Source organism: Ylistrum balloti, unplaced genomic scaffold (assembly GCF_031769215.1).
Source record: "Ylistrum balloti isolate Yb309-2 unplaced genomic scaffold, AGI_CSIRO_Ybal_v1 Utg371622, whole genome shotgun sequence".
NCBI lineage: Eukaryota > Metazoa > Mollusca > Bivalvia > Pectinida > Pectinidae > Ylistrum > Ylistrum balloti.
This window is the reverse complement of record NW_026782827.1, coordinates 22561-94649: the sequence shown is the minus strand read 5'-3', so window position 1 is coordinate 94649 and position 72089 is coordinate 22561. Positions and strand designations below refer to the sequence as shown.

The following is a 72089-nucleotide window of genomic DNA, read 5'->3' as shown; positions in this document are numbered from 1 at the left end:
ATTGGGTAGAGTACAGTGAATAATGAATTGAATTGGGTACAGTACAGTAAATAATTAATTGAATTGGGTACAGTACAGTAAATAATGTATTGAATTGGGTACAGTACAGTAAATAATGTATTGAATTGGGTACAGTACAGTAAATAATGAATTGAATTGGGTACAGTACAGTAAATGATGAATTGAACTGGGCACAGTACAGTAAATAATGAATTGAATTGGGTACAGTACAGTGAATAATGAATTGAATTGGGTACAGTACAGTGAATAATGAATTGAATTGGGTACAGTACAGTAAATAATGAATTGAATTGGGTACAGTACAGTAAATAATGAATTGAATTGGGTACAGTACAGTAAATAATGAATTGAACTGGGCACAGTACAGTAAATAATGAATTAAATTGGGTACAGTACAGTAAATAATGAATTGAACTGGGCACAGTACAGTAAATAATGAATGGAATTGGGTACAGTACAGTAAATAATGAATTGAATTGGGTACAGTACAGTGAATAATGAATGGAATTGGGTACAGTACAGTAAATAATTAATTGAATTTGATACAGTACAGTAAATAATGAATTGAATTGGGTACAGTACAGTAAATAATGAATTGAATTGGGTACAGTACAGTAAATAATGAATTGAATTGGGTACAGTACAGTAAATAATGAATTGAATTGGGTACAGCACAGTAAATAATGAATTCAATTACAGGATAAAGGGATATCGTCATCTTATGACTAGTCACTTAAGTCCTTAACTGTGAAACATATACAACGACAAATAGGTCATAAAGAGAGGGATTGGTTCTAATGTTAATGTTTATATTACGTAACATTTTAAACCACAACCAGAATTTGTTTTATCTTCATTAGAAAATAAACTTCCGCGCAAAGCATCGTAGCGGATACTGCCGGTACCGTATTCAGGGCACTGTGCCCCTTAGCGGAATAATCGAGGTCACTTAATTGTCTAACATCTTTAAATAACTTCATGCCTTATAGCCATGGATAAAGACACGTGCACATGCGAATCCGATGATGATGTTCTTATTAAAAATACTAAGTTTTGCCAAAAGTTAGATAATAAGGAATTAAGAATGACAGAATCTCCGAGCCGTTCTCACAGACAAATCTCTTGATCAAAGCTGTCTGACTACCGCCCAATTATATACTCGTATAGATATTACTTAAACATTCACATGTCCAATTATACATTGTGTACAGAAGCGACCTTTTGTGATTTTCCTACAATAATAAGAATGAATTAAGGGTGAAGTTAATGGAGAGAACAGAGCAAAACGCTGTCTTTATTTTACTTTAAATCCACAAAAAACAAGTGAAGAGAAAACTGTCTCCAGTTAGAGTGGCAATTGTAAATGCTAACCACAGAATTGATATCGTTTTCATCCTCGTGGCCCATAACATCACTAACAGACAAACAATGCATTAGGCAATATTCAATTAGAAGAAAAAGGATATCCGATAACCTCAAAGACTGCAACAAAAACGTAGATCTCAGTAACCGTCGATAAGGCCGAGGAATAAAGCTAACGATCGAAGCGGAAATATCTGTTTGCTAGCAATAATGAAGAAACACTCAGTGAATCTTTTAAGGGCAAGTAATACGTTAATAACGTTTAGCAATAAAATGGTTAACTGTGATGTATCTTTATGGTGTTACTAACACAAAGACGGGTTGGCGTGTAGTTTTATAATTCTCCATGTTGTCGCTAAACAGAGGACGAAAGAAAAAAATATAACATAACACAAATACAATATTTTCAATATTTCGAAGAGTTTTTACATAAGTCCCCTCTGTTTATGCGTTCTTTTCTCATTTGCATTCCGAATAAACCTGTACAGATGTGTTGAAGAACAAAGTTCTCCTCATCGAGCTAGCTTCATTACGTCTAAAGGAATACGACATAAAATCCTCACGTAGCATTCGCAGTCATCTAACTAGCATATTACAGGAGAGTTTAATGTGATACACACATGTACTGTTTTCTGATTTTCATGATTAGCATATTTCTCTACAACAGCTCTCTTCAACAGCACTGCTATTTATTTTTTGTTTTTTGTTTTGCTTTTGTCTGACATTTGTCACTTCTCTGGTTAGTAATAAAAATATCTTCCTATACCTGAAGGATATTGTTTCTTCTGTCAGATTTTTTTAACTGCCTGAAGTGACGTTTATATTTGATGAGAGAACATCTCTCTACCTTAGAGAGAGTAAGCCGGATCAGGTTGTATAATGATTTTTAGACATGGGATACACATAATTACACCATGTGTGCTTTAACTGTGGAAAAATCCATTTACCTACCAGGTTTATGTGTTAAGTAGGTAACACATGGTATTATGACGTCATTATCAGTCAGTTGTTATTAAGATTTGATTAGTTTTGACCTACGAGAACTACACATGGCTTCACCTTACCTCTATAGGGCGATAACACACAGGCAGAGTGACATGCGTGTCTTTTTCATAATAAACATAAAAAGCAGATCGATTGAAGTAAATGTAGAAACATAGTTCTACGAAAACTTTATGCCCTTCATCGGACTCCTTTTGCACCAGTTCCACCTAAGTGTACAAGATACACCTCTCCTTTGATAAAGTAATATGTAAATAGGGGGAATTTGATGCACGTGAAAAAAACCCATTTAAGAAATACCTCCTGTGTAACAAAAGGTTTGTGATCACAAAGAGAGTGCCGTGTAAAGATCAAAATGTCGTAAACTGTTGATTTAAGTCCATTAAACCAATTCAATGAGATACAAACTTAGTGTATTCATTTTATACAGTGGCTACATGTATCTGTTTTAGGTTAAATCTCATTAACAGCAGCTGTCTGCTCCTACTTCCTACTTTGGCGGAGTCAGTCTTGGCATATGTCACAGTAAAACCCCATCAGTCACACAAATGGCAAACGATTTTACTATGTATTAAATGAGTTGGTGTGTCTGTATACTTACTAGGGTACTTAGCCCACGAACTAGGATCATTTTGAGATAAAAGCTTGATTAAATTTGGACTTTTTTAAATTTGACACTACATGTAAAATTCCATTTTTTTTTGCAGTTGTGTTTGTCTCAGTTTGTAATCGGAAGAGTTTAACTTATACAGTGTATATACTAATAAAAAAAGAAACTGAATTTCGAATTTTTAATTTATAATTGATAAGTTATACCTTGTACTAAATTTTCCTTTCCAATACATCATCTTCTCAACGATACAATAAATCAGACAAACGGTCAACCGAAATAAAAAGGAATAGGCACAGAATGGAAACGCCACAGAAAGGAATAGTCACAGAAAGGAATAGTCACAGAAAGGCATACCCACAGAAAGGAAACGCCAGAGAAAGGAATAGTCACAGAAAGGAATAGTCACAGAAAGGAATAGCCACAGGAAGGAATAGTCACAGAAAGGAAACGCCACAGAAAGGCATACCCACAGAAAGGAAACGCCAGAGAAAGGAATAGTCACAGAAAGGAAACGCCACAGAAAGGAATAGTCACAGAAAGGAATAGCCACAGGAAGGAATAGCCACAGGAAGGAATAGTCACAGAAAGGAAACGCCAGAGAAAGGAATAGTCACAGAAAGGAATAGCCACAGGAAGGAATAGCCACAGGAAGGAATAGTCACAGAAAGGCATACCCACAGAAAGGAGACGCCAGAGAAAGGAATAGTCACAGAAAGGAATAGTCACAGAAAGGAATAGCCACAGGAAGGAATAGCCACAGAAAGGAATAGCCACAGTAAGGAAGCCAGAGATAGGAATAGTCACAGAAAGGAAACGCCACAGAAAGGAATAGTCACAGAAAGGAATAGCCACAGGAAGGAATAGCCACAGGAAGGAATAGCCACAGGAAGGAATAGTCACAGAAAGGAAACGCCAGAGAAAGGAATAGTCACAGAAAGGAATAGCCACAGGAAGGAATAGTCACAGGAAGGAATAGCCACAGGAAGGAATAGTCACAGGAAGGAATAGCCACAGGAAGGAATAGTCACAGGAAGGAATAGCCACAGGAAGGAATAGTCACAGGAAGGAATAGCCACAGGAAGGAATAGTCACAGAAAGGAAACGCCAGAGAAAGGAATAGTCAAAGAAAGGAATAGTCACAGAAAGGAAACGCCAGAGAAAGGAATAGTCACAGAAAGGAATAGCCACAGGAAGGAATAGTCACAGAAAGGAAACGCCACAGAAAGGAATAGTCACAGAAAGGCATACCCACAGAAAGGAAACGCCAGAGAAAGGAATAGTCACGGAAAGGAATAGCCACAGGAAGGAATAGTCACAGAAAGGAAACGCCACAGAAAGGAAACGCCACAGAAAGGAATAACCGCAGAAAGGAAACGCCACAGAAAGGGATAACCGCAGAAAGGAGAGGGCTAAACAACACGTGCAGTATTAGGTCGTGCACTGTTCTTCTGCAAATGATGTTGAGCTGGTTAATACGTATGAATCGAAGAACGTAATGACATGTAATTTCGTCGGTAGCACACATTGGTCGAGCTCTCTTCCGATAAAGCCAAAGAGGTTGTCCTATATGTTGCAATCCCACCCCACACCACAATGTTTCATCCGCCGAACTGACGACGCTCAATTACAGAAACTTCACACGTTTTTCGGGCCGACGGTACATCCGAACACGACCGTCACTGCTATTAAGGTGAAATATGGACTCATATGATAATAGCACTTCTGCCAGTCCCTGACAGTGAAAAGCAGATGTTTCTATAACGTTGAAGCAAAACTGGACGGATAGAAGGAAGTCGGGATGTTGGCCTCACAGTCTCTTTCGTACGGTTCTGGATCTGATCTATCAGTCCTGGAATACATCTAGCAGTCAATGATGTCAACAGTCCGTATATACGTATCTTGCTGTTGTGACGTCACACGCGGACGTCTTGTTCCTAGCCGGTTCTGTAACGCGATCGTTTTCTGCTGAAAACGCCACCACAAAGTATTTATCGTGTTCATTTGCACCCGAAACACGCTCCACCCTTTCGAAGATATTCCAGCATCTAGTATGCCAATAACACGGAAACGTTTATCACCCATACGCGGCATATTCTTAGAAGAAATAAATCGAAAGCAGTTTACCTTTTATATTGTTCGTTTTAATATGTTTAGCGTATACTTGAAACTCTACACAAAACGTGTACAGATCATTGAAGCGTAACGAAAGTAATTTTATTTTTTCATCAATCGAAAGGGCTTTTAATACCTTAAAATATGATTTTTGAAATAATTGATACACAAATCTAATTAGTTTTGTTTTTCAAAAATGTTGAAGTTTCTTTTTTTCCGTTGGTACGAGGGCTGACTTATAAGTTGTAAGCCAATGTATTGTAGAAGTTCAGCAGGTATGTCCTTTATTCAAGGCTGTGTATCCGAAGACTGGTGACATTTGCTCATTTTACGTCGAAGAGGTAAACGAGGCAAGTGACTTTTGCGAAATGGACAAAATCGCTGATAGAGCAGAGATTCAATATGTCAATACTTACCACTAGGGAATGAACCCCCTTCATAGGCTACAGTGGAAATGTGGATGGCGGAAATTAAGCGTGGCAGACAGAGCCTTGGGGATGACGCCTGTCCTGGAAGGCCTGTCATTGTTACAACTCCAGAAATGGTCAGTAAAGTCCGTTATATTTTTATGGCTGACAGACGATTTACTGAGAGATATATAAGCAGTGCAATTGGAGTTTCACAAGAAAGAGTGCACTCCATTCTTACGGAAGATCTTACAGTGAAAATATCTCAGCCCGATAGGTACCAATACGTTTGACAGTTGTCCAGAGGCACACCAGACGGATTTTGTCGCGTGCTATTCTGAACCTTTTAGAGACAAATTCTACTAACTTTCTGCAGAAGTTTGTGACTATAGATGAAACGTGGGTCCATCATTTCACCCAAGAGGCCAAACTACAGACTTCTTTAAAAGTGGCATTGAGGTCCTTAAACATCGCTGGCAAAAGTTGTAGATACTGAAGGGGATTATGTTGAAAGATAACGCAATATATCCGCCAAAAGCCAAACCCTTAAATGCGAGACTCGGAACTTGCAATTCAGCATTGATATGTGATTGCTGGAAAAGAAGTTATCATACATTCAAATCTGGACATTCATTTTAAACTGATTAATGGAATTTTGTCTGCATGCCATCAAAGACGTATGTTGTCTGATATTAAGTGCGCATGATCGGTATCATATTCCTAAAGACAGGAGACCTTAAGAGTGACTTCCGGTGAGACGAGAGGTGGTTGTGTGTTCTTAATTGGAAAAGGTAGTATTTAAGGACTCGCAATTACTTAAGTCTAATAGCACTAATTGTAAATTGTTTTTCTGAGTTCGCAATTTAGAAAAAATCAGTTAATAATTTGTACTTCATTGCCTGTGCACTTAACATTGATTAAACTTTTTTTCGACATCGTTCCAAGTTCCATGTACACGCGAAGGTCTGCATGATATATAAACTGAAAGGTTTACTAAACAAAGATTAATTAAGACGAGGAAAGCTTAACATGTTGATTTCCGTCTCCTTTGCTCTGTCTGCCTGAGAAGGCACTTTGGTTCAAGGTCTACAACGGAAATGACGTCACGCAGTACTTCAGGGATATTACTTTGAATCCATTTTCTGCTGATAGACTCCGGATGAACTTACACGGTACATAGTAATATAGGAAAGTTAGCCCTTTTTGTAAGATTAATTAAGATTTCGTTCGGAAATAACAATCTCAGGATAAAAAATTGTTCAGAAATTAATAAAGGAAACTTCTGAAAAAAAGAAAGAACTGTCCAAATTTTCGGTCAGTAATTCCGTTATTTTACGCGTAGACAGGATGCAACGGGACCAGTTAGCCAGAGGGGATACCATGCTTCCATGTCCAGATTACATTGTATGTCAGTCCTATGTGGTTGCGCTATAAAGTGTCTGTCAGTGGTACCGTTCATGGGACACTTGTTGTTGCAACGACGTAAACCACGGACGCACAAACTACCAGAACATAGAATAAATAAAACAAATGTAACCATGCACCACGTCATTATGGTCACCATATCATATGATCAATTGTGGATTAGTGACATCATATATGTCTATTCATTTCAATTCAATTCAACAGACCCAATGGTCCAGTTACAGAATTGATAACAATGGTAACAAAAGTATATTAAAATACCACAGATACATACATATACATAGTTTGTAAGACGGGTGGAGCATTAGTAAGATAAAGAAAAAGGCATGTAACGTAATTAACATCTAAACCATATTGTCTTAAGTCAAGATTTAAAAGAATGCAAAGGACAATTAAACATATACCATCCAGTTTACACGCGTTTCTGTTAAAAGAATTCACTGTAAGGATAATAGTACTAAACTTTCTAAGATTGATCCTACTAGGCGAACAAACAAATTGTAAAACACCAGAGGAACGTAAACATCATCTAGGGACTAAAATACCTTTTCTACTAAAAACAATCAATCAAAAAAGTCCATGAATACATTTAAAAATGGAATAAATATTCATATATTGCCGTCTGCTTTCCAACGTAGGCAGGTTCAAATGTTTACTGAAATCAGTATAAGATTGACTGTGGTAATCAAAGTTCGCCTTAAAACACATGAATTTCAAAAACTTTCTTTAAACCGATTCAAATTGGTGAATTAAAATAGAATGGTGCGGTGACCAGATCTCACTGCAGTATTCCAACTGACTTCTAACTAAACTGATATATAATGACCTTATCACAGAAACATTTTTAAAATATTTACAAGAACGCTTTAAAAATCCAAGCATTTGCATACCTTTCGACACAACTTTTTTGACATGGTATGAAAAGTTAAAATTACCAGAGTTCCAGACTCTTAAGCCTTTAACATGAGTGACTTTGGATAAATTGTGCCCGCCCATCATGTAAGAGCAGAGAAGAGGAGAACGTTTTAAAGAGAATCTTATGGTACAACATTTGTCAATATTGACATAAATACGTTATTTTTTACACCAAACACTATCGATGACGTCCTGTAATTGCTTACATGCATATATAGATGTTATTTTTTGGCAAAATTTACTGTCATCAGCAAACATGAAACAAGTAGAATGTTTCAAAAATAGCAGGTAAGCCATTGATAAATATCAGAAATAATTTGGACCCTAACAAAAACCTTAGGGGACACCGGAAAAAAACATTACACCACTAAGATGTCGCTCCATCTACTTTTAGTCTTTGTCGCCTATCGTTAAGAAAACAGTTGAACCAATTAAGAGTGCTACCTCTACCACCGTAAGCATGTATACTAACGGAAAAAAGAAACGCAAGTTTTTGTCTGGTGGTAAATATTGCAAATGTTTTATGGATGATCATATCATTGTTAAGATGTTTATATTAATTCCTCATTACTGATTAAAGTTTGACAAGTTCTGTTGTCTTAACACAGACGGCGTTGGCATGGATAGCGTTTAAACGTGGATACCCTACGCCATTTCCTGATCAAAATCAATAGCGGGTGTGCCCACCTCGAGCTGCAGTCGCTGTTCTAACTCTCCTTACCATTGACCCCATCAAATTGTTTATGGTCCTTTGTGGCATGTTATTCTACTCCTGAAGAAGGGCCTGCGTGAGCTGAGCGACGTTGTTTGGGACGTTGACGCGCTTCCTGAGCCTCCTGTCCGGCTCGTCCCACAAATGCTCGATCGGGGACAGGTCTGGACTGTATGGTGGCTAGTCGAGTACTGGGACATTGTTTTGATTGAGGAAGTTACGACACACCCTAGCAACGTGCGGCCTCGCATTATCCTGCTGTAACATAAGGTTTCGCGCTTGGATTAATGGAAGGACATGAGGAATGAGGACCTGATCCCGATATCGGACGGTTGTAAGATTGTCTTGGATGATCACGAGAGGTGTTTCACGCCATGAGAAATCACCGCCCAAACCATAACAGACCCTCCCCCGAACCTGTCGTTTTCTTTAACGCATGCGTCAAAATATCGCTCACCGCGACGTCGATAGCAACGTTTTCGTCCATCTGACCTGTACAACGTGAACCGAGACTCATCCGTGAATAACACACGTCTCCAGCGGGCCAAGCGAAATCGATTTGGTGCATGTGCACGCAGCCATTGCATTCGACGTTGACGTCGCCTGGGTGTAAGTTGCGGACCAACGTAGGGACGTCGTGGCATTAAATTGAACTCCTGCAACCGATTCCTAACTGTTCTTGGACACACACGGCGACCATGAGTGCCTACAATATGACTTGCCGTCTCCGTCGCTGTCGGTTACGTAGATGTGAGAGACGTATGCCCTGATCTTGACGTGGCGTCGTAACGCGTGGACGTCCGCTCCTGAGACGGTCAGTTTATCTTTCCGTGGCCCTGAGACGCAAAACTACTCGAGCTATCGTTGATTCATGGACTCCAAATTGCTGGGCGACGAGACGTTGCGATTGGCCCTGTAGAATTCGGGCAATAGCCCTACCCCTATCAACTTCGGACATTCGCGGCATGCTGCTTTTTAATCGCCTTGGAATGAAATGTTGTGCACTTGATGTGTGTTGTTCAAAACTTGGATTTGGTATGGTTTTCAAGTTGATAGCACGTGGTAGTGCTACTGACGCACGCTTTGTTGGAAAATCTGTTCAAATCGTGCAGCGTCGCCCGTGGTCACGGTTGACCAAATTTAAACCGACGATTATTAAGACAGTACGCTAAGGTATTTATGTGTCACATTTCACAACATTTGGTCTACGAATAAAAAAGTTATATTACCAAAACTGAACTTGCGTTTCTTTTTTCCGCTAGTATAGTTTGTACAATAATAATGTGTTACTGACTTTGTCGAACGCTTTAGAAAAATCAGTATACACAGCATGAACAGCAATTTTTGTCAAACGCATCAGACACAAAAACAGAAAAAGATGTAAGACTTGTAACTGTGGATCTATTAGGCATAAACCCATGTTGCTCATTGCAAATGAGAGGATTAATGAAGGATGAAAAATTATCATCAACAACATTTTCAACAACATAGTTTCTCAGACCAGACTTAGATATGGGAATTACATTTGCTTTTTTTTAAGATAATCAGGAGAAATCGCGAAGTGATTTGTTAAACAGGCTGCAAACAGAAATTCGCAGTTCATGTGCACATTCTTTAAAAACTGTATCAGAGGTATAATCATACCCACAAGCCTTCTTTACATCAATATTTTTTAAAAGCTTTAGTACTTTGGTACATTCAAGTTCAGTGGAAGGAAGGGGATTTTCAAAAGAGTTGTGGTTTAGGACATCAGGTAAATGGTCTAATGTGAAATCTTTAAGAAGTAAAGACATTCTGGAAAAAAAGTTGTCAAACATTTCTGCAGAGTCAACATTACAATCAGACTTATGATCAGAATAAGATTCTGAGTCTGGAATTCGACTTGATTTCCTTTTAATGTTTACATAACCCCAAAACCGCTTCGGGTTTTTGTTTATAGAATACTCAACATTAGTTAAAATCATTATATTTCACAGTTTGGAGATTTTTTAAATCTTTACGTAGAGTATTAAACTCAGCATATGCTACGGAACACTTACGTCTCCCGCACGTGTCGTATTCTGTATACGCGTTTTCCTTTAACGATGCAATCAAGTCATTAACGTACCATGTGGGAAAACGACGTTTTCTTAGACAAATTTGGGGAACATGTGTTTTTATAACAGAAATTACATAATATTGGAACTTTTGGAAAACTGTATTTACATTATCACAATGAATAGAAGACCAATCAACAGTACATAATAGTCTACACATGGAGTCAAGATCAAAACAATGCATTCGGGTATGTGAAGTCAAGCAACGTCCCGGACACCAAAACAGCCTCTAAGAGCATCGTGATCCGAGTCAAGGAATGCGTCACCAACCGTGACCTATACCGTGTCCACAGACCTGAGTATCCAGTGAAGCATGCGATCACCTCTTGTTGGCTCGGGCACATAATGGTGTTATCCTGCTCACAAATTGTCAATAATAGATGTGTAACGCATGTTGTTGTTGGTACACTGGGGTACCAGAAAGGGTGAACTACTATCGTTAATCCAGGTACAGTCGGGAAGGTTGAAATCACATTATGTAAGAACTTCATCGTTCTCGTCTATATTATTAATCACATTTTCCACGGATTTCTCAAATTCTGAGATGTAGTCAATAGGGCAATCGGGAGGTAAATATGTACAGACACAAAGTCTACGTTTCGAAATGGTCAGTTCTATCCATACACCCTCGAAATTATCCTCTAAATCAGATTTATGTTCACATTGAAAATTCGAGTGTAAACCACCTCCACCCTTGCTTTTGTAGCATTAGATAAGGAACTGTCATTTCCAAAAACATTGAAAAACGAGCTGTCGAACAACTCATCGCTTAAAAGTTCATCGTTCATCAGGTTTCACTGAGAGCTATCTTGTCGAAGTCCGTGGGTGAAAAATAGGAATTCAATCTATTCGTTTAGTTAACATTGTTCCTAGCATTCTGATGGTATTATTTAAGCTGTATAGGCCCAGGATGAGAATGCACATCTCCGCATCCCAACAGAGAGGAACGAAAAGCAAGAATACAATAGTGACTGGGTTTGTTTACCTTGGTACCTCGGAATAGTGAACTCTCATCGCACAGCAGGCCTCGCCTCAAAATTTCAAAGTCTCACCGGCAGGAATCACTGATGTTAGGGGAGTTTACAACAAGCGTAGAAGCATCACTGGGATTACATGCACAAATGAAGGCAAAAAGGTGATCGTCGGAGAAGTAAAAATGTGATGAAATCCGTGACCACTAACCGATACATTCCTTTATAAATTGCCTCCAGCAGGACACCCTATGTGGTAAAATTCTATTGACTACGATCTAAATTGACGTTACACTACCACAATACTGTGGATTTATACATTCTGGTATGTCTCAACCAGGGACAGAATCCAAAGCCTTCTTCACAGTAAGGCAATGCCACGGGAAAATTGTTTAGAAAGAAAAGAAAAATCATATTCTTGACTTTAGTCGCCCAATACCGATCATCATGTGGGAACAGCAGGTACAAATCTTACGCCCTACCTCTATAGCAAGAGATATGGTCATCGAAAGTGATGAGTTCTTTATATATACCTCTCTTTGCTATATTTATTTTTAAAAAAACTAATATCGCATTCAAACACATTAACAAAACCTCGCAAAAACAACGCTCATCCCCATGCTCATTCCGCTTTTTCCGTTTCCATGCATATTACATACAAATCACTGTTCTCATGCCTTTCACAGTTCTCCCACTCTTACTCCGCCCTCGTACGTCTTTCACCGTTCTTTCACGCTTACTCCGCCCTCACATGCCTTTCACAGTTCTCACACTCTTACTCCACCCTCGTAAGTCTTTCACCGTTCTCCCACGTTTACTCCGCCCTCGCACGTCTTTCACCGTTCTCCTACGTTTACTCCGCCCTCGTACGTCTGTCACCGTTCTTTCACACTTACTCCGCCCTCACATGCCTTTCACAGTTCTCACACTCTTACTCCGCCCTCACATGCCTTTCACAGTTCTCACACTCTTACTCCGCCCTCACATGCCTTTCACAGTTCTCACACTCTTACTCCGCCCTCACATGCCTTTCACAGTTCTCACACTCTTACTCCGCCCTCACATACCTTTCACAGTTCTCACACTCTTACTCCGCCCTCACATGCCTTTCACAGTTCTCACACTCTTACTCCGCCCTCACATGCCTTTCACAGTTCTCACACTCTTACTCCGCCCTCGCACGTCTTTCACCGTTCTCTCACGTTTACTCTGCCCTCGCACGTCTTTCACCGTTCTTTCGCGCTTACTCATGCTCACACGTCTTTCACTGATCTTCCACGCTTACTCCGTCCTCGCACGTCTTTCAGCGTTCTTTCACGCTTACTCCGCCCTCACATGCCTTTCACAGTTCTCACACTCTTACTCCACCCTCGTAAGTCTTTCACCGTTCTCCCACGTTTACTCCGCCCTCGCACGTCTTTCACCGTTCTCCTACGTTTACTCCGCCCTCGTACGTCTGTCACCGTTCTTTCACACTTACTCCGCCCTCACATGCCTTTCACAGTTCTCACACTCTTACTCCGCCCTCACATGCCTTTCACAGTTCTCACACTCTTACTCCGCCCTCACATGCCTTTCACAGTTCTCACACTCTTACTCCGCCCTCACATACCTTTCACAGTTCTCACACTCTTACTCCGCCCTCACATGCCTTTCACAGTTCTCACACTCTTACTCCGCCCTCACATGCCTTTCACAGTTCTCACACTCTTACTCCGCCCTCGCACGTCTTTCACCGTTCTCTCACGTTTACTCTGCCCTCGCACGTCTTTCACCGTTCTTTCGCGCTTACTCATGCTCACACGTCTTTCACTGATCTTCCACGCTTACTCCGTCCTCGCACGTCTTTCACCGTTCTCCCTCGTTTATTCCGCCCTTGCACGTCTTTCACCGTTCTCCCACGTTTACTCCGCCCTCGCACGTCTTTCACCGTTCTCCCACGTTTACTCCGCCCTCGCACGTCTTTCACCGTTCTTTTGCGCTTACCCCGCCCTCACATACTTTTCACTGCTCTTCCACGCTTACTCTGCCCTCGCATGTCTTTCATCGTTCTTTCGCACTTACTGCGCCCTCGCATGCTTTTCACCGTTCTTCCACGCTTACTCTGCCCTCGCGTGTCTTTCACCGTTTTTCCGCGCTTACTCCACCCTCATACGTCTTTCACCGTTCTTTCGCGCTTACTCCGCCCTCGCATGCTTTTCACAGTTCTTCCACGCTTACTCTGCCCTCGCGTGTCTTTCACCGTTTTTCCGCGCTTACTCCACCCTCATACGTCTTTCACCGTTCTTTCGCGCTTACTCCGCCCTCACATGCCTTTCACAGTTCTCACACTCTTACTCCGCCCTCACATGCCTTTCACAGTTCTCACACTCTTACTCCGCCCTCACATGCCTTTCACAGTTCTCACACTCTTACTCCGCCCTCACATGCCTTTCACAGTTCTCACACTCTTACTCCGCCCTCACATGTCTTTCACAGTTCTCACACTCTTACTCCGCCCTCACATGCCTTTCACAGTTCTCACACTCTTACTCCGCCCTCACATGCCTTTCACAGTTCTCACACTCTTACTCCGCCCTCGCACGTCTTTCACCGTTCTCTCACGTTTACTCTGCCCTCGCACGTCTTTCACCGTTCTTTCGCGCTTACTCATGCTCACACGTCTTTCACTGATCTTCCACGCTTACTCCGTCCTCGCACGTCTTTCACCGTTCTCCCTCGTTTATTCCGCCCTTGCACGTCTTTCACCGTTCTCCCACGTTTACTCCGCCCTCGCACGTCTTTCACCGTTCTCCCACGTTTACTCCGCCCTCGCACGTCTTTCACCGTTCTTTTGCGCTTACCCCGCCCTCACATACTTTTCACTGCTCTTCCACGCTTACTCTGCCCTCGCATGTCTTTCATCGTTCTTTCGCACTTACTGCGCCCTCGCATGCTTTTCACCGTTCTTCCACGCTTACTCTGCCCTCGCGTGTCTTTCACCGTTTTTCCGCGCTTACTCCACCCTCATACGTCTTTCACCGTTCTTTCGCGCTTACTCCGCCCTCGCATGCTTTTCACCGTTCTTCCACGCTTACTCTGCCCTCGCGTGTCTTTCACCGTTTTTCCGCGCTTACTCCACCCTCATACGTCTTTCACCGTTCTTTCGCGCTTACTCCGCCCTCGCATGCTTTTCACTGCTCTTCCACGCTTACTCTGGCCTCGCGTGTCTTTCACCGTTTTTCCGCGCTTACTCCACCCTCATAGGTCTTTCACCGTTCTTCCTCGCTCTTTCCGTCTTTGCACGCCTTGCTCTGTCTCAAGGCGCCTTACTTTGTCTCCGCATATCTTATTTACCCTGTGCCCTTTGCACGCCTTACCTTACAATCCCACCCTTCGCAAAAACGCATGTGAACAGTCATGCGCACAGGTGATATCACGATCTCATTCCACACCCCAACCCGCATGTTGTCTCTCTGGCTATCGTCTACCGCCCCAAATGTAACGTACACAGTCTTCACACGTGGTGTAATTACACCTCAAGCTGAGATATTTTGTTATCAGCAAACCGATTACAATAACGAAAATAGATGTACTTTTTTTCTTGTTGCCACGTGCCGATTCTAACGTCGAAAAAAATATATATTGAACATTTGTTTTATACCAATGCCTTCTGTTAGCAGTAGTCAGGTAATGAATGATTCTCCTTTAAAATCTTTCTTTTATTCATATTTTGATCTGGGTTTCTGAATTAGAGATTTAATTAATATTCCGTTACATTATTGTAAACTTGTTTTTCATTTCAGAACGTGCAAATACTTGCATTGTAATTGGACTTTCCAAGATTTACAAGGCTAGAGCGTCGATGAAGCAGAAGACGCTTGGACTTCCGGACTACATGGCCCTATTCCCTTTTTACTTTTACAGGGGTTCCATAAAAATTCACATTCTATGTATGTCGCTTTCTGACATCTCGTTATACACTGTGTACATTGTATGTTGTGTTTCTGACATCTCGTTATACACTGTACATGGTATGTTGTGTTTCTGACATCTCGTTATACACTGTGTACATTGTATGTTGTGTTTCTGACATCTCGTTATACACTGTACATGGTATGTTGTGTTTCTGACATCTCGTTATACACTGTGTACATTGTATGTTGTGTTTCTGACATCTCGTTATAGACTGTGTACATTGTATGTTGTGTTTCTAATATCTAAAAGACAGCATAATGTAGGTCTCCTGAACACATCTCGACTGTTGTATGTATAACACAAAAAATGTAATGTATTGCGTACTGTAACTGATCGCATTTGACTTAAAAACTTAGTGAATACCTACATTCTCGTGTTCATGACGCTATTTGGCTTAGGTAGTTATCCCCAAAATCCATGCTTCAACTTAAATCTAGTTTTGAAACCATATTGGTTTTGTTTTAATATAACATGATTTATATATCATTAAATATATGTATTTTGCAGTTGAATTTAAAAAAAAAAAAAACGGAGTAGGATAGCTGAGTGGTGCAATGGTAACGCAAGTTGATCTTGAAATTCACTCCGCCTCCAGCAAATTGGAAAATGACTGTGACCTTAATCTTAGAGTCCAGTAACACGAACTTCTCAAATATACATTGAATATATGTAATTGTAACCAGAACATTATGATTATACTTCGTTCTTGCTTAAATTGTTGTTCTTCGTATCCAACTTTTCAAGTGATATGATACAAAATAAATTCGAACTTCATTCATTTGTCTTTACATTTATTGAGCCATTGTGAACATGTATGAAAAGAAAGACATTAGATTGACTATATGTAATTACACGCCCACCCCTCCCGCCACATATTTATCTCTAAATACAAATATAAGAACGATTTGTATCAGTAATGCATGCATACGTCCTGAGGAACAGATGAAAATTATCTCGTTAAAATCATTGGTAAACAGACTTTCTGAATAAAAACACCTTAGCTTTGTTGATTACAAACTTGATGATAATAATTGTACGGTGTCATGGACGAAAACAAAACTACCTAAAGATATTGTTTGTACGGTGTTGTGGATGTAGACAAAATAACGGTATGACACTGTTTGTACGGTGTCGTGGATGTAGACAAAATATCGGTATGACACTGTTTGTACGGTGTCGTGGATGTAGACAAAATATCGGTATGACACTGTTTGTACGGTGTTGTGGTTGTAGACAAAATATCGGTATGATACTGTTTGTACAGTGTTGTGGATGTAGACAAAATATCGGTATGACACTGTTTGTACGGTGTCGTGGATGTAGACAAAATAACGGTATGACACTGTTTGTACGGTGTTGTGGATGTAGACAAAATATCGGTATGACATTGTTTGTACGGTGTTGTGGACGTAGACAAAATATCGGTATGACACTGTTTGTACGGTGTTGTGGATGTAGACAAAATATCGGTATGACACTGTTTGTACGGTGTTGTGGATGTAGACAAAATATCGGTATGACACTGTTTGTACAGTGTTGTGGATGTAGACAAAATATCGGTATGACACTGTTTGTACTGTGTCGTGGATGTAGACAAAATAACGGTATGACACTGTTTGTACGGTACTGTGGATGTAGACAAAATATCGGTATGACACTGTTTGTACGGTACTGTGGATGTAGACAAAATATCGGTATGACACTGTTTGTACGGTACTGTGGATGTAGACAAAATATCGGTATGACACTGTTTGTACGGTGTCGTGGATGTAGACAAAATATCGGTATGACACTGTTTGTACGGTGTTGTGGTTGTAGACAAAATATCGGTATGATACTGTTTGTACGGTGTTGTGGATGTAGACAAAATATCGGTATGACACTGTTTGTACGGTGTTGTGGTTGTAGACAAAATATCGGTATGATACTGTTTGTACGGTGTTGTGGACGTAGACAAAATATCGGTATGACACTGTTTGTACGGTACTGTGGATGTAGACAAAATAACGGTATGACACTGTTTGTACGGTGTTGTGGACGTAGACAAAATATCGGTATGATACTGTTTGTACGGTGTTGTGGACGTAGACAAAATATCGGTATGACACTGTTTGTACGGTGTTGTGGACGTAGACAAAATATCGGTATGACACTGTTTGTACGGTGTTGTGGACGTAGACAAAATATCGGTATGATACTGTTTGTACGGTGTTGTGGACGTAGACAAAATATCGGTATGATACTGTTTGTACGGTGTTGTGGACGTAGACAAAATATCGGTATGATACTGTTTGTACGGTGTTGTGGATGTAGACAAAATATCGGTATGACACTGTTTGTACGGTGTTGTGGACGTAGACAAAATATCGGTATGACACTGTTTGTACGGTGTTGTGGACGTAGACAAAATATCGGTATGACACTGTTTGTACGGTGTTGTGGATGTAGACAAAATATCGGTATGACACTGTTTGTACGGTGTTGTGGATGTAGACAAAATATCGGTATGACACTGTTTGTACGGTGTTGTGGATGTAGACAAAATAACGGTATGACACTGTTTGTACGGTGTCGTGGATGTACACAAAATATCGGTATGACACTGTTTGTACGGTGTCGTGGATGTAGACAAAATATCGGTATGACACTGTTTGTACGGTGTTGTGGATGTAGACAAAATAACGGTATGACACTGTTTGTACGGTGTCGTGGATGTACACAAAATATCGGTATGACACTGTTTGTACGGTGTTGTGGATGTAGACAAAATATCGGTATGACACTGTTTGTACGGTGTTGTGGATGTAGACAAAATATCGGTATGACACTGTTTGTACGGTGTTGTGGATGTAGACAAAATATCGGTATGACACTGTTTGTACGGTGTTGTGGATGTAGACAAAATATCGGTATGACACTGTTTGTACGGTGTTGTGGATGTAGACAAAATAACGGTATGACACTGTTTGTACGGTGTCGTGGATGTACACAAAATATCGGTATGACACTGTTTGTACGGTGTTGTGGACGTAGACAAAATAACGGTATGACACTGTTTGTACGGTGTCGTGGATGTAGACAAAATAACGGTATGACACTGTTTGTACGGTGTTGTGGATGTAGACAAAATAACGGTATGACACTGTTTGTACGGTGTTGTGGATGTAGACAAAACAACCTCATGACACTGTTTGTACGGTACTGTGGATGTAGACAAAATATCGGTATGACACTGTTTGTACTGTGTCGTGGATGTAGACAAAATATCGGTATGACACTGTTTGTACGGTGTTGTGGACGTAGACAAAATAACGGTATGACACTGTTTGTACGGTGTCGTGGATGTAGACAAAACAACCTCATGATACTGTTTGTACGGTACTGTGGATGTAGACAAAATATCGGTATGATACTGTTTGTACGGTGTTGTGGACGTAGACAAAATATCGGTATGATACTGTTTGTACGGTGTTGTGGACGTAGACAAAATATCGGTATGACACTGTTTGTACGGTGTTGTGGACGTAGACAAAATATCGGTATGACACTGTTTGTACGGTGTTGTGGACGTAGACAAAATAACGGTATGACACTGTTTGTACGGTACTATGGATGTAGACAAAATATCGGTATGATACTGTTTGTACGGTGTTGTGGATGTAGACAAAATATCGGTATGACACTGTTTGTACGGTACTGTGGATGTAGACAAAATATCGGTATGACACTGTTTGTACGGTGTTGTGGATGTAGACAAAATATCGGTATGACATTGTTTGTTCAGTGTTGTGGATGTAGACAAAATATCGGTATGACACTGTTTGTACGGTACTGTGGATGTAGACAAAATATCGGTATGATACTGTTTGTACAGTGTTGTGGATGTAGACAAAATAACGGTATGATACTGTTTGTACGGTGTTGTGGACGTAGACAAAATATCGGTATGACACTGTTTGTACGGTGTTGTGGACGTAGACAAAATATCGGTATGACACTGTTTGTACGGTGTTGTGGACGTAGACAAAATATCGGTATGATACTGTTTGTACAGTGTTGTGGATGTAGACAAAATATCAGTATGATACTGTTTGTACGGTGTTGTGGATGTAGACAAAATATCGGTATGATACTGTTTGTACGGTGTTGTGGATGTAGACAAAATATCGGTATGACACTGTTTGTACGGTGTTGTGGACGTAGACAAAATATCGGTATGACACTGTTTGTACGGTGTTGTGGACGTAGACAAAATATCGGTATGACACTGTTTGTACGGTGTTGTGGATGTAGACAAAATATCGGTATGACACTGTTTGTACGGTGTTGTGGATGTAGACAAAATATCGGTATGACACTGTTTGTACGGTGTTGTGGATGTAGACAAAATAACGGTATGACACTGTTTGTACGGTGTCGTGGATGTACACAAAATATCGGTATGACACTGTTTGTACGGTGTTGTGGATGTAGACAAAATATCGGTATGACACTGTTTGTACGGTGTTGTGGATGTAGACAAAATAACGGTATGACACTGTTTGTACGGTGTCGTGGATGTACACAAAATATCGGTATGACACTGTTTGTACGGTGTTGTGGATGTAGACAAAATATCGGTATGACACTGTTTGTACGGTGTTGTGGACGTAGACAAAATAACGGTATGACACTGTTTGTACGGTGTCGTGGATGTAGACAAAATAACGGTATGACACTGTTTGTACGGTGTTGTGGATGTAGACAAAATAACGGTATGACACTGTTTGTACGGTGTTGTGGATGTAGACAAAACAACCTCATGACACTGTTTGTACGGTACTGTGGATGTAGACAAAATATCGGTATGACACTGTTTGTACTGTGTCGTGGATGTAGACAAAATATCGGTATGACACTGTTTGTACGGTGTTGTGGACGTAGACAAAATAACGGTATGACACTGTTTGTACGGTGTCGTGGATGTAGACAAAAAAACGGTATGACACTGTTTGTACGGTGTTGTGGACGTAGACAAAATATCGGTATGACACTGTTTGTACGGTACTGTGGATGTAGACAAAATATCGGTATGATACTGTTTGTACGGTGTTGTGGACGTAGACAAAATAACGGTATGACACTGTTTGTACGGTGTCGTGGATGTAGACAAAACAACCTCATGATACTGTTTGTACGGTACTGTGGATGTAGACAAAATATCGGTATGATACTGTTTGTACGGTGTTGTGGACGTAGACAAAATATCGGTATGATACTGTTTGTACGGTGTTGTGGACGTAGACAAAATATCGGTATGACACTGTTTGTACGGTGTTGTGGACGTAGACAAAATATCGGTATGACACTGTTTGTACGGTGTTGTGGACGTAGACAAAATAACGGTATGACACTGTTTGTACGGTACTGTGGATGTAGACAAAATATCGGTATGATACTGTTTGTACGGTGTTGTGGATGTAGACAAAATATCGGTATGACACTGTTTGTACGGTACTGTGGATGTAGACAAAATATCGGTATGACACTGTTTGTACGGTGTTGTGGATGTAGACAAAATATCGGTATGACATTGTTTGTTCAGTGTTGTGGATGTAGACAAAATATCGGTATGACACTGTTTGTACGGTACTGTGGATGTAGACAAAATATCGGTATGATACTGTTTGTACAGTGTTGTGGATGTAGACAAAATAACGGTATGACACTGTTTGTACGGTACTGTGGATGTAGACAAAATATCGGTATGACACTGTTTGTACGGTACTGTGGATGTAGACAAAATAACGGTATGACACTGTTTGTACGGTGTTGTGGATGTAGACAAAATATCGGTATGACACTGTTTGTACGGTGTTGTGGATGTAGACAAAATAACGGTATGACACTGTTTGTACGGTGTCGTGGATGTACACAAAATATCGGTATGACACTGTTTGTACGGTGTTGTGGACGTAGACAAAATAACGGTATGACACTGTTTGTACGGTGTCGTGGATGTAGACAAAATAACGGTATGACACTGTTTGTACGGTGTTGTGGATGTAGACAAAATAACGGTATGACACTGTTTGTACGGTGTTGTGGATGTAGACAAAACAACCTCATGACACTGTTTGTACGGTACTGTGGATGTAGACAAAATATCGGTATGACACTGTTTGTACTGTGTCGTGGATGTAGACAAAATATCGGTATGACACTGTTTGTACGGTGTTGTGGACGTAGACAAAATAACGGTATGACACTGTTTGTACGGTGTCGTGGATGTAGACAAAATAACGGTATGACACTGTTTGTACGGTGTTGTGGACGTAGACAAAATATCGGTATGACACTGTTTGTACGGTACTGTGGATGTAGACAAAATATCGGTATGATACTGTTTGTACGGTGTTGTGGACGTAGACAAAATAACGGTATGACACTGTTTGTACGGTGTCGTGGATGTAGACAAAACAACCTCATGATACTGTTTGTACGGTACTATGGATGTAGACAAAATATCGGTATGATACTGTTTGTACGGTGTTGTGGACGTAGACAAAATATCGGTATGATACTGTTTGTACGGTGTTGTGGACGTAGACAAAATATCGGTATGACACTGTTTGTACGGTGTTGTGGACGTAGACAAAATATCGGTATGACACTGTTTGTACGGTGTTGTGGACGTAGACAAAATAACGGTATGACACTGTTTGTACGGTACTGTGGATGTAGACAAAATATCGGTATGATACTGTTTGTACGGTGTTGTGGATGTAGACAAAATATCGGTATGACACTGTTTGTACGGTACTGTGGATGTAGACAAAATATCGGTATGACACTGTTTGTACGGTGTTGTGGATGTAGACAAAATATCGGTATGACATTGTTTGTTCAGTGTTGTGGATGTAGACAAAATATCGGTATGACACTGTTTGTACGGTACTGTGGATGTAGACAAAATATCGGTATGATACTGTTTGTACAGTGTTGTGGATGTAGACAAAATAACGGTATGACACTGTTTGTACGGTACTGTGGATGTAGACAAAATATCGGTATGACACTGTTTGTACGGTACTGTGGATGTAGACAAAATAACGGTATGACACTGTTTGTACGGTGTTGTGGATGTAGACAAAATAACGGTATGACACTGTTTGTACAGTGTTGTGGATGTAGACAAAATATCGGTATGACACTGTTTGTACGGTGTTGTGGACGTAGACAAAATATCGGTATGATACTGTTTGTAAAGTGTTGTGGATGTAGACAAAATAACGGTATGACACTGTTTGTACGGTACTGTGGATGTAGACAAAATATCGGTATGACACTGTTTGTACGGTACTGTGGATGTAGACAAAATAACGGTATGACACTGTTTGTACGGTGTTGTGGATGTAGACAAAACAACCTCGTGATACTGTTTGTACGGTGTTGTGGATGTAGACAAAATAACGGTATGACACTGTTTGTACGGTACTGTGGATGTTAACAAAATATCCTTTTGACACAGTGTCATGGACAAACATAAAACAACCTTATGACATAGGATGTACTGATAAAATGACCTTTGTCCGCCGATCGACTTATATTGCTCAAGGTTTGCCTGTAACCATTCACAAGTGTTTCAGTTTTAAGGTATGCTATAAAAATATTGAAATATTTACTGATGTGATACACTCAGTAATTTGCAAATATCGTTCCGATCTTTAATTTAGATAAGGCTGTTTTTTGTATTGCAGAACTGAAAGCCAGCTGTGCGTTCAACTTAATGTAAAAATGATTCTGTTCTAAACAAAATTCGGATAATATCGCGATCGTGCTTCACGTCGTGTAAAGTAATATCGGGAGTGTTGGCTCTAGATTTTATTCGACAATGCTTTTCACGCCAGGAAGAAGATACTGCAGACATTCCTAAATGAAAGTATTAATTTCTGGAATTCTGCCTTCATCTTTCTGAATAATTTGGTCCGCTTTTGATTTCCAGTTCAGTAAGATAAAATTGAAAACACATGTAAAACGAAATAGTTGACAAGAGAAATATTCCTTTTAAATCTCGCAACACATATGTTACCGTTGTGTAGTGTTTTAGGTTCCATATAAAAGTAATGTTGATTTGAATTATTACAGAAATAATCAGTTTTCGTGATAATTTATAAACAATGTAGCAGAAATGAAATGTAGAAATAGAACTGTTAACGCCATGCACGTGCAGATTCGATGGTAACGTTTTAACAACGCAGTTTCACGCAGAGCAGGTGGTGGTCACGTGTAGGAACGGTAATTCTATATATCAGAACTGGACAGCTTCATGTACCAAGGAAGGATAACAAAACTGAAGTTAATTAAAAATATTACGACAATCATGAACAAATAGACACTATAACTTCTAGATAGGGATTGTGTACTTATCTCCCTTTGGTTTTCATTCATGTGTAAGAGTTAACTCCCCTACGATCGGCCCACGTGTCAATGGTGTGTATGTTAAATAAAACATTACCACTCGTGGAAAAGAAAATGATGTCACCGATACCTGTATTACAACATTTTGTTCTAAATGCGTGACCTACAGAGAAATTGTACATGAATATCATTACTTCTGTATATCAGTTGATCATTAACACAGCGAGGTATCAAAACGACTTTTATCCTGTAATGGAAGACCTTTCTACAAAGATTGTTATGAACAAATATCTGCTGCAATAAGAAGGGTCAAATTTCAGAAACTGTCCACAACCGAGTATGTCTGTAAGGAATATTATATATCGAGTGAGTAGAAATCCTTTGCATTATCACGTAACACCTTGACCTTGTCCTCCACTGATAACGAGCTGATAAGTCTGTTAAACAGATCGTACACGTCGTTAAATGAAGCCTTAGTCAGGGTACACACTGGCCAGTCGGACCCGAACATCACTCTGTCCACTCCAAAACACGATAAGATGTGCTGGAAAATACAATTCATGTGTATCTTTGTTTGTTTGTTTGTTTGTTTTTTTTTTTTTTTTTGAAAAAACGAAACGCGAAATTCTAATTTCGATATTCTGATAAGATAGTATTTTCCTTCGCGAAAAAGACGGGAAACTGGTATTAAAATGTTTTATTCAATAAACAACGTGATACATAGTTTTGCTATTATACTGGATTTTTTCATTGCGCGTCAATAAGTCTTGTACAATATAGAATATTTACCTGAACGTAAGGAACAAAGTCTTCGGTTTGCCATGAATTCCAGTCAGCTTCTGTCACGAGGCCAGATCTAAGTGTGAATATCACAGACACAAAGCGTGTAATAACGAATCAAACATGAGATGACGGAGTGTCCAAGAAAGGGTAAATTTATACCCCAAACAAGGTAACTATATATCCTAGGAAGGGTAACTAAATATCTTAGACAGAGTAACTATATATCCCAGACAGAGTAACTATATATCCCTGACAGGGTAACTATATATCCCAGACAGAGTAACAGTATATCCCAGACAGGTTAACTATATATCCCAGACAGAGTAACTATATATCCTAGGAAGGGTAACTAAATATCTTAGACAGAGTAACTATATATCCCAGACAGGGTAACTATATATCCTAGACATGGTAACTATATATCCCAGACAGGGTAACTATATATCCTAGACAGGGTAACTATATATCCCAGACAGGGTAACTATATATCCCAGACAGGGTAACTATATATCCTAGACAGGGTAACTATATATCCCAGACAGGGTAACTATATATCCTAGACAGGGTAACTATATATACCAGGCAGGGTAACTATATATCCTAGACAGAGTAACTATATATCCCAGACAGAGTAACTGTATATCATAGACAGGGTAACTATATATCCCAGACAGGGTAACTATATATCCTAGACAGGGTAACTATATATCCCAGACAGGGTAACTATATATCCCAGACAGGGTAACTATATATCCTAGGCAGGGTAACTATATATCCTAGACAGAGTAACTATATATCCTAGACAGGGTAACTATATATCCTAGACAGAGTAACTATATATCCTAGACAGGGTAACTATATATCCCAGACAGGGTAACTATATATCCTAGACAGAGTAACTATATATCCTAGACAGAGTAACTATATATCCTTGACAGGGTAACTATATATCCCAGACAGGGTAACTATATATCCCAGACAGGGTAACTATATATCCTAGACAGGGTAACTATATATCCCAGACCGGGTAACTATATATCCTAGGCAGGGTAACTATATATCCTAGACAGAGTAACTATATATCCCAGACAGGGTAACTATATATCCCAGACAGGGTAACTATATATCCTAGGCAGGGTAACTATATATCCTAGACAGAGTAACTATATATCCTAGACAGGGTAACTATATATCCTAGACAGAGTAAATATATATTCCAGACAGGGTAACTATATATCCCAGACAGAGTAACTATATATCCCAGACAGAGTAACTGTATATCATAGACAGGGTAACTATATATTCTAGACAGAGTAAATATACCAGACAGAGTAACTACATATCCCAGACAGAGTAACAGTATATCCCAGACAGAGTAACTATATATCCTAGACAGAGTAACTATATATCCCAGACAGAGTAACTGTATATAATAGACAGGGTAACTATATATTCTAGACAGAGTAAATATACCAGACAGAGTAACTACATATCCCAGACAGAGTAACAGTATATCCCAGACAGAGTAACTATGTATCCCACACAGAGTAACTATATATCCCTAATAGAGTAACTATATATACCAGACAGGCTAACGCTAAATCATAGAATTGGTAACATTACATGGCAGACCGGTTAACGCTAAATCATAGACTGGGTAACATTACATCACAGACAGGTTAACGCTAAATCATAGACGGGGTAACTATATATATTAAATTATACATTGATTTTAGAACTAAGACAATGATTTCAGTATCCTAACAACATACATTTTACAATACAGGTTGTCACTTTGTTTGGCTATCTCGGACATGTCCAGTTTCCACTGGTCAATCTTCTTGTCTTTGATGTACGGTTTCGCTATATGATCTACCACCATTTTAAGTCTGAAAATAATCCAGCAAATAAAAATGTTATCAAAATGACCATGTGCGTGTACAAGTGTCAGCTCAGTCAACAAGTTATTGGTTTTTAACAAGTAATTTTATCAAAACTTGTTAATTATTATTTTTTCTTTTGCTTTAGTGGATATTAAGTCCGGGTTTCAAGGTATTATCAAATACAATGTTTTTACATTACATTTTACATATTTCCAGTGATGGATTGAATATGTGGAATTTAATACTGTAATGAAGCTCACCTGGGGAATTTTGCCACCACTCCTGGTATGTAAGACAAATGATGTGGCCTGAAACGAAACCAACGGAGAGGATATATAGCTAATGATGACGTCATAACAGTTTTCCGTTATTTTTGTTTTTTCTATCCTTTTTTTAATTGTTTGGATTTTATTATGAATACACTACAAAGGACATTTGCTATAAACGGTAAGTTCGATATACACTATAAATGTACTCAAGCAGATCAGTTCAGAGTGAATGGCGTCCACAGAAAACGTATAAGTATGTGTAAGTACGGTACGTATGGCCGTATATAACACATATGTAGTACCTCAATAGCAGGTCAAAGGTCAACCCTAATTCTTCCAGGACGGTCAGCCCCTTGTGAACGTCATCACGTGTGATCCATGTAGGGTCCTCCATGTCAAGAATGTGTCGGACTCCCTTAAATAAGTGATACTTCCTGAGGTCTGTTAGGGTCTCGCGTAACTGTTAACAATGAAACGATTGAGACACGATTTAGGTAACCTCGACAAATCCAGAATCTGGTAACTTTGTGGAAAATTCCAAGACAGGTTTTACCTCGAATACTTCGGAAAGTCTTTTCTCGGATAAAGTGATATAACTATCCATTAAGAAAATCTGAATGGGTCAATGACAATGCTTTTGTTAACAATGTAATAGAATTAAAAAAAGTGCGGGGGGGGGGCAAAATTTATGAAATAGGAATATACGTTTGGATCTGTTAGGTCAATGCCTCCAACAACGCCTTTGACTTCCGGATATGACTTCGCCTGGTCCATAACCCATTCTGTGAATATGTACAAAGTAAGTTAAATGACAGAGTTGTCGTTCGTTACTGTCACAATACATATTTCTATGACACTGTACCACTTGACTTAAACGACATTCCCGTTAGCTGAGGCTAGTGAGGTAACCTGCGTTTTAAACGGCAGTGCAGTCTGGGACAGATTGGTAACAGGTAGGCAGGTCTCTATTTTTACACCGGGCCATTAATCCCATTAGAAACAGATATTTTTTTCTGAAATTGCTATGATGAGGATCGGAGCTTACCTCACTGACCATTTTGGCTTATAGTATTAGGTACACATTTTAATATCACACGTATAGGTATGAATATGTCCTCATTAAAACTAATTAGGTCAAAATATATCTGTGTTTCCGTATTTCCGGTTTCTACTAGTAGAGACGGCTTTTTTAAGAAATATAATATTTATTTGCCTTTGACAGTAACTTTTTTCAAGTACCACATATTGTTTCGGGAATGGCTTATACCCATGTGTCAGGTATGTTAGAATTTAAACACGTTTTATTGCACAATAGTCTATAAATGGATCGGACGAAATATATCACAACTTATCAATGTCCTCTCCAAAATACAAGTATACAAATGCAAAGCAATAACAATGACCTTAAAATAATCGGTACAACGTATATTTTACAATGTTTTAGAACTTTTAGAACAGAACGAAAAAAAAAACAGAATAGAAAAGGAGAGTCAGACATCGAACAGTAATGTTTAGAAGTCCACAACTAAGCATATGACACCATTTATCCACCAGTATTTAGACAAATCTTTTACTATCAACAATAAGGTTCTGAACATACTTATCACCATAGAAAATGCTTTCATGTGTAATATTGGTATATCCTATTAAGTGTCTAAACATTGTATTTTTTTTTTTTTTTTTTTACATTATATATTGGACAATGAAAAATAAAATGTTTGGCGTCCTCTTTATTATAACCACACCGAGAGGACGAATTGCCAATAAAATTGACTCGGAATAAATCATAAGTAAGCTTCCTAATAGTTTCACGTATATGACAATGTATTATGTTCACTTTCCTTTCTCCCATTTTTTTAAACGTCGTTCTTTCCTGTGTCTGTTTTAATTGGTTTAACAGAATTTTCAGATTGTTACAAAGTGGTGCAATTTCTTTATCTGATGGCAAATTTTTCCATAAATTACAACAGGAATTTGGTATAAAATAGACATAGTAAGACTAAAGCGATAGTGAGGAATAGCATGGTCTTCTCTATTTCTTAAGTCACACGCAGACATACCAGACACTGATTCAAATCCCACAGGCATATTCTAGAAATGTTTTTAGGAGTGCATGCTTTCAAGAGAAGTGCCCTAATTGAAATTTGTAAAAGTCGAACACTAATCGAAATTTATGAAAGTCGATCCCTAATCGAAATTTGTGAATGTCGATCCCTAATCGAAATTTGTGACAGTCGATTCCTAATCGAAATTTGTGACAGTCGATCCCTAATCGAAATTTGTGAAATTCGATCCCATGTGCACATAACTAAATATGCTAAAAACAACATATGTTTTACTATCAGTATTAGCAGCTGAACTCCTTAGAAACACATGTGTAAAGTATCAACTATATACAACATCATTTAACATGGTAAATATTGGATACACGTACCTCCTGTCCTCATGTGTTATCCAGGTTTCCACTTCGCCTGATAACTATATCCGGTGTAGTTCCTAAACAGTGGTAAAGGTGCCGCGAGGATGTATGACATATAAATTGTATGTATATTTGCCTCAGTATACTACTAATTCTTGGGATCGCCAGCAAACAAAACATGAGCAAATTCAAAAGAGAGTTGTTAGAGTTATATTTGTTTACTAAAATGTTATAAACAATGATGGTCGGCAAAAAATAAATAGGGACGGTCGGGAAACTGGAAACACAGATACATTGTATATAGAGGATACATGGTCAGTGTGTTAAATATATATACTGTATTTTGGCGAGGGTGAAGAAAGACAGAAGTGGCGAGCTTCTAGCGAGTCACTTTTGTCTTTCTCACCTGAGTGGAAAAAAAGATGCTTATATTTTAAGACACTGACCATGACACAGTATTCAATCTATCCTACAACACTGATTGAAAACTTCAATAATTTTGTTGTTCATTTCTGTTTACCTGACGTTGACGTGTTACGTTGAATTTTGCCTGATGACGTACGCCGAATAATTTGCTCCGCGCAAAAAGATAGTTCCAAACATTTGGATATTTCTTTTGCAAACTATTAAAAGACGCATGTTCAGATTTCTATCATTACAATCGAAACGTTTAATTTATCGGCAGGATATGACTTCAGACATTTTGTTTTCATTTTTTCTACCCCAACATACACCCCTTTATCAGATAACAAGCTAGAGAGACAAGAAGCATCCAACGTGTATATTTGCATTATCTATAAACCATACTCACTGGATTCTTCCGGATTTCCGTTTAGACACTGGACAAATACACCATGTCTGACCGGAGTACCGTTTAAGCTATTAACATATTCCTTGGGGCTAACATTACGATAAATGGGTCCTTCCTGTGACGTTGGCCATGGATAATCGAATTTCTGTAAATCCCATATGTCTGAAAATAAAATGTTTTTTTTTTGACATTGTTATTGGCTATATACTACTTCACTATTGTTGACTTAGGATGTAGTGTTATCTCACTGGAACGCCAAATAAAACTTAAAGTGACTAAATGGTTAGAGTTCCTTATTTTTCGAATGCTTTTGATTTCTTTAGACCCTTCAAAAAGTATAGCATACTCTAAGAGATATTGATAAAGATTATCAGCTTCAAACTATCGCTAGTCGACACCCACTGTTGTGTCTACCTCCCATCTCTGTTTTGATATTATGTCTTAATATATATAATTATGTTATTAGCCAAAACTTAATTTGCCAGCCATGTTTCAATTCTTTCTTTGTAAAATGACTCTTGTTTCACAATATACGCGTGACAGAGCGAAATAAATGAATTTGAATCAATCTGAATCTAAAACTGTATGCGCAAAGACATTGTTTACACTCTCTAAACGATAATGATACGAATTAGAGTTGGGTCGCTTATGATTGTTTTTATTATGCAAACTTTAAAAATCATAATTTATAGAAAGTACCCAATTTTTAACAGTATTTTAAATGTTATAATGCTTTTTTTCATCAGTTTTGAATTTAATATCTCACATTTCTAGTCCCTTTGAAACATCATAGTTTTGCCTTGTTTTGTTTTAAGTATTGATTTCTTTTCTTTAAAAGATGTTTTTCTTTGTCGAAAGAAATGTTCCATGTCATTGAGTTCTATATTCCTTGACTCTCTATATGGCGATGTTGAGTAGTTTTACCCTTTTTTAACTTCACCTATATTTGAAAATGCCCAGACATTGAATGGCTAATGAGACAATACAAATACGTAACAAGGCATCACAAACGGACAGCCGTGAGAGTGCTGATGATGATTTTATAAAACTGGAAACGATAACCTATCTAAGCGCTGTCAAAGATTTTCTATAAATAGTATCAGCGGTAACCTTGACCTTGACCTTGACCCTAAAGCCCTCAAACTCAATGTTTTCCGAACTGTCATGGTCGCTTATATACATGTTTGTGTAAGTTTTATCACAACTCCCACAAGGAATGTAATCATTATAATGATCACGAGAATTATTTTAAAACAGTAGCAATGACTTTGGCCAACCCTGAAACTGGTATATACCCGAGGTATCATAATCATGTAAAATATATGAAGTGAGCAACGACACGTGCGGAAATATTGGTCCTACATCACATCCGACCAACAGACCCAATGGGATAATAAAAAAAGTGATATTATAAAATTGACAAAGAAAATTATTTGAACTCGTGAGAGTACAATGGCATTTAATGTTAAAATCCAAAATTATTATCATTTGCGTTAAAATAGTTATACGTTTTACGTCTATATATGTGTCATTAAACATTTTGATTAGAATTATAAATAGCACGTTGGTACACGTAAACAATCAGAAGATAAGTCTGACAAGAAGGGAGTGCACGAATACATTAACAACAATACGCTACACAAGTTGATTTTCTGTCATGGTCCGACGAAAGTTTTAATAGATATGCATAAAAACAAAAGCAGTATGAAGGGAAATAACTCGAGAAGACAAACTATGTTTACTTCGGTCAAAGTCCTGCTGTATACGTTGTTATAAAGAAAATTAACGTGGCCGTTGTATCACTGATAAACATGATGATAATAATCATGCTGCTGATGCTGACATACATGTGATTATTTCACGTGTCACTTAACTGTATCAATAGTCTACTATATAGATCTATAATTTGGAAAACGTACGTGATTAAGATCGACCTACATCTTGACAACTTTAGCTCAATGATAAATCAGGAAGTTTTTTACCTAACATATAAACAAAGAGGTAAATGATATTTGTTGTTGTAGTCATAGCGTGTATACACAGTACCTCTCCCACTGTTATAATCATTGACACTTACGAAAGTGGCTATCCACATATCCCTTCTGCCCACCGATGTCCGAGGCAGCCATGTTTGTGTTGTTATCGCTTGACCTCATTGAATATGTGACTATAGCGTGGATTGAAATGATGCTAGCCGTGACACGACACTTGATATAACTATTTGTTTTCGTTCCACTTGATAAACATGTATATGTAGGTATATGTAAGAAATGAGTTACTGTCAGTGTTACATGATAACCGTACGGCGGACGTCACCATTGTATTTATATGGTGGCCGCCAGATCAAATGTTTCACCGAGGCCTAAGTGGCCTTCAAGAGATAAACACATTCATAATGTAATAACTCTTGGTGGCCCGAATATAAGTACGCCAGGAGTCTTGGAGTAACCAGGGAAAAACCATGTGTCCGTTTGGGAATCGAGCCACTGACGGTTAGGTGAAAGGCGAGTGCGTTACAACTGCGCCACCCTGGGTCTTGTCCCTTTGTTACGAACTTTTGGGTTTTCGGTGGTGAAACAATTGTCACAGTGGTTTGGAATATATGGAGTCTCGCCCCAGAAGCCCGGGGTGGGGGGTTATTTTCTGATACTATGAAATTGACAAAATATATTACATGTTTTGATTCATTGTTTTATGTTCAGTTCTAAAATGGGTCATCTTTAAAAAGGGAGAGAATCGTGGTCATTATTTTAACCATGAGCCTTCTTCATCCAGGTGAGCGGTACAGAAGCTGAGTCTCTTGATAACAGGTGTAATTAATTGAAATAGAATCTCAGATATATCACGCCCGTTAAAGTATGATGATAAACTTCGTTTTCAAGTCTCCTACATTATGGAACAAAAATTGGAATATGGAACAGATTGTTAAATTTACTGAAACATCGACTCACAGTTGCGGAAATATGAGTTAACCAACAACCATACATGTAGTTTTCATTAACATTGACATTCAACATAGCGGAACATAATTTGGACGTGTTTTTATTTTTACACAACGATGAAATAATGTGCAATGTGCAAAACAATTAATATATATGTACCTGGTTATTGGTCCAGAACCGTATAGATATGATCGTTATCTTGTTTTTTGCAAAATAACGTTACTCTTTACATACACAGAAATACCCAGCAACTGAAAAGTGAAATCAATTGAGTATATCCACCAGTAGTTAGTCAATATTATATTATTACTGAGTGTATTTACTGGATACATATAAAATAAGTAGTACAACACTGAAGGTCATATCAGTATTTACAGTTTACAGATGACATTGATGGACGAATGAAAAGGACAAATTTAATGAAAGAGCGACAGTTCAGGCTGTTATCATTTATTTACGAAAAGTGTTACTTCTACATAGATATGTCCAATATTGTTAATTACTGCTGGTGTGATGTTAACCTACTGGTGTGATGTTAACCTACTGGTGTGATGTTAACCTACTAGTGTGGTGTGATGTTAACCTACTGGTGTGGTGTTAACCTACTGGTGTGGTGTGATGTTAACCTACTGGTGTGGTGTGATGTTAACCTACTGGTGTGGTGTGATGTTAACCTACTGGTGTGGTGTGATGTTAACCTACTGGTGTGATGTTAACCTACTGGTGTGGTGTGATGTTAACCTACTGGTGTGGTGTGATGTTAACCTACTGGTGTGATGTTAACCTACTGGTGTGGTGTGATGTTAACCTACTGGTGTGGTGTGATGTTAACCTACTGGTGTGGTGTGATGTTAACCTACTGGTGTGATGTTAACCTACTGGTGTGGTGTTAACCTACTGGTGTGATGTTAACCTACTGGTGTGGTGTTAACCTACTGGTGTGATGTTAACCTACTGGTGTGGTGTGATGTTAACCTACTGGTGTGATGTTAACCTACTGGTGTGATGTTAACCTACTGGTGTGGTGTTAACCTACTGGTGTGATGTTAACCTGCTGGTGTGATGTTAACCTACTGGTGTGATGTTAACCTACTGGTGTGATGTTAACCTACTGGTGTGATGTTAACCTACTGGTGTGATGTGATGTTAACCTACTGGTGTGGTGTTAACCTACTGGTGTGGTGTGATGTTAACCTACTGGTGTGATGTTAACCTACTGGTGTGATGTTAACCTACTGGTGTGGTGTGATGTTAACCTACTGGTGTGGTGTGATGTTAACCTACTGGTGTGATGTTAACCTACTGGTGTGGTGTGATGTTAACCTACTGGTGTGGTGTGATGTTAACCTACTGGTGTGGTGTGATGTTAACCTACTGGTGTGGTGTGATGTTAACCTACTGGTGTGATGTTAACCTACTGGTGTGGTGTGATGTTAACCTACTGGTGTGATGTTAACCTACTGGTGTGGTGTGATGTTAACCTACTGGTGTGGTGTGATGTTAACCTACTGGTGTGATGTTAACCTACTGGTGTGGTGTGATGTTAACCTACTGGTGTGATGTTAACCTACTGGTGTGGTGTGATGTTAACCTACTGGTGTGATGTTAACCTACTGGTGTGATGTTAACCTACTGGTGTGGTGTTAACCTACTGGTGTGGTGTGATGTTAACCTACTGGTGTGATGTTAACCTACTGGTGTGGTGTGATGTTAACCAACTGGTGTGATGTTAACCTACTGGTGTGGTGTGATGTTAACCTACTGGTGTGATGTTAACCTACTGGTGTGGTGTGATGTTAACCTACTGGTGTGATGTTAACCTACTGGTGTGGTGTGATGTTAACCTACTGGTGTGATGTTAACCTACTGGTGTGGTGTGATGTTAACCTACTGGTGTGATGTTAACCTACTGGTGTGGTGTGATGTTAACCTACTGGTGTGATGTTAACCTACTGGTGTGGTGTGATGTTAACCTACTGGTGTGATGTTAACCTACTGGTGTGGTGTGATGTTAACGTTAACCTACTGGTGTGGTGTGATGTTAACGTTAACCTACTGGTGTGGTGTGATGTTACCCTACTGGTGTAACGTGATGTTAACGTTAACCTACTGGTGTGGTGTGATGTTACCCTACTGGTGTAACGTGATGTTAACGTTAACCTACTGATGTGTTGTAATGTTCACGTTAGCCTACTTGTGTGGTGTGGTGTTAACGTTAACCTACTGGTATGGTGTGATGTTAACCTACTGGTGTGGTGTGATGTTAACGTTACCCTACTGGTGTGGTGTGATGTTAACCTACTGGTATGGTGTGATGTTAACGTTAACCTACTGGTGTGGTGTGATGTTAACGTTAACCTACTGGTGTGGTGTGATGCTAACGTTAACCTACTGGTGTGGTGTGATGTTAACGTTAACCTACTGGTGTGATGTGATGTTGATGTTAACCTACTGGTGTGGTGTGATGTTAACGTTAACCTACTGTTGTGGTGTGAGGTAAACCTACTGGTATGGTGTGATGTTAACGTTAACCTACTGGTGTGGTGTGATGTTAACGATAACCTACTGGTGTGGTGTGATGTTAACGTTAACCTACTGGTGTGGTGTGATGTTAACGTTAACCTACTGGTGTGGTGTGATGTTAACGTTAACCTACTGGTGTGGTGTGATGTTCACGTTAACCTACTGGTGTGGTGTGATGTTCACGTTAAACTACTGGTGTGGTGTGATGTTAACGTTAACCTACTGGTGTAGTGTGGTGTGATGTTAACCTACTCGTGTGATGTGGTGTTGACGTTAACCTACTGGTATAGTGTGGTGTGATGTTAACGTTAACCTACTGGTGTGGTGTGGTGTGATGTTAACCTACTGGTGTGATGTGGTGTTGACGTTAACCTACTGGTTTGATGTGGTGTTAACGTTAACCTACTGGTGTGGTGTGATGTTAACGTTACCCTACTGGTGTGGTTTGATGTTAACCTACTGGTATGGTGTGATGTTAACGTTAACCTACTGGTGTGGTGTGATGCTAACGTTAACCTGCTGGTGTGGTGTGATGTTAACGTTAACCTACTGGTGTGATGTGATGTTGATGTTAACCTACTGGTGTGGTGTGATGTTAACCTACTGGTATGGTGTGATGTTAACGTTAACCTACTGTTGTGGTGTGAGGTTAACCTACTGGTATGGTGTGATGTTAACGTTAACCTACTGGTGTGGTGTGATGTTAACGTTAACCTACTGGTGTGGTGTGATGTTAACGTTAACCTACTGGTGTGGTGTGATGTTAACGTTAACCTACTGGTGTGGTGTGATGTTAACGTTAACCTACTGGTGTGGTGTGATGTTCACGTTAACCTACTGGTGTGGTGTGATGTTCACGTTAAACTACTGGTGTGGTGTGATGTTAACGTTAACCTACTGGTGTAGTGTGGTGTGATGTTAACCTACTGGTGTGGCGTCATGTTGACGTTAACCTACTGGTATGGTGTGATGTGGTGTTAACGTTAACCTACTGGTGTGGCGTCATGTTGACGTTAACCTACTGGTGTGGTGTGGTGTGATGTTAACCTACTGGTGTGATGTGGTGTTGACGTTAACCTACTGGTTTGATGTGGTGTTAACGTTAACCTACTGGTGTGATGTGGTGTTGACGTTAACCTACTGGTGTGATGTGGTGTTGACGTTAACCTACTGGTGTGATGTGGTGTTAACGTTAACCTACTGGTGTGATGTGGTGTTAACGTTAACCTACTGGTGTGATGTGGTGTTAACGTTAACCTACTGGTGTGATGTGGTGTTAACGTTAACCTACTGGTGTGATGTGGTGTTAACGTTAACCTACTGGTGTGGCGTCATGTTGACGTGAACTTGTTTATGGAGTGTAACTCGTTTGGTATGATGAGCGTGTAATTTGGTATAATAAGCAGATATGACCGCAGAACGGCGCTTCTGGAGCAACTGGTGAGTAGATAGGCCACGATGTCTTACATATAAATATAAGAATGCAAGATTCTAGTGAATATAGCGTTTTGGTGATAAAATATTTGTTGTTTCCATATTTACTGACATTTGTTTGGTTTAACAGATTACACAACATTCTGAGACAAATGTACCCCCACATCGGCTCCCATGACGTTTTCAGCAGAGCATGCACTTTAGGTCAATTTAAGCATCAGTATGACAAACACAACAACTTATTGTCACTTTAGAATCAGTGGTTATTCATGTTTCTGTCGTATTTTTATTTGTTTTTATCTTCGGTACAGTTCATTTTATTGTGGTGTACACGACCTTCGGTATGCGCAGTTATGTACACAACCAGACTGGGTATAATGTATTTTGAGTATCTGCGACGACAGTAGAAATCACCGTAGGTACTATTATTACAACGAAATTCAGAATTGTTTTTGGACGACGTGTGTGAAAATTTTACAAAAAAATATGACATAACTAGGAAGTGAGTACCAACTAAAACGTTTACGATACGACTTAATTTCAAATGTTGGTTTAAGTCTGACTTGCGACGTAAAATAAGGAAAAGAGACATGCTATTTAAGAAAGCGTAGATCAAATCGTTTTGGGAAACCCAACCATTTAAAAAAAACCACACAACACCATCATACGAATAATCTAAAGAAACTAACGAAAAAATATATATGCGAACATAATTGATATTTTAAATCAATACTTTTAAATCGGTACTCTGATGCGAGTGTCCGCAGATTACATTAAAAAAATCTTCAGACTCCACCAATACCACAGTTTCAATAAAAAAACGTTACTGACGTCAATAAATCTTCATCAATAAAGTTCTAGGTCAATCACTCCAACAGGCTTCATACTAATGCGTATAATATATACAAAATAAACAATATCTAAATCAAATCAATAGGAATAGGTGGGAGGATCCTGAAACGATTATGTGATTAAAAGTCACGTGATCCCTCACCTGCACGTAGGCGCCCTCTGTCAGCAGAGTGTGCGGCGCACGAGACACGCAGAACGTCGAACACAGCACGGTGAGTGTGATTTTATACCAAGATAGATTATGTACACATCTTTCGTCTCATTTATCAATCAACGGTAACAATTTAGGTGCTAATAGGTTTGTTTACAATACCAAAATATTGAGCAAAGCATCGCCATTCAACTATCAACATATTGTCTCTCCCCCTCTAACCCCTCCACCGGAATTACGTGACATCACGGACGAAGAAGTGTATGTCACAGTCCTGTTGATTATTATTTTGGCTAAACTGTGACCGATTTTAACTTTCTACAATATCAAACATCTGACTGAAGGTGATATCAACTTTTTTCACAACCTTATTTGTAATTTGACTTACATATTGACTTCTGCGAGATATTGAAGTGGACAAGTACTCTTCGTGATTTAGCTGTAACATATACATCGGAGCAATTCAACATTAATCTTCAAAACTTTTATTTGGCATATCAGGATTCATAAACACTAGACATTTTTCCTTAATTATTTTGGGGTGTGACGAGCTAAAGTATTTAGACGGGGATTATGGGCTCTGATCGATGGAATTCAATGGGTTTTTTTTTTTTTTTGGGGGGGGGGGGAGTTAGTACTGTGACTATATCTCCGTTTGTAGCATGTGTTTTGGACAGTGGTATTCCTACTGCTCGAATATTTCAAACATGTTACAAGCTGTCACAATAGCTATTTGGTCTGAAGCATTTTTGGTGAAGAGGGAATCAATCTAGACATTAGTTCTCTGGGCCCCTGGAGCGAGAGGGCCAGGCCCAATAGGAGAAATAGAGTAAGTTAATCAAAATCCTACTCCTTCTGTAAGTATGATTGAATTTTGCCCAAATTTTGTCTGACGCATTCTCTGTTGAAGGGGAATCAATCCTGTTTATTGTTTACTGACAAAAACCAAAGGCCGCACGCCCTGTATGTACACATACATAATCATATACAATATACAAGTGACAGAATGGAGGATGGATATAATGGCATACGCAATCAAATTGACAATTTAGTGTTAACAATATTATCTACTGGAAACAGTCAACATTTTGATCATCTAATACATCTACTATTTATGTATTTGTAACATTTCTTAAATCTATTGAGTTGTTGTTTATAGTTTTCCTCTGTTAGTAACTTAATAAGTTTGTACACTGATGGGTGATTATAAAAATATCTTTTTACATATTTTTTCCTGGGGTTAGAATATAAAGGACAGAGTAACAGGAAATAACATGTAAAGACATTAGGTCTCGGCCCCCGGGAGCGGGAGGGCGGACCCATGGCGGGGAGGGCGGACCCATGGCGGGGAGGGCGGGGGGGGGGGGGGGGGCGGGGCGGGCCCATGGCGGGGAGGGCGGAGAGGGCGGGCCCATGGCGGGAGGGCGGGCCCATGGCGGGAGGGCGGGGGAGGGCGGGAGGGCGGGGGAGGGCGGGAGGGCGGGGGAGGGCGGGCCCAATAGGGGAAATACGGGAGGGCGGGCCCAATAGGGGAAATACGGGAGGCGGGCCCAATAGGGGAAATACGGGAGGGCGGGGAGGGCGGGCCCAATAGGGGAAATACGGGAGGGCGGGAGGGCGGGCCCAATAGGGGAAATACGGGAGGCGGGCCCAATAGGGGAAATACGGGAGGCGGGCCCAATAGGGGGGCGGCGGGCCCAATAGGGGAAATACGGGAGGGCGGGCCGGGAGGGCGGGCCCAATAGGGGAAATACGGGAGGGCGGGCGGGCCCAATAGGGGAAATACGGGAGGGCGGGAGGGCGGGGAGGGCGGGCCCAAGAGGGGAAATACGGGAGGGCGGGCCCAATAGGGGAAATACGGGAGGCGGGCCCAATAGGGGAAATACGGGAGGGCGGGCCCAATAGGGGAAATACGGGAGGGCGGGCCGGGAGGGCGGGCGGGAGGGCGGGCCCAATAGGGGAAATACGGGAGGGCGGGCGGGCCCAATAGGGGAAATACGGGAGGACGGGCCCAATAGGGGAAATACGGGAGGACGGGGGCGGGCCCAATAGGGGAAATAGAGTAAATTCTTTAAAATTCTATTCTTGTATGAATGTGAAGGGAAATCAATTTTATTTGAATGGTTGGTATTTGCCCCTTGGGGCCAGATGGGAGGGCCAAAGGTGGAAAAAAGGTGCAAATTCTTTAAAATCCAACTTCTTGAGGGATGATTGGGTTTAACCCAAATTTAGTCTGAAGCATTGTTGAGAGAAGAGAAATCAATGTTATATATACGATGAATCTTGATCCCCTGGGACGGGACAAGCAGGACCCAATAAGAAATTCGTTTCAGTCCTTCTTCTGTAGGAATGGGAAGATTCGGTCTTAATTTGGTATGAAGCATGATGGTTTTGTTGCGTTGTGTGCTTATATATTTGGAATTCCATTAGTTTTGATTAATCAGTTTCGGCCAAGCAAACCCAGTGTAATAAGGTAATACAACTGCATCTCATTAGGGTATATGTTACAAGGTACTGCCACGAGGGGATGACACTGACGTTCGTCGGCGAGACAAAGGCTAGTGATAGGAGTCGCGACGAAAGACACCCAGTGACCAACCAAGGTGTCTCCACTAATATTTATTGACAAACAACAAAGTTAATCCAGTGTCTAAATTTCTTGACGAATTTTACTCAAACATTTGTCTATTATGAGAATATCTTAATATGCTTCACTATTTTTATTTACAGACTTCATAATATGGCGTTGGTACAACTGGTGTGTCTGGCTTCACTCTGTATGACGTCATTATGGGGCGTGGTTCAGACAGTCAAAATCCGTTCCTACAATGTTGCCCTCCTCAATCTAATAGCCCACTACGAAGACCGGAAACCGAACGTAATACAGGCATTACAGTCTCAGGACTATGACGTCATGTGTCTACAGGAAGTGCGTATTACATAAACAATACACAATATATCATAAGGGTTTGCATTTTAGTCTCGAAACAAAAATGATATTCGTAGATTTACTTATTTACTTATGTTTACTTATGTTTACATATGTTGTATCCGGCTGTAGGACCATACTGGTCCTCTATAGGCAGTTCTGATTACAAGTAATTATATCTAGTCCACGATCCTTCCAGTGACAGGTCCATACTCTATATTGAAATTATATTTCATTGGATGGTTTTTCCATAATTTGTCAAGCCTGTTTTCTAATCGATAAGTATTTGACGATCTTATCGCGTGTTCCGCCAGACGGTTCCATGTATCAATTACTCGAAAGGTGAAATTATACGTCTGTAAGTCTTTCTTGAAATGACCTTTCAGAAATTTCAACGAATTCCCCCTGGTATTTGCATTGTCGTTCAGATGCAACAGACCAGATATTTCTCGCTTAGTATTTTAAAAACACTTGTTGCATCTATAGTTGAAGCTTACCAACCACAACGTGTGCATTTATCAATTTTAAAGCATCTCGTCATAATTTATGCCGTATTTAAATGCGCGATGTAGCATGTTTTCAAATGATAAATAAAAACATCCAATAAATCATTTTTGAACTATTTTTTTGACGTGACGTCAATGACGACCAATTATCATTATTATCATCATCAAAGCTGTGGTGCACGTTACCCTAATGTGAATACAATTCGAAGCACATAAAAAATCCCAACCTTATTTACACCAAATTACACGACATATAGAATGACATAAGTCACAGTTGTCGTGTTGTGTGATATCTTGGTCATTACATACAGTGCCTCTTCACTGAAATTACAGAGTTGATACTCCGATATTTAAAATTCATTATTGTTATCTATTGTCCGATTTCAGGTGTGGTACGGAAGTGATGTTTCTAGGATACGTCAGACTTTAGGCAGTAGTATTTCTGTGCACACAGCACCTTTGTACCAGGAGACAATGTTTTGGGACTGGATTAACGCTCCTCCGTGTCACAAAGCAGCATTTACTGTTGCGTGTATATTTATACATTGTTCATCAATAACCAGCAAGGCAGCTCTCACAAACTGTTCTGTAGGATGTGGAATGATGTCAGAAAGTCAGGCTTGTATTTCCTGTCTCGTCGTTTCCGGTAAGGGGGCGCTGCGCTGCTTTGACTACACGAGGCGAGAGGCTATGAATGTTCCCGGAGTTGTACTTCTGAGTAAAAAGAAAGTGAATTCTGTCAGATCGGTTTTCTTTGAACCAAATGTGAAGCAAATTTTACGACGGGCATACATCGAAGCGGAGGTACGATGTTTTTGTGTTTTTTTTTATTTTTGTAATTGATCCCGCACTATGACCGATCTTTTTTTGATACAGGTTTTATGACGCATTGTTTAGGACGGAAAACTTTTACTTTACAAAGACAAATACGCCATTAAAAAGGGGAAACAAATCTGCATAAATATAATTTGCCAACGACTGGTGTTTTAAGCCCACCTCCAGCAGATTGTTGGCGATTTAATTCGCCCTACGTCTGTAAATAATTCTTGTGATAGCTATTTCTTTCTCAAATTCCATATACTTGTTCCCCTTGGTTCCCGATTGTGGTTGTTTTTTCGGGACTGAAAAAATAAATGGCTGACAGGCGACTGTAATACTGATATGGCCCGTGTGCGGGATCCACCCCACAGTTGAACTCGTCAACAAAACACAACATCATTGGAGGACTCCATACCATGCGGTCTCTTTTATTATCTCTCGCGCATGTCAGCATCACCCCGATAACACAGATAGTTCCCGCCCTTCAACTCACTCGCTATAATATATGCTCTCCTACACTACATTCCTCCCTCGTTTAGAATTGAAAAACAACCTTAATTTTTTTTTTATCCACCCATGGTTAGAATTGTGACGTATATCAAACATTAAATAAAGTTTGATTCACATGACTAGAATCAATAATCATCTTAAAAATATCTGAACATAACTTCCTTCTGGTAAAACATGAAACATTTTAAACAAATTAGGTATTTCGACATACTGGTCTATAAGACTGTCCAATGTATAGAACATTCACAATAATCTCACAGTGTTATTTAACCAACAACATTGTATTTACTGGGCATTTTCCGATTCGATCTCTGTGGACGACCAACATCAGCATTTATCGGCTCCAGACCCATTTCATTTGGTTCAACACTTTGGCCTAAACTCTGACCTTGCGTTTTACCTTGACTTTGACCTTGACAAGTATCAGTTGGAGGATCAAGATCAGCACCTACTTCTGGATTAGAATCCCGATTGTGCCTTTTTGCTGGAGAATTAGGAGCATGAATTTTTTAAATGCGTAACATTTCGCTTATATACCTTCCCTCCACCTGATTCAACAGCAACACCTGACACTTGGAAAATCTCATGTTGAAATATATAAATGTTCAAACTTTGAAGTTTCTCAATTTTTTTTCTCCAGTTTGTCCCACAAATTGTAAGGTATCCTTCTTAACGGTTGTGCAACAGGTCTGACTTTGGGATCGAGTGATATTTCTTGAGAAATGTTTATCAGAACTTTGTCAAATGTCATGCGTAAGTTCCTCTTGTTCTTTGGTTGGGCCCTTTAGATTTTGGGACATATCAGAAAAACAAAATGGTTGACAGGTGGCCATCTTAGATTTTGACGAAGAAAGATTTTTTATGGTTGTTTCTTTTGAAACACTTTCATACAATTTGATATGTAGATTGCCCTTGGTCTCCAGTTGAGCCAAAATAGAGACAAGACACAAATTAATGAGCATTCAATAGAACGACATTATGAGCTCTCCCTAATACAGCCGTCATGTCTGATTTTGGATTTCTCCAGCATGAATGGGCTTAACATAAACTGATGACTTCTTCATTCTAGATTGAAGGAGTAGGGACAGTCATCTGCAGCCATACAGCCTCTAATATTGGGGACGAGTACTATGAACGTAGGTATTATATATGTAGAACATATGGCAGTGTACATAAAGCTATCCGAATAAAACCTTATACTACGTTACTATTGGTATTAAATGTGAGATAAGTATTTATCCTTATTACATATAGTTCAACACAACTTGGACTGGGACAAATGGAATTATACTTGTACAACTGTTGAATATATGTATTGCTGAAAAATCTAAATTAATATCCGATCCGAGAAAAGTTTTGAATGGTTTTGTAACACGAAGCACGTACATGTACTGTTGAACACTTCATTATTCCCATTGTCTCGTTTCAGCAAACCTCCGTGGTGTGTACTCGAGCTGGGAGGAGCAAAATCTCGCAGATTCTCGCAAACTAACGGAAGCCGCTCGCCTGTCGTATAAGCCACTGATCATGGGGGATCTTAATACTAGTCCAAGTATTCCTGTTCACAACGTCACCGCCGACTTTGAGGGTAAAACCCTTAATGTACTTTATATAGCACTGTTAAAATTTTAATGACGTAATATTAACAAGGGTGAGATGGTGTTCGGTTTCTCAAACAAAAGCTTTTGAATCCAATATGTATTTGAATGGTTTCATATTTTTGATGTTCTAAATAGTTTAAGTTCTGTGTAAACCAGATGGGAGTACATCAGACTACGAGCGCCCATCTGACCAAGCGTAGGAATACACATTCGATGGTCAGGTCCTTCATTAAAATAAGTAACATTACAAAGCTATCAAATTGCAACAGAACAAATTAACTGCCAAACATGAGATTTTTGCCCCCTCCCAAGAACTTTCAAGATTACCAAGGTTGTCAATTTCGTCTGCTAGACATCGATCTGACAGTCCAAACATACAAATATACATCTAAATCCATTCAAAGTCTCATAAGAATTTGCAGCTTGAAATCTAAAATGAATACAAAATATAGGTCAGCGTTCCTCGATCCTGATGTTAAATACACACTTCAAACTTCATCAGAGAGGTTTGTTATTGTGCTTGTAGATAAGGCGTCCAATAACTTGATTCTTGTCTGCAGACTTCATTACATTACAAAAAGAACTATGCTTACTTGATCAGGAAAGAAACCTCTCATATACATTATGCAATCTTTCCAACGAAGAAATACTAGCTAAGTATGCTTCGATATTACAATAATTTAGATAGCCTATTAATGATAAGGATATGGACCTCCTCCGTTTATATTGGATTCCTAAACTACTCAAGAATCCATAGTCAGTTCACGACTTCTTTGGTGTTTCCATTGTCTAGAGGGTTGTTTGGCCTCTGGAATGAAATGATGGATATGCCTCTAAAAGGTTCAGATTAGTCCGCCTGGTGTGCTTCTGATCAACTGTCAAAAGTCTTGGTACCCAACGGGCTGAGAGTTTCTCATTGCAAGATCTGCCGTAAGAATGGAATAGTCTCTTTCCTGTGAAATCCTAACTGTACTGGCCATATATCGCCAGTCAGTCATATAAACAATATTATGAACTTTATTGACCATTTCTGGGGTTGTAACAGTGACGCATCTTCCAGGACGAGCGTCATCCCCAAGGCTCTGCCTTGCAACACTTAACTTTCACCACCCACCTGTTCAGTGTATATATGAAAGAGCATCATTCCCTGGTGTTGCATGGATATCCTCAGGTCATATCCTTGCTGACGTCAGTATTTAGTTAAGCGCAATGGCTTCATATCAGCTATCTGGTAACAGTTTATTATTTAATTGTTTTAAGGGAAAATATTTAGATCCAGCTTAAAAAAATTAAAACGTTACTTTAGATACGCTCATTACATTTTTTCTGCCTAAGACGGAATGTGGAGTTTCCAAAATTGCCGCTACCAACTAGATATACTGTAAATGTATGTATACACTTGTGTTGATTTAGAAAGTCGTGTGATATAACGTTAATGAAGGGCCGTAGCGCCGCGCCTACCTACCACCAGGTGAAGGTTCCACACTGCCTTCCCGTAGTGGTTTGTGTTCCCCTGGAAGAAATAATTTTGTTCTTGTGTGATTTTCAACTACATCTATTATTGTAAAAATTGTCATTCATTTCTCAAAAGACTCCAGTCTAAAGGTGATTGAATTTTAAACTCCTATTGTCACAATTTTGTTCGAAACGGTCCCTCACGTGTTCTTAGCCAATCAAAACGCTAATTTCAACAATTGATGATGTAGAAGCTCCGCCTGCTTTCTGGTCTAGTTGTCGATAGTTTCAGGCCAAGATGTAGGTCGAGGCATATGAAAAAAGCTTTGCGTGGATTATCTAAATTGTTGTTTTATCGATTCCTACTAAATATACCTGAAATTCTTTATGTATATCTATAAATATTAAAGGTGTTTGTTCACTAAAGTAGATCGATAAAAATCGGACATCGTGGACAGACATCGAGATGTTTCTTTCATATGTAGACTGGAATCTGTGTATTATATCCAGTAGAGGTAGGAGACAATACCATGTGGCATTTCATCTTATTCAGTTGCGATATTACTAACTGAAGTAGGTCCCTGGATTGAGAATGTTACTTTCTGTAACGACTTGATCAACATCCTCAAATTACCGACAAACTTACTTAAAGCGGAGAAAAGTAATACGACCATGAAACTGGTCATTACAAATAGGTTACGTCACCGTTAGTGAAAATGTTTCTTATTAGCTCTCCAGAGACTCGAGACGTACGTGTTTCATACAATCTAAAGGAATTCGTGCGAAATTATTTTTTTATTTTCTAAAGAAATTTTCAATTCTCGTATTTTAAAATTTTAAACTAATCTACTACTAAGATTATTTTACAAACTACTATGAACTACACAAACCGTCTTAGTTATATGGTATAAATTACGCATTCCTTTGTAGATGCCTACAACCATTTCCTGTCCGAGGGCTTCGTGTCGCCGTACGTCACTATGGTGGGAAAATGTACTTACTGTCTTCAGAATCCTCTTACACATGGATCTAATCATAGTCACGTGTTAGATCACGTGTTTGTACGAGATCATGCAGTCCTCAGTGCAAAGGTATTGTTTCTATATAATAGAATTTTATGGGTTTTTTTTTCATTTTTTTTGTTTTGTTTTGTTTGTTTCAGTCTAATAAGTGTATTGCCATGACGTCAGTTCTGAGCTATGACATCGATAGGCTACCATGACGTCAGTTCTGAGCTATGACATCGATAGGCTACCATGACGTCAGTCCTGAACTATGACATCACTAAATTAACAAGACATGAAGTCCTGAACTATGATGCAATTCCTTAAGTGACATCTCTATGGAACAGAATATGATATTAACTCCAATATACACAGTTTGTTTTGTTTGTTTCAGCGGCTATACGTTGAAGACATTCCTAATCTAAATTTTCCAATGTCGGATCACTATGGAATTGAGGTTGAGGTTGCCTCAGGTTATCTGTGAACGAGGCTGGTTATATTTGGACAAGACTGGTTGTTATCATGACTTTTTCACCAACATGGAATGAAGTACAGCTATTCATTATATCTATATACATGTAACTTTACACTGCACGTGATATTCTGGTACATTTTGAATATATCTTATATCTACCCTTGAATCATTTTGTTTTTTTGCATTCTCATCTATTCATATACCTATATGTACTGATAGGGTTGAAATTAAATTTTCCTATATATTTAATGACCGTTGATGGTGCTTGTTTTTTTTTAATACAATATTTTCTAAGGAAGTTCGATGTGATGTTCGTCTCTGTTTATTTGTCGGTATGTTAACAGTTTTGTTTGATATCAATATTGTGTGCAGTGGTTTACATAAATATGTGATGACTGAGCAATATCGCAAAACTAAAGGAACTGGGATTGTCATGTGACCAGCAATCACGGTAAACTAAGTAGTGTACCGTTAAGTCAGATTTGGTCGGTGTCCGCGTCACAGGAAGCTGCATGGGTCGTGGTCCGTCGTCACAAGAAGTTACGACGTGGTCCAATGTCACAGAAAATTACGAGGAGGTCCGTCGTCACAGGAAGCTGCATGGGTCGTGGTCCGTCGTCACAGGAAGTTACGACGTGGTCCAATGTCACAGAAAATTACGAGGAGGTCCACCGTCACAGGAAGCTGCATGGGTCGTGATCCGCTGTTACAGAAGTGAACTCGTGATCCGCCGTCACAGGAAGCTGCATGGGTCGTGATCCGCTGTTACAGAAGTGAACTCGTGGTCCGCCGTCACAGGAAGCTGCATGGGTAGTGATCCGCTGTTACAGAAGTATTGAACTCGTGGTCCGCCGTCACAGGAAGCTGCATGGGTCGTGATCAGCTGTTAAAGAAGTGAACTCGTGGTCCGCCGTCACAGGAAGCTGCATGGGTCGTGAACCGCTGTTACAGAAGTGAACTCGTGGTCCGCCGTCACAGGAAGCTGCATGGATCTTGATTCGCGGATATGGCCCGGAATAACGGGAATTTCACTGTTTTATTATCACTTGATAATTTTAATAACTTTTGAAGACTACACGAGATACATTTAAGTATGGTAGGTGCCACGATCCCAATGGGATTTCGCTTTGATAGTAAACGTCTTAATATTGGAATAAAATTAGACTACGAATATTGATTATGTCGGCGGAAGGCTAGCACGAGCAAAAGTTCATCTAATTATGATAGAAATCTAAAAAGTTTTCACAAAGAAAACCATAACATGCTTTCTGATACATATACCTTTTTAGCATAATGACAATCTAACATTTTCGTGCACAATTCTTAAAACTATTCCCCCTCTCCTGTAGCAAACATCTGAATTAATGGAAACCGTTTCAGAGGTAATATTGACTAACAATGAATGCTTATGTGAATTTCTAATATGTATAAAATGATATGTATGTTCTATCTGTACCCATGTGATTATTATCTAATATGATTGAATATCAGATCCTAACTCCGGTACTCTCCTTAGAACATCTAACAATATCTCATAAGGGGCCATGGTTTAAATTATATCATCACGTCTTGACATGGATATGCGTCACGGAAATATCTTTGACGCAATGAACCGTTTTCAACAACTTCAATCAATGTCAAAAATCAGGCGAGCCGCTCTATGTAAATGGCAAATTAAAAGGGGAGGGGACCGATTTCAGATTTTAAGGGTCCATTGTCCCCTCCAAAATTACCGTTGCTGCTGACCCCACACAACATCTCGAATGCTGGAAATATTTACGTCAAACCAGAACAAAGGGAAGACAAACAGCTCATTAAATCTAAATGGTTCCTCTTAAGGTTATGCGCTTAAAGGTTACATTTGATGACCACTACTTTTGCGAAAACACCGGAACCAAATAGCCATTTTTTTAAAAATGAAGCAGCTTTGTATATTGCAACCAATCACGATTTAGAATCATTAAATGAAATTTCTGGTGTTGATGCAATATCAAAACTAAACAGAAATATATTCAGTTTTCAATTTCGACCTCCACTCCATAGTGATCCGACATCGGGATATCCTGGCCCGGAGTGTTCTGGTCATAGAATCTCTGAAACGGAAGTAGGAAGTAACATGTGACAACATTCTGTCGGCATTGTTTTTAATGTACTCGTATATCCAGACATGTTGGAACTGTTAGGATCAGGCTCAAATTTATGATATGCAGTACTTTTTGTTTTCAAATTCGTTTAAAAGTATATTAATCTCAAGTTTCAACACACGCGACAGAGAGTTATATACAATGCCTTAACCAATATAAAGATATCGTGAACTAGTTATAGATTGGTATTGTGAAAATGTCTGCTATTGTCGATACATAACGTTATACAAATATACATGCTATTTTTAAACACGTATTACCGACATGCAACAGAATCTTACTTTATACTCAAATTCGACAAAACCAGGGTCCGAAGGGGAAAACTGATTGTGAATATTACGATAAAGTCTTGGGTTGAATTTTTTATCAAGTATTTTCAAGCATTGGACCACAAATGTCAAGGAAGTTGCATTGAAAGCTTATCTTTAAAAAAGTTAAAACATTCACATGAATTATTATAAATATGTCTAAACCAGGTTTTTGATGAGGCCAAAAAGAGATAAATTTGTGGATATTAGGAGCATCGACAACTATAAAGAAAAACAAAAATGATTTCTTGGAAAAAAACAGCTTCTTCAAATTCAAAATTCTATAAAACTACGGCAAAAAAGTATGAAAGAAAGATTTACAAGCAAGACACTTGTAAAGGTCCCAGGAGGATTAGTCCAGCTTATCTGGAGGGAAAGCGTCTTCAACGACGCGCGCGCGAGAGAGAGAGAGAGAGAGAGAGAGAGTGAGAGAGAGAGAGAGAGCCAGCCAGCCAGCCGGCCAGCCCAGCTTAATACAACAGAAGTAGAGTAACCCTGATATGGCCGTACTAAGAATGCTAGAAAAAAATCGTGATAAAGGTTTGGTCGGATATCTAGACAAGCCAGCAATAATACACTGGTTGTATATATATATATATATATATATATATATAACGATGAGGTAACCCGGTATCCAATCCTAATCAGAAAGAATCGTGCCCTTAATGATGAGACAATGTAATTGGTTAGTATTATTTTATTTGATAATACAGGTAAGTCATTGCTACAAGAAGTAACACTAAGAAGCCAACCTTTAACTAGATCATTTAACTGGCAATTACTCGCCAGAGACCAAGTGTTGGGTGTAGGATGGACCGATACGCCGTAATTAGCCATGTGTTACGAACAGGTGACTTTTTACTGTGTATGTGTTAACAGATTTCGTAAGAAGACGTGCCGATGTTTTGACAAAAAATAATTTCGAGACAACGAATTACTTTTCCCTTGCTTTACAATTGAATTGACTCAAAAATCACTTCGAATCAACCGAAATTTCGACTCGGTCAACATTCAAGTCTTCAACTTAAATTACAAAATATAGAAGGGAAAAAATCGGGACTTGAAAATTATTTCTACTCAAACGGAAGTTCGACTCTAGCGACTTCGAGACAACGAGTTTCAAATGTATTTAGGTAGAATTTCCTTCATTATCGAGCGCGCATGTTTCTTTCTGCATGCAGGAAATACAATGTTTGCGGAAAAAACAGTTGTCAGATGCCTTATCTGCGGGCAAAATAACATCTTTATCACAGCAAAATTTGCCGTGTTGATTTGATATTTTGAGATCAAGGAATACTGACTTTCGCATTGTTTTCATTTTCGATTTTAAGGAGGTATAAAGGAATAGTTACAGACAACGTATAAGAAGGAAACAGAAGACGTGTTAGATGTCTGAAATTTTACGTCCTCGCAACATGGGGCAGTGACGGACGTTCTTATAGTTTTATCGTACTGAAATATACAGTGGACACTACGTGGCTAGGAGCAGCAAGACCTTCCTCTCTTGGACAGACCAGTGTCAGTACAGTTACTTGATACTATGGCAACTGTTTGATATAATAATCGATTAATATCAATATTAATGACGTCATAGTTACGGACTAACGTCAAGGTAGCGGGACTAACGTTATGGTAAAAAACTAACGTCATGATTACGGTTAACGTTATGGTAACGGGCTAACGTCATAGTTACGAACTAACATCATGGTTACGGTTAACGTCATGATAAGCGACTAATGTCATAGTTACGTACTAATGTCATGGTTACAGACTAACATCATGCTATCAAAACGCACGTCATGGTAAAAGATAAACGTCGTGGTAACACTGCCGTGATGGTAACGGAACAATGGCATGGTAACGAATTAGCATCATATTAACAGGTTAACGTATTGACAGTGATATTGATAGTGTAACAGGCTAGCGCATGGTAACGAACCAACATCATAACTACAGACTTATGACATGGTAAAGCAACAGACAAGCAGCATCTTGATGGAACAGACTGATGGCATGGTCACAGACCGATAGCATGGTAACAGACTAATGGAAAAGTAACGAACAAACGACATGGTCACAGACTAACGGAAATTTTACAAACAAACGCCATGGTATCGGACTGACGGAAAAGTAACAAACGCCATGGTATCGGACTGACGGAAAAGTAACAAACGCCGTGGTATCAGACTAACAGAAAAGTAACAAACGCCGTGGTATCAGACAAACGTAAAAGTAACAAAGAAACGCCGTGGTATCAGACTAACGGAAAAGTAACAAACGCCGTGGTATCCGACTAACGGAAAAGTAACAAACGCCGTGGTATCCGACTAACGGAAAAGTAACAAACGCCATGGTATCGGACTAACGGAAAAGTAACAAACGCCATGGTATCGGACTAATGGAAAAGTAACAAACGCCGTGGTATCAGACTAACGGAAAAGTAACAAACGCCGTGGTATCAGACTAACGGAAAAGTAACAAACGCCGTGGTATCAGACTAACGGAAAAGTAACAAACGCCATGGTATCGGACTAACGGAAAAGTAACAAACGCCATGGTATCGGACTAACGGAAAAGTAACAAACGCCGTGGCATCAGACTAACGGAAAAGTAACAAACGCCGTGGTATCAGACTAACGGAAAAGTAACAAACGCCGTGGTATCAGACTAACGGAAAAGTAACAAACGCCGTGGTATCAGATAAACGTAAAAGTAACAAAGAAACGCCGTGGTATCAGACTAACGGAAAAGTAACAAAGAAACGCCGTGGTATCAGACTAACGGAAAAGTAACAAACGCCGTTGTATCAGATAAACGGAAAAGTAACAAAGAAACGCCGTGGTATCAGACTAACGGAAAAGTAACAAACAACGTGGTCACAGATAACGGAAAAGTAACAAACATCGTGGTCACAGACTAACGGAAAAGTAACAAACAACGTGGTCACAGACTAACGGAAATTTTACAAACAAACGCCATGGTATCGGACTAACGGAAATTTTACAAACAAACGCCATGGTATCGGACTAACGTAAAAGTAACAAACGCCGTGGTATCAGACTAACGGAAAAGTAACAAACGCCGTTGTATCAGATAAACGTAAAAGTAACAAAGAAACGCCGTGGTATCAGACTAACGGAAAAGTAACAAACGCCGTTGTATCAGACTAACGGAAAAGTAACAAACGCCGTGGTATCAGACTAACAGAAAAGTAACAAACGCCGTTGTATCAGATAAACGTAAAAGTAACAAAGAAACGCCGTGGTATCAGACTAACGGAAAAGTAACAAACAACGTGGTCACAGACTAACGGAAAAGTAACAAACAACGTGGTCACAGACTAACGGAAATTTTACAAACAAACGCCATGGTATCGGACTAACGGAAATTTTACAAACAAACGCCATGGTATCGGACTAACGGAAAAGTAACAAACGCCGTGGTATCAGACTAACGGAAAAGTAACAAACGCCGTTGTATCAGATAAACGTAAAAGTAACAAAGAAACGCCGTGGTATCAGACTAACGGAAAAGTAACAAACAACGTGGTCACAGACTAACGGAAAAGTAACAAACAACGTGGTCACAGACTAACGGAAAAGTAACAAACAACGTGGTCACAGACTAACGGAAAAGTAACAAACGCCGTGGTATCGGACTAACGGAAAAGTAACAAACGCCGTGGTATCAGACTAACGGAAATTTTACAAACAAACGCCATGGTATCGGACTGACGGAAAAGTAACAAACAACGTGGTCACAGACTAACGGAAAAGTAACAAACAACGTGGTCACAGACTAACGGAAAAGTAACAAACAAACGCCATGGTATCGGACTAACGGAAAAGTAACAAACGCCGTGGTATCAGACTAACGGAAAAGTAACAAACGCCGTTGTATCAGATAAACGTAAAAGTAACAAAGAAACGCCGTGGTATCAGACTAACGGAAAAGTAACAAACAACGTGGTATCAGACTAACGGAAAAGTAACAAACGCCGTGGTATCAGACTAACGGAAAAGTAACAAACGCCGTTGTATCAGATAAACGTAAAAGTAACAAAGAAACGCCGTGGTATCAGACTAACGGAAAAGTAACAAACAACGTGGTATCAGACTAACGGAAAAGTAACAAACAACGTGGTCACAGACTAACGGAAAAGTAACAAACAAACGCCATGGTATCGGACAAAATGGTATGCTGGCATATTAGTGGCATAATAACATATGTACAGATTGTACTCTGGGTCTAAAAACGGATTAACACTGTACAATAACGTGTATTGTGATGTACTTATTTCACAGTTACGTAGGAACACCATACCTTGGCACTGAGAACGGTGTGATTTCGTACCATCACGTGATCTAGTACGTTATTGTAATTCCAGTCAATAACAAGAGGATTTTGAAGACAAAAAGTACATTTTCCCACCATGGTAACGTACGGCGACACAAAACCCTCGGACAGGAAATGATTGTAGGAATCTACAAAAGAAATCGGACGGACATGTAGTGGTTAGAATATTCATTTCACGATATCTCTGGCTAAACATAGATACCCGTCTCCTCTAAGCCTAGCACCATTCGATATATATTACGAGGAATTATCTGGTGCGGAGTTAACCATAAATGTTTGACTATTTGGGGTATTTACAACATATATACTACGTTTATACATGTATTGATCAATGCTTATTAATATACTCTTTCACAAATAATAACAAGATCTGCATTAACTGAGGCAATTTTTTGGAGTATGCATAATCTGGAACTCCTTCGTAGACAGAGATTATCAGAAATCATCCAGCAGAGGCGCAATACTCTGATCGAATCCCCTTTGTCTGTAGGCGTTATAGTCTATATCATTGGAGTTCAGCTATATAGATAACAAACTTTGTAGATAATCTTGTTATTTGCTTTTCATTGTATTAATTACGTCATTTTGTTGGTTTTTATGTCTGGTTTTTGGGTCAGAGGAAATCCGAGCTTATCTTAACATTCTCCAGTTGCACACCTTTGATACAAAACTCATTTCTTACAAAAACTCTAGACAGCGGAGTCCGAACACGGTTTGAAACTTAACGGGCCATAGGTGAAATCAGACAGACAATACTGTTTATAGTTGATGTTTCAGATAACTCGGCTGTTCCTTACGTTTTATGTTTATTATCAGTAAAATGAAAGTTGAGTAAATGTAGTAACAAGTAATATCCACATATTAACGAAGAATCAGACAGGAAAATTGCAAAACTCTTACTGTTTAATTTTTTTTCGCACGTGTTCAGTTCAATGGAAAAAATATCTATGTGAAAGTAGACTATTTCGATTTCGCTATAAATTATATCTTTGTATGAACTAGATGTATTCTTACTATATATTTGTGGTTTGACAGTTACCTTCGAGGTCGGCGGTGACGTTGTACGCAGGTACGTCGGGACTGGTATTAAGATCCCCAATGATGAGGGGTTTGTCAAACATACTTGCTGCCTCCGTTAGTTTACGAGAGTCAGCGAGATTTTGTTCTCTCCAACTTTTGTACACGTCACGGAGGTTGGCTGAAACAGTTTAAAGCGCTATTACTATGAGTGATTTTGTTCACTTTAAGCGTTTGTCAAACAAGAGTACTACATAACAGAGAGGATTTTTTAAATGCTCGTGAAATTGGCACCATCATATTCATAGTATAAATCTACGTATTAAGGGAGATAACTCGAGCAAGGTTTATTTTTGTTTTGACATTAATGTAATGGAAGCATTCAATTTATCATATCATGATGACCGTGAAATGAATCAAAGGCATGAATGAATGAATGGATGAATGAATATTTATAATGAATGAGTGAATGCTCTTCAAGTGAATAAAACATACGTTCATAGTACTTCGTGTTTGCATTGGAAGTAGAATGGCTGCAAAAGACCGTCCCCACATCTTCAATCTGCAATCATTGCAAAAACACAGATGTATGTTAAATTTCTTATTACTCAGCTAGGCAACATCACACAACAACTGTCTTTCAAATTAGATTCAAAACTGTTATCTCTAATTTTAGTTACAGCAGTCATGTGATTTTCCCGTTTTCCTATACCCTGGCAATTCCGGGGTGTGGAATCAAGTTTTCAAGTGATATTGTATAATCCTACTGTGAAAATATTCTATTACAATGGGAAAATATGCAGAAAAAAAGTTTTACTGCATATCGGGTGTAAATTAGAATTAAATTAAAGCTCAAAAATAATCCAAGAGCTAAAATAACAGTCGCAAAGCCTTTGATAGTGTAGAGTAACATCCTTGGAGGTTTATTTACCAAAGAATCCATCAAAAACTTTGTGACGTACTTTAAATAAATACGAGTAATGTCGAAGGTGTTATAGTAAAATTATAGTCGCACAATGTTTAGGTTTTTATCGATCAAACGCGCATTTACAAAAGACCGGAAGTAGCTATGGCTAACAAAATTTTCGAGGGTGGAAACTCAATCACGAAACACAAAACAGTTACGTCCAGATTTTTCTGATATCCAACTTGTTAAGATACATATGCTTTGGTCCAATGACGTCATTTGTCTGTCTACCACTTGTTCTGGTGGAATGACGTCATTATTTAAACATTTGACAAGTGCATTCCTGTGGCTAGTAACACAGTCTGTTTGATGGACATGGATATCTTAACCCGAGCGCAGGGTCACAAATCTATTACATCCGGGTAGATATATCCCTGTCCATGCAACAGACCAATGCCTCCCTTCATTGATCTCAAGGTCACGTGTATTTATAATGTAAAAGTCAACCTTTGACATTTGGAAGAGTGCCTCAGCGACCAATGGTTGTTAGTCAGGTGCAATTGTTTTCAGTTGGTGAAAACGTATTATGGTATTGTCTGTAGAATTTCAAAGTGGTTGAAAATAGAACCCAACAAAAACCAACAAACAGCAGTAAGATCAGCCTTTGGAAAACTAACTCATTAAAACCTTCTGCAACATGTGATCTCCCGACCTATTGATCACTTATAAAAAGTACCCTGGCCTACAAAATATCATATTATTTCACGTGAAAATAAAAGACATACTTACAGATTCTAAAGCTGTAAATAAATTTAACAATTACATACATTAAAAACTTGACACCAGAAACATCAAAAATTTGTTCGAAAAGGTAGATTTCAACCAATCAGGATCAAAACACATCTGGCTTTCTGTTGATATAATTCCAGGTATTAGTAAAATCCTTACGAATGTGTTCTAATTTTCTAACCGCTAAATGAAGAGATAATTCGGTAGAAATTATCTATATAACACACTAACTTCTGCCTCGATATACGCCCGTTTGATGATCTGTTTCACGTTGGGTTCAAAGAACACCGTTTTGGCGGATGTCACCTTCCTCTTACTCAAAAGAACCACACCAGGGGCATTGATTGATTCTCTCCTGTAGTAGTTAAAGCAGCGTAACATCATATCTAAACCAGTAAAAGCTAGACAAGAAATGCATTCCTGACTCTCTGACATAAGTCCACAATCAACACTACAGTTTACGAACGCAGGGATGTTGTTGACCAGATCTGCACAGTTAAACACTGAACAGGCTACTGTCAGTGGTGCGTTGTGACAAGGGGGAGCGTTTATTGTTCCCCAAAACATCTTCTCCTGGTACAAAGGCGGTGTGTAGATATAAACGCTTCTGTCCAACTCCCTCTTCAGCATACCTACATCATCTCCGAACCACACCTGGAAACCAATTTTTTTTTTAAATCACAATTTCTGATTGAAAAGCATCGATCTTAAATTTTGCTATGTACCTTTAGAAATAATTAATTTCCTTGAAACAACAAATGGTATCAATTTAAACAAAGCTCAGAGCTGATATTAATACCTATACTATCGTTTTTGATATACATATGTACCTACATTGCATTCATAAAAGAAATAACGACCATCTGACGACTTTCAATGGTTAAATATGTATATGTAGTAGGTAAGAGACTATACCGTACAACGTTAGCAAGATGTTAGACAGGCTGTTTAGTAGTATACATGTACCCTACATGTCAACAAGGGGAAAATGCTTACACACTATTATATGTATTTAGGTGAGTATGACAAAGTATTTACATGTCTCTCCAACGTTGCTTCGAAATTCGTTTCCTCGTTAAGAAAGAGAATCAAATAATTCACTCAACATAATATATGCCTTCAAGGTTTTATGTAAAATACCTGCAAATGTGTATATCATTTTCCTCAAAAGTCTCATACTTTTTTGTAGTTAAAAATAGACATGCAAATACTAATTTGGTTTCGTTTTTAAAATCTTATTGCTTTCTTTAGATGATGTGTTAAGCTACATATATGAAATCATAGTCTGATACAAACCATTACATTAAAGAAATGCAAAGTGTTTCCCTATAATCAATAGAAGGTATTCCTATTCGGCCAGATCGGATGTTTCATTCAGGTTGTTGTCACTACACTATATAGATATCGAACTTAATGCTTAACAAACGATGATTACAACCTCTGTAGGACAGTTCCCTTAGTACAGGCATAGGTCATACATGCCAAGAGTCTTAGGGTGACTTTAACGAGGATCTTCCATACAGGATAACTGTTGAGAGAATAAAAGCTTTCCTGAAGAGCTATTTTGATGAAATAGTGAATCATGTTTGGTGGTAGGTCATATTGTCGATATCGGGGCATTTTCTTTTAACATAAAACATATTAAAGTCATGATGTACTTTATGTATGGATCTTTACTGTAAATCATACTTCAATTGAATTTCACAGGTTTCATTAAAAACCCGTCCTCACGTTCGCTGTTAACGTACATACTAGCTTATACATTTATCATCACTAATTTCCTATACATGTATCATCAAATATAAAATAAATTTTAAAAAAAAATTATAGGTACCTCTTGAAGACACATGACGTCATAATCTGCGGATTGCAGTGCCCGGATGATGTTTGGTTTCCGGTCATCATAGTTGTCTATTTGGCTAAGTAAGCCAGCATTGTAAGTCTGTATTTTAATTGCTGAGGATGTGCCCAGATGTAAAGTCATACACAGCGATGTCAAACACAACAGCCATACAAATGTCATCCTGTGAAATCTGGTAACAAAACAAAAAGATTTATGCTCGACAAATGGTAAAGCCATTTACATTACGTGGAGATGCTTGTATTTACACTCTGTATAATGGTGGATATATCTACACTTCCACGGAGATGCCTCCATATTGTATTCCGATGGAGATATCTACACTCCGTATACCGTTGGGGATTCCTGCCCTCTGTATTCCGGAGATAACTACACTTCCAATGAACATATATACAATCTGTATTCCATGGAGATACTTACACTCTGTATTACATGGAGATATCTACACTCTGTATTCCAATAGAGGTACTTACACTCTGTATTCCAATAGAGGTACTTACATTCTGTATTCCAATAGAGGTACTTACATTCTGTATTCCAATAGAGGTACTTACACTCTGTATTCCAATAGAGGTACTTACACTCTGTATTCCAATAGCGGTACTTACATTCTGTATTCCAATAGAGGTACTTACATTCTGTATTCCATGGAGATATTTACACTCTGTATTCCATGGAGATTCTTACACTCTGTATTCCAATAGAGGTACTTACACTCTGTATTCCAATAGAGGTACTTACACTCTGTATTCCAATAGAGGTACTTACATTCTGTATTCCATGGAGATATTTACACTCTGTATTCCAATAGAGGTACTTACATTCTGTATTCCGATGGAAATATCTACATTCTGTCTTCCATCGATATATCTACACCCTGTATTCCGATCGAGATACCCACGCTCCATATTCTGGTGAAGTAACCAACGCTGCGTATTCATGTGAAATACCTACAATTTATCTAAAGCGGTTCCTAGTGATACACAGAACTACTATCTACAACGTCCTTTAATTTAAACCGGACATATATATTAACCTGGTATACGGAACTTCAATTTTGGTAGACCTTTAGTATTGCACCAGGGTCTATCTCCTCAGTGATTCCGCAAATTTTCTTTTCTTTTGAACTCGAAAGTGTCTAAAATGAACCTGCTGTATATATTACTAAATTTGAAATCTGAACTTTTTCTCCCATTACCAGTATCGTGTAACCGGAGGACTGTCATGCTATTGCATCAGAGTTATAGCATTTCAGTGTGACGGCACTATAAAATCGACAATAATTGGTCACATCATCAACTTGAAAACCTTTTTATATTATTAGCTGTTGCTTGGAAACTTAAACAAATACATCGGTGCTACTGAGCAGTATTTCTGTAACCACTTTTGGTGATTTACACAGTAAAACGTACTCTGGTATTTTACCTTCTCTTTTGTTGTCCCTCCTCTGTTGTCCCTCTTCTGCTGTCCCTCCTCTGTTGTCCCTCTTCTGTTGTCCCTCCTCTGTTGTCCCTCTTCTGTTGTCCCTCCTCTGTTGTCCCTCTTCTGCTGTCCCTCCTCTGTTGTCCCTCTTCTCTTGTCCCTCTTCTCTTGTCCCTCCTCTGTTGTCCCTCCTCTGTTGTCCCTCTTCTCTTGGCCCTTTTCTGTTGTCCCTCCTCTGTTGTCCCTCTTCTCTTGTCCCTCTTCTCTTGTCCCTCTTCTCTTGTCCCTCCTCTGTTGTCCCTCTGTTGTCCCCCTTCTCTTGTCCCTCTTCTCTTGTCCCTCCTCTGTTGTCCCTCCTCTGTTGTCCCTCTTCTCTTGTCCCTCCTCTGTTGTCCCTCCTCTGTTGTCCCTCTTCTCTTGTCCCTCCTCTGTTGTCCCTCCTCTGTTGTCCCTCCTCTGTTGTCCCTTTTCTGTTGTCCCTCCTCTGTTGTCCCTCTTCTCTTGTCCCTCTTCTCTTGTCCCTCCTCTGTTGTCCCTCCTCTGTTGTCCCTCCTCTGTTGTACTTCCTCTGTTGTCCCTCCTCTGTTGTCCCTCTTCTCTTGTCCCTTTTCTGTTGTCCCTCCTCTGTTGTCCCTCTTCTCTTGTCCCTCTTCTGTTGTCCCTCCTCTGTTGTCCCTCCTCTGTTGTCCCCCTTCTCTTGTCCCTCTTCTGTTGTCCCTCCTCTGTTGTCCCTCTTCTGTTGTCCCTCCTCTGTTGTACTTCCTCTGTTGTCCCTCCTCTGTTGTCCCTCTTCTCTTGTCCCTTTTCTGTTGTCCCTCCTCTGTTGTCCCTCTTCTCTTGTCCCTCCTCTGTTGTCCCTCTTCTCTTGTCCCTCTTCTCTTGTCCCTCCTCTGTTGTCCCTCCTCTGTTGTCCCTCCTCTGTTGTACTTCCTCTGTTGTCCCTCCTCTGTTGTCCCTCTTCTCTTGTCCCTTTTCTGTTGTCCCTCCTCTGTTGTCCCTCTTCTCTTGTCCCTCTTCTGTTGTCCCTCCTCTGTTGTCCCTCCTCTGTTGTCCCCCTTCTCTTGTCCCTCTTCTGTTGTCCCTCCTCTGTTGTCCCTCTTCTGTTGTCCCTCCTCTGTTGTACTTCCTCTGTTGTCCCTCCTCTGTTGTCCCTCTTCTCTTGTCCCTTTTCTGTTGTCCCTCCTCTGTTGTCCCTCTTCTCTTGTCCCTCCTCTGTTGTCCCCCTTCTCTTGTCCCTCTTCTCTTGTCCCTCCTCTGTTGTCCCTCTGTTGTCCCCCTTCTCTTGTCCCTCTTCTGTTGTCCCTCCTCTGTTGTCCCTCCTCTGTTGTCCCTCTTCTCTTGTCCCTCCTCTGTTGTCCCTCCTCTGTTGTCCCTCTTCTCTTGTCCCTCCTCTGTTGTCCCTCCTCTGTTGTCCCTCTTCTCTTGTCCCTTTTCTGTTGTCCCTCCTCTGTTGTCCCTCTTCTCTTGTCCCTCTTCTCTTGTCCCTCTTCTCTTGTCCCTCCTCTGTTGTCCCTCTTCTCTTGTCCCTTTTCTGTTGTCCCTCCTCTGTTGTCCCTCTTCTCTTGTCCCTCCTCTGTTGTCCCCTTCTCTTGTCCCTCTTCTCTTGTCCCTCCTCTGTTGTCCCTCTTCTCTTGTCCCTCCTCTGTTGTCCCTCCTCTGTTGTCCCTCTTCTCTTGTCCCTCCTCTGTTGTCCCTCCTCTGTTGTCCCTCCTCTGTTGTCCCTCCTCTGTTGTTCTTCGTCTTCCAGTTGTTAGGCGTTCAGATTAACAAGTATCAGTTATAGACCTACTGTTAATCAGGAGAAGTACGTCAGAGTACGAATCATTCATACGTTTGAGTGTGCTCATGTAATCGTATTTACATATAAGGAACATAACAAGCTATTAGCCGTTATGTTGTTATTAACACATATAAAGTATTATACATTCCCATTATTTGACGGAGCCGTCTTAATTGGAACTGAATGGTATGAATATGTAATATGTGTTATAAATGTCCAATATTAGAGATATGATCAAATCGGCTCGCCCTTTGAAACACCATTATCATCATCATTTAAGATTGGTCGAGATAACATTTGAAATCTGTACGTAACGTTCCACTAGATGTAATGACCTTTGACATATTCTCTTTCTTGACAAGAAAGCCTCAGGCACCGATACGATAATATTGGTTCACACAGTATTGTTCTTCATATGGTGATGTCGAGAGGTTGGTACGTGTGGAAGGTTTTAATTACTCATGCCTTCGGCTGTATCCTACATGTGTTTCGTCTTTCTAGAACTCGTCAGTGTGATAGCGTAGAAAAAAGCATGTATCAGATGTACGGCTGTGATTAAGTCAGAAGATTGCAAATTAGAGTTTTGGCGGGAAAAAAAATAATATTAATAATAATAATAATAATAAGTAATAGGCTTTATTTATTCTTGATAACATCTTGAGCAATATGCTCGTATTACATATGGTCAAGAAGGTAATATACAATATTTATAAAAGATTCAATGGAAGAGTTTCTTGTAGCTTAAGCAGTTTTGCGTGATGGCCAGTAAAAATATTTTGAGATCTGCTTTGAACATCAGACCAATAAGTGAAACAATTCAAACTGTGGAATTATTGGGCACCTTGCAACAGCTGAGTCTGAAAACAATTACAACAAGGCTACTTTATCACATGATCGTCACAACCCATACATGCCAAATATAGCCTTGTTGTAAATACAAGAATCAGCTGTTACGACTCTACATAAAATAGGGTTTATAGACAATTTTAATTTAATCAAGTAGCATCTTGTTTACATACACATTTTATGACATAGTCCTTTAACATTCTGTGTTATCTTAAATAATAAAAACACCCAATCTTCAAATTTTGTAACCAACAAACAGTAATTTCCTTCCCGATATTCTGTTTCAAATATTAGTCTTTTTATTGTCCTAGTAGCTAGAATTAGCCAGAATTTCTCAAAAAAAAAAAAATAAATAAATAAACAAGTTTTAGAAGCCAACTTCTGAGAAAAATATCATTAATATACATATATACATATATATACATATATACATATATACATATATATATATATACATATATACATATATACATATATACATATATATACATATATACATATATACATATATATACATATATACATATATATACATATATACATATATACATATATACATATATATACATATATACATATATACATATATACACATATATACATATATACATATATACATATATACATATATATACATATATACATATATACATATATACATATATATACATATATACATATATACATATATACATATATATACATATATACATATATACATATATACATATATACATAAATACATATATACATATATACATATATATATACATATATACATAAATACATATATACATATATACATATATACATAAATACATATATACATATATACATTAATTCTGATTCACTCAAATTTTCTATCAAAGATATCTTAAACATATATGACTGTATCAGAATACTATAAAAGATGTCCTTCCTTGTGTGTAATTTTTGAAGTAGTGAGAGTAAATACACTTTCCAATTATGTAATGTGTTATTGTAATACCGTTATCTACGAGGTAATATGATGAGGTAAGATGAAAATCGAGAAAACAAATATCTTGGAAATAAAAATTACAGAGAAACTGTAAGTCTTTCTATGGATTTCGTGAAAAATATTTCGTTTTACTCCTAGTTGTTGATAAACGCAAAAGGCCTGCTTAGTAAATACACAATAGAAACTGAAATAGATAATGTTTGTTAAACAGGATGAAACAATCTATACTATGTTTAAATCTGCACAAATTACTGATCACAGTGAAAGTCTTAATACGTTTAACGTTTAAAATAGGTCAATTAGATATGACAGCGGCCGAATTGTCATCTTATGGAGTGAATTTTCTTCATATTAAAAACTACTACATGTCGTTTGTTATCAATGAAGACGACCCTGTTAGTGTATGTTTATAGCAGGATTTAAGACATACCCTGCGTTCTATTTTTTTTTTTTTTTTTTTCTTAAATTGATCATGTTTATGGCGAGTAGTTATTTACGGGTGACTGATAAAAAGTCCGCATGTTAGTGTTATAAAGTTTAACCAACCACTAATTCTCAGAAACCAAAAATGTAATTAGCAAAGCGTTGCCTTAAATTCCCATACTAACATACCAATACAACTAAACTGAATATTTTCTTTTTTAATGTTTTACTTAAATAGTTCACTAATCATAATTGTGTTTTTCCCGACATACGAAAACTCAATGATTGTTATGAAATGAAAAAAATAACTTTTGTTGAAAAACAGTTTAATCAGCGGATCATTTGTCACGTGTTTGAATGTAGTTTTAAATGTCACGTGCCTTCTTTTGTTTTTTCCTGTTCCTTTTTTCTACACTTGAGACCATTTATGCTGATATATCAGTTATTCCAGACTCTAGGAGTTAATTTATTTCATCAACAACGCTACATTTCGTAAAGCTGTGATTTCCGCTGATGTTTAGACATACCAGACGTTACATTTTCTACCGAGGAAAGCGTTGTATATAAATCATCAACCTTCTTACCACGCCCACTATCATGCCCCCTTCCACTGTTTTTGTATATTGGGCTCTTTGAATGGACTAACTGGTTGGATTTCGTTAATTTTTCCACGTGTTTGACTTCGGGCAGGCGTTGTCATACTTAAAAATAGACTATTCACAAACGTACAGCGCTTTCTGAGAAAGATTGATAAAGATTATCAATTTCAAACTAACACTGGTCGACATTCGCTGATGTGTCTACCGCCATTCGGTGTTATGATTACATATCTAAATTTGCATACACAAAGACGTTGTTTACGCTCTCCGAACGATAATAATGTGAATTGGTGTTGGTATGCTCGTATCTTATTTTAATATTTTGGCGTTCTTGCTCAACTTTTCACAGATAATTATCATTTATGGAATGAAAATCTAAATATCTAGTCCTTTAAATAAATTTCTTGTCGATGATATTCTCTAAACCTCACGTTCCTATATCTAAACCTTCCGCATAATTCATGCGAAATAAACAGGTTTGGATAATCCCTCATATTTTTGTATTGGATACAAAACCACGTGTCGCCTGTCGGGAACATATTTGAGAAACCCTTAACAACAAGAAAAGTACAAATCTTTGATGCTATAATGTCACTTCATACACAGCCATTACTTACAGGACTCATTGTAAGGCTACTTTTTCGAGCAATTTGAAGTATGATTGTTTGAGTAAAACAAGTTTCCATGTACTATGTATCTTAGTCTCATGCTCGTTACCTTAACATCTTGTCTGTCCTGGCATCCTTGGGGTATTTTATTTGAAAATTTCAAAAAGATCCTGCGAGTATGTTGTGACAAAAAGAAAGCTATTTATCAGTAATTTGATGAGTTTCAGACACATAAAACTGTCCAGTCACTAGACTGACATCCTTCCGGAACACCTGGTCTTACTTTCCTCCTTTCGTTGATATCAGTGTAAACATTTTTTGAAATTTTGCTCTCGTGTCATCGAATTTAAATTTGAACCAAGACTCTCTTGACGTGTCAACATTTTCTTTGTTGCTTTTAAAAAATTGTGCAACATCTGTTCATCAAAATCAAGCGATTTTGATTTAATATTTTTGTTGGTGTGATTTTTCCAGACTATTGAAATCACAAAATGAGCCTTTAGATTTGTCGTGACAAATCACGATCGAAGGTTTTCAAGTAAAAAGAGCCAAGGTAACATTTGTCTCTTACTCATTGAAACAAATCTAATATTTCATATTTTACATTAACAAAATTCCAGAATGTAAAGTCACTACAATTCAGTTCAGGAATACATAATTGTGGTATTTTTTTTTTTTTTTCTTTATGTTTTTTTTTATGTTTTTATGTTGTTATATATTGATCAGACTGGTGTTACAAAGACAGATATACATGTGTATGTTATATATAGATCAGACTGGTGTTACAGAGACAGATATACATGTATATGTTATATATAGATCAGACTGGTGTTACAGAGACAGATATACATGTATATGGTGTTATATATTGATCAGACTGGTGTTACAGAGACAGATATACATGTATATGGTGTTATATATTGATCAGACTGGTATTACAGAGACAGATATACATGTATATGGTGTTATATATAGATCAGACTGGTGTTACAGAGACAGATATACATGTATATGTTATATATAGATCAGACTGGTGTTACAGAGACAGATATACATGTATATGTATGAGAAAAAAGTTCACTCTCATGTGTTTTGTGATATATTTGTGTATGATTTTCGTGGTCAGTTTCCAACTTCTACCTCCACGCCATAGTGATCGGACATCGGGAAATCTTTACCAGGAATGTTTTGGTCGTATATCCGCTGTAACAAGAACAGTAATGACCAAATTATAATTGTATATTCAATATTTTCTGGCAACTTCCCCGTTCTGGTAGATAAAACGGTGCTAACTTAATCATTCGTTTTTGAGATGTGGGCTAATTACAAATCTTACCTTTAGACATAGAATGGGAGTTGGAACCTTAACAACTTTATCAACTCTTCATTAAACTTTCAATTACTCCTCACCTACACTAGAAATTACGTCTTCTAATTAAACATCAACGCCACATAGAAGTAGTATACCTTGGCACCCAGAACTGTGTGATTTCTGACCAACACGTGATCCAGCACTTCATCATATTCCCAGTCTTCAACAAGAGGATTCTTACGACAAAAAGTACATTTTCCCACCATGGTAACATACGGGGACTGGAAGCCCTGGGACAGGAATTCGTTGTAGGAATCTATAAACGATTTACATGTTTAATGTACAGTTATATCAATTATAGGGTACAGCGATCACTAGGTAATATAGATAAGCAAATCTAACGACAGAAAATTACTTAATCAACAGACAGGATTAACTCATCAATGTCATGAACTTTTATTTCTTTGTATTTTTGCTATCTGTCTTCATTCTGTAATCATTTATCAACACCCCTTACTGCTACCTTTTGTTTAGCTCTGCGATAGTTACCCTCAAATTCGTTAGTGATGTTGTTGGCTGGTATTTCAGGGCCAGTATTTAGATCCCCCATGATCACAGGTTTGTCTGCCTGGAGAGCTGCTTCAATTAATTTGCGAGAGTCTGCGAGATTTTGTTCAGCCAAACTGGAGTACAGATGTCGGAGCTGCGCTGGAATAGACAGGTTTGACATAGTCACTTTATACATGATGCCATTTAACTTTTCAGTGATGCAATATGTATTCTTTTAAATGAAAAACATATAGTGAAATAAATCCAGATGATTCCCCGTCTATATTCTAACATTTCTTTCGACCACTTTCGATATTCCTCAATCGCCACAAAGGCTTCAAAATTTAGGCACTTAACATCACCGACGAATCCTAAAGGACGAAACAGATGTTTGGTGCAGTTTAATTCATTGTTTGGCCCTGTCTTAATTTGTATGAATAAATGATATTCAGTTGTACAATGTACAGTCTTTAGAGTCATGAAACGGTCTTTGCCACATTTTACTTAATTCGAATGGTGACAGGGTTCAGAATATACACAAGTACTTGACGATCTTTTAAAATTATTAGATATATCGAAATTCTGAAATTGATTGAATTATGGGGTTAGGGCACCTACCTACCTACCTAAATTTTTATATTTCTTTCGATCAGTATTGTTTCTTTATACATTATTCATTTCAGAAGTTAGGTCCATAGCATCAGTAAAGAGTCCTAGAAGGGCGAAACAGACGTATGATGCAGTATATTCATTGTTTGGCGATAATGTAATTTATTTTAAATTTATAGTGAAAAGCGTTCATATATGTCTTTTGTACAATGGTAAAGGATGTTTCTTGCTCGGGTGAGCCTCTCTCCTGTCTTGCCTCCGCCCTCCTCTCTCTCTCTCTCTCTCTCTCTCTCTCTCTCTCTCCTCGCAGACCAAGATAGGTCTGTTTATACTAAAAATGATATGGGATAACAAAGATTGTGTAATACTTGAGTAGCTGTTACATACTTATACATAGGACTGATCGAAGATTAGGTAGTTTTCCACAAGATAAGTACCACTGACCTTCCGAACTGCCTAGGCTCAGGTGATTACTTAAATAATCAGGAAATGAAATGATACATGGATATATGTGTAGTATGCCTCCGGCTACTGATCAATACATAATTGCCAATTGGTCGATATATGTCAGTAATAAATTAAGCTTTCTCATTCTAGTATTTAACTTATGATTAAAAATCTGGCGTATAACTAACTAGACACAATATTGAATAATTTAATTAACTCACGTATTAACTTTTAATAGTTCACATTTTTTATCTGTGACTTGGTTTGATGCAGATGTGAAATGTATCCCCAGAATACGTGTGATGACATTACTTTAACTTAAGGGATAAATGATTAAAGAGGCTCCTTTGTCCCATATTTACAAACTCTCAATGAAATATGCAAACATTTGAGTAATTTACAAATTTTCTGAACATCATTAAAATAATGTTGGCCGAAGTAAGGAGACTGTTTCCACAGCCAACTAGTGTGTTTGATTTTAAAAATCTATATGCATCATAGAAAGACATATCGAAATAGATTTAAGCCATTCCGTGTGACCATGCGATACATTTCAAGTCTAACCTCACGCTGTGTATCCACTCATATAGGGAAACCAATCGACGGTCAATAATAATTCGTGCTTGATTTAATCAGAAAAGCCTAATAAATAAATAAATAAATAAATAAATAAATAAATAAGAATTAAACCGAATTTGAGGTAGAGATTAAACAATAAATCATGTTGTGGAAATGAATAACTTTTTGCAAAATTTAACAATGACTGTCAACATTTTTAATTCAAGTTTTTTTTCAAATCTTTGTGAATTGATTTATTCATTTACCTACAGCTATATAAGAATTCCAGTTATGACTAGCTTTATAAGAATTCCAGTTATGACTAGCTTTATAAGAATTCCAGTTATGACTAGCTTTAATAAGATTTCTCCGTCGTCGATAACTAGTTATGATAAGACTTCTCCGTCGACGATAACTAGTTATGATAAGACTTCTCCGTCGTCGATAGCTAGTTATGATAAGACTTCTCCGTCGACGATAACTAGTTATAATTTGATTCCTCCTTCGTCGATAAGGTAGTCTCTTTTCCATGTATCGATGTATGAAAGTATTTTACCGGGGGTCACAAACATGGTAAACCACATTGATGTATTACCCTGTGCAGGCAAGCATTATAATGTAAAGCATGTGAGAACGAACGAAGGAACGAAGGAACGAACGAACGGACGGACGGGCGGAGGAATTCATAAATGAATAAGATATAATTATGGATATTCTACATACGTTCGTAGTATTCCGTATTAGCGTTGGACGTAGAGTGGCTGCAGAAGACGGTACCCACATCTTCAATCTGAATCAAAGATACATATAGGTATCATCAATAAGACTTTGTGTTTTACAAGACTATGTCAGAAAGCTTTCGATAGGAACTTCACTAGGGACGGACAGATTCAAACATTAATTCTTAAAGAAAATGAAAATGTTGTGAATCGGACAGAATTTCTTTTATCATCTGTTTCAGTTTCCTTCATGAAAATATCTGTCACATCTATATCAAACATTATAAAGTCAAATGATTTGACCAAATTGAACAGAGGACATTTTTTAAAGGCAAATTTTATTGTAAATGCAAAAAAAAAAAAAACTAGTTATCTATTTTTGATTGTCAAGCCCCTAAAATATACTCAAAATGTCGTTTTTAACAGAAAATATCGCGGTTCCTGTTGGTGTATTACATATCAAAATTGGTTTTACGGAGCTCGTCATCTGTTTAATATTTACTTACAATTCTTTTGCCTTAACATTGATAATTTACTAAACATTTCTCTTCCAACTCAGCGGTCGTTTTTTCCTTTCTATTCATTTTCTGTTTACTATACAAGAGGAGAATCGTCATGGTTTTATAATCATAGTTTAGTCTTACATTGTATAAATAATCAAATACCCATAACAAAAAGTTTTCTTTTTCTTTAACAGGAACATGTGTTTGATTCCTACTACATCAAATTGAACATTAATGGTCACGTTTTGAATTCATTCTTACCTTTAGACCATGCACAGATGTCCGCTAGCTGCTATATCATACAAAGACAAAAGTGTTGCGTTCTCACAACACGACGTTTTAATTGATAGTTTAGTGTAGCCTTACTGCACAATTAAGACAGATTATATAACGAATTACATTGATACGCTTTATATTCGTTACAATGCCTGGCGATTTCGTTGTTTATACGTTTCTCGGTGAAGCAGAACATTTGGTCTTAATCTTGTACTCTTTCAAGTATGTTCGTGTTAATCGTTCTTTTGATCATAGTTTGCCCCCGTTTTATTGAATATGAGTTTGATTTAACAATGTTAACAAGTCGACATGTTCTTCCATACCTTCATTAAATTCTTATTTTAAAAAATTGTTTTTTAGCTAATTTCACATCATTCATGAAAAGGTCTTACCTCGGCCTCTATATACGCCCGTCGTGATAACTGCTTCACGTTTGGTTCAAAGAAGACCGTCTTTACTGAGGTCACCTTCCTTTTGCTAAGGAGAACAACTCCTGGTATATTTATCGATTCCCCTTTCCAGTAGTTAAAACAACGTAACGGAGTCCAACTGGAAACCGACAGACAGGTTATACATCCTTGACTTTCAGACATAAGTCCACACTCAACAGTACAATTTGCAAGCGCTGCATAATTGTTCGCCAGGTCTGCACATTTTAGAGCTATACATGCTGCTGTTATTGGTGCGTTGTGACAGGGGGGAGCTTTCAGGAACCCCCCAAACATCCTTTCCTGGTACAAAGGTGGTGTGTAAACTGTAATGCTCTTTCCCAGTTTCTTTTTAAGCCTGTCAATATCATCTCCGTACCACATCTGAAGAATAATTGAATTTAAAAAATCACATTTGTTCTTTCATCGACCATTTCTTTAAAAAGGCCGACACCTGATCAAGAAATGAAATATGTTATTTATATACGCCAATTACTATAACTAGGTTGATGTACGTTTTTTTTTAATTGCATCGTCTAGTGATGTACAAATCTTTATCCAGCTTGGATAAAATCCGTCTTCTTACATCAAATCTGTTCGTACCAGTAAAACATCTAGAACAACTGTGGCAACATATGGCGTCATATGCGCAACCAAAAATGAAATATAATGTGAGATTAACGCCAAATCAGATTTTGTAGCAATCCAATAAATTGCAAAAAGTATTCTTGTTTAGTGAAAAGTATCATCTTATATTTGTTTCCATTTCCTACGGGGTATTTGAAACTTGTTTAGAGCCAGAAGTTCAGCAAAATGACCAATTTTCAGACTCAATCTCTTATACCATGTAGGGGTATGTATGATAATACATATCGGCGAAACATCGCGTTCATGTATATGTACATATATACCTTGTTGCGCTTGATTTGCTATCGTACAGGTATGTAACTTATAGAACGTCAAGAATCCTGAGGGTGTTTTAAAGTGTCGGTAGAAAATCAAATGTGATCACTTATACAGGAATGGTCGGCAATAGAGGTCTGGAGACTTAAAGAAGTAATACTTCATTAAGCAATGTGATCAAACCGGAGAAAGAATCAAGGTCGATAATACAAGTACAATTACGTTTTCAGAAGAATACCCGAACCATAGATAAAAATCCAAGTATGAGAGACAGGGATTGGCACACAAAACATATTTTCACCTAGCGTTATGCTCGCCTAAGTGAATATGTAAATGAACCCTTCATAAAACTTAAGCATATACCTTTTGTGTACCTTTAATTTCATG

At 38.5% G+C, this 72089-nt stretch overlaps 5 protein-coding genes across 5 annotated transcripts in view; 1 reads left to right on the top strand and 4 right to left on the bottom strand.

Moving 5' to 3' along the window:
• Positions 1-24246: 24246 nt before the first annotated feature.
• Positions 24247-32287, bottom strand: LOC132563174 (L-fucono-1,5-lactonase-like). The gene is made up of 8 exons (XM_060227929.1): positions 32236-32287; positions 30159-30320; positions 27634-27710; positions 27231-27388; positions 26920-26967; positions 26549-26665; positions 24783-24849; positions 24247-24537 (listed from the first exon to the last, which is right to left on the bottom strand). Exons 1-8 carry the CDS (start codon positions 32285-32287, stop codon positions 24349-24351), a joined length of 870 nt encoding a protein of 289 aa, XP_060083912.1. The 3' UTR covers positions 24247-24348.
• Positions 32288-40800: 8513 nt separating this feature from the next.
• On the top strand, positions 40801-47368 carry LOC132563167 (uncharacterized). The gene is made up of 6 exons (XM_060227923.1): positions 40801-40989; positions 41883-42299; positions 43894-43960; positions 44254-44412; positions 46811-46971; positions 47279-47368. Exons 1-6 carry the CDS (start codon positions 40801-40803, stop codon positions 47366-47368), a joined length of 1083 nt encoding a protein of 360 aa, XP_060083906.1.
• A 2003-nt stretch (positions 47369-49371) lies between these two features.
• LOC132563178 (uncharacterized) lies at positions 49372-58903 on the bottom strand. The gene is made up of 6 exons (XM_060227932.1): positions 58715-58903; positions 57112-57534; positions 55680-55746; positions 55207-55365; positions 54135-54295; positions 49372-49452 (listed from the first exon to the last, which is right to left on the bottom strand). Exons 1-6 carry the CDS (start codon positions 58901-58903, stop codon positions 49372-49374), a joined length of 1080 nt encoding a protein of 359 aa, XP_060083915.1.
• A 1259-nt stretch (positions 58904-60162) lies between these two features.
• Positions 60163-62095, bottom strand: LOC132563166 (uncharacterized). Its single transcript, XM_060227922.1, has 2 exons — positions 62088-62095; positions 60163-61903 (listed from the first exon to the last, which is right to left on the bottom strand). The coding sequence occupies exons 1-2, from the start codon at positions 62093-62095 to the stop codon at positions 60163-60165; spliced, it is 1749 nt and encodes a 582-aa protein (XP_060083905.1).
• A 4425-nt stretch (positions 62096-66520) lies between these two features.
• The window catches only part of LOC132563165 (uncharacterized), a 7728-nt gene continuing 2159 nt past the window's right edge, over positions 66521-72089 (bottom strand). Inside the window, exons 3-7 of the mRNA XM_060227921.1 lie at positions 70764-71183; positions 69597-69663; positions 67260-67418; positions 66866-67026; positions 66521-66601 (exon numbers count right to left, since the gene is read on the bottom strand). Coding sequence (XP_060083904.1) covers positions 66521-66601; positions 66866-67026; positions 67260-67418; positions 69597-69663; positions 70764-71183 — 888 coding nt within the window. The remainder of the gene's footprint in view (positions 66602-66865; positions 67027-67259; positions 67419-69596; positions 69664-70763; positions 71184-72089) is intronic.

What these genes read in the sequence shown, in the direction of transcription:
- LOC132563174 (XM_060227929.1), bottom strand. Translation starts at nt 32,287, where the DNA reads ATGGCTGCCTCGGACATCGGTGGGCAGAAGGGATATGTGGATAGCCAC. An exon ending in ATATGTGGATAGCCACTTTC is followed by an intron (nt 30,321 to 32,235) that starts GTAAGTGTCAAT and finishes TTTTATTTTCAG; the next exon opens with ACATATGGGATTTACAGAAA. An exon ending in TTGACCTAACAGATCCAAAC is followed by an intron (nt 27,389 to 27,633) that starts GTATATTCCTAT and finishes CATTGTTAACAG; the next exon opens with TTACGCGAGACCCTAACAGA.
- LOC132563178 (XM_060227932.1), bottom strand. Translation starts at nt 58,903, where the DNA reads ATGACATTTGTATGGCTGTTGTGTTTGACATCGCTGTGTATGACTTTA. An exon ending in GGGCGTATATCGAGGCAGAA is followed by an intron (nt 55,747 to 57,111) that starts GTTAGTGTGTTA and finishes CAATGATTGCAG; the next exon opens with ATTGAAGATGTGGGGACGGT. An exon ending in ACACCGTTCTCAGTGCCAAG is followed by an intron (nt 49,453 to 54,134) that starts GTATGGTGTTCC and finishes CTTCCGTTTCAG; the next exon opens with AGATTCTATGACCAGAACAC.
- LOC132563167 (XM_060227923.1), top strand. Translation starts at nt 40,801, where the DNA reads ATGGCGTTGGTACAACTGGTGTGTCTGGCTTCACTCTGTATGACGTCA. An exon ending in ACGTCATGTGTCTACAGGAA is followed by an intron (nt 40,990 to 41,882) that starts GTGCGTATTACA and finishes GTCCGATTTCAG; the next exon opens with GTGTGGTACGGAAGTGATGT. An exon ending in GGGCATACATCGAAGCGGAG is followed by an intron (nt 42,300 to 43,893) that starts GTACGATGTTTT and finishes TCTTCATTCTAG; the next exon opens with ATTGAAGGAGTAGGGACAGT.